This window comes from Ctenopharyngodon idella, chromosome 3, assembly GCF_019924925.1.
Source record: "Ctenopharyngodon idella isolate HZGC_01 chromosome 3, HZGC01, whole genome shotgun sequence".
Classification (NCBI taxonomy): domain Eukaryota; kingdom Metazoa; phylum Chordata; class Actinopteri; order Cypriniformes; family Xenocyprididae; genus Ctenopharyngodon; species Ctenopharyngodon idella.
The window spans coordinates 48,992,602-49,053,549 of record NC_067222.1 but is presented as its reverse complement, the minus strand read 5'-3'; the positions used below and the strand labels follow the sequence as shown (position 1 = coordinate 49,053,549).

The 60,948-nt window shown below is 38.1% G+C and overlaps 1 long non-coding RNA gene and 1 pseudogene across 1 annotated transcript; one reads left to right on the top strand and one right to left on the bottom strand.

Annotated features, from left to right (window-relative positions):
* Positions 1-5,096: 5,096 nt before the first annotated feature.
* On the top strand, positions 5,097-27,833 carry LOC127508844 (gastrula zinc finger protein XlCGF8.2DB-like; annotated as a pseudogene).
* Positions 27,834-52,251: 24,418 nt separating this feature from the next.
* LOC127508963 (uncharacterized) lies at positions 52,252-59,148 on the bottom strand. The gene is made up of 3 exons (XR_007929042.1): positions 59,031-59,148; positions 56,407-56,525; positions 52,252-54,595 (listed from the first exon to the last, which is right to left on the bottom strand). It is a non-coding gene; the product is annotated as an uncharacterized LOC127508963 (long non-coding RNA).
* Positions 59,149-60,948: the final 1,800 nt, after the last annotated feature.

The following is a 60,948-nucleotide window of genomic DNA, read 5'->3' as shown; positions in this document are numbered from 1 at the left end:
GACAAGTTGGAAAATCTGTGAAAATGAGTTTTTTTTCAAAGCTCAGAATGGAACTTGTACTGAACAGTAGTTTGCTCAAACTGGCTCATGGAGAGAGGTACAGACACATGGAGCCCTGCGTCCCGCTTCATGCTTGAAGTAAAACGGCACAAACAACATTTCAATTATGACAGTAGTCTTGTAGTCAAGTCTAGAATAAGTCTATAGCAATTGTTATTGATGATATAAGCTGCAGCCCTGTTTTGTATTCCAGGTTTGGGTTGGTGCTTGTAATTGTTTTTTTTGTATTTATGTATTTCAAAATGGTTGTGAATCTCTAAAGATTCACTTGTTCAGAAGTCCACTTTTTGGTGCAACATCATTATTGTACAGGTACATTGTTTTGTTTTAATTCTGTCAGTTGCTGTTAAAAGCAACCAGGCCTGGACTTTACTTTATGTTTGTGTGGCCGGCAGACGTCCGTGAGGGTCTGCCGGCATTACTTTCGTTTTGTATTTGTTTATTTTATATATTAAAGTTGTGTTTACCGTTCACCGGTTCCGGCCTCATTCTTCCCATATCTATGAACAACATTACAATTGTGTATAGACATTTCTGCATACGGATTAACAGAAGTGTCTGAAAATGTTATAGAACAGGAGTTTTCAAAGTCAGTGTGCCTCACTTTTGACAGTTCAATCTAAAAATATTGTGAGTATTTAATGCATTATTTACTTATTAGCATACATAATTTGTTATTATAGCCATTTTATAATAAATCCAAAAGCAAAACGTGAAAAGAACTACATTAGGAAATGGAAATGAGCTAACGAGTGTCATCTGCTGACATCTACTGGTTATAGTGGTCATTTCTTTATGTCATATGTCAAAAGGAGGAGGCATAGTGATTATGTGAGTAATAATACAGCTTTGATCTGTATGTCGAGATCACGAGAAAACAAGAAAGAAAAAAAAATAATCCATGGCCTTTTAGGGCTTCCGTACTAAAATACTTCCAGTATAAATAATTTATTAATTTTCCTGGTTGTTACCCCTTTATTCCGCAAACTTTACATGTTGTTCCCTTATTCCTATATGTAAGTTCTTTATAGGTACATTATAATTACTGAAATGTACACTGTAAATTTGTTTTACTTATGCAGTACTTAACAGGCTATAATCTAAAGCGTTGCCATTTTTGTTTTATAAATGCTTAAAGTAATTTACCCGAGCTTCACCAAAATCATTTTCAACTCTTTAACATCTCCCTATAATGATTAAGTTATTTTAAAAACAGAGGCTAATTTTCTAAATGTTATGATGTTCAAAAGGATACCAGGAATGACCTGTATCACAGTTTGGGAAACGCTGCTCTACATCAGTTAGTGTGGACTGAAACACTAATCATAAATTTGTACAATCAGTCAACAGTCTGTCTCTGTTGTATATTAACATCATTGCATGTATTTAAACGTGTATTTCACTTATATTTCACGTCTTTACTTGAATGTATTTTTGTATGAAGTCTACATTTCTATGCACTATGACCAGGACTTTTATTTTGGTATGGCGTTGTGACGTCATAAAGCTGCGCCGAGCAACGCTTTGTTGTGAATCGACTGAAGAAAGGTTTGTGGTTTTAAGCTTAAGTTTTCAAATAGATATAGGCTGTTTGTGAAATGAAATGTGCACTTCACAGTAACCTATATGCTTTATCTGAAACTTCAATTTATAATTTTGATGCTGGCCGGGTTGAGTCAGTCATATGAAATATTCTCCTGACAAATAAAACCATATATTATTAGAAAATATAGATTGTTTACCTAATGGCATAATCTACCATAAATCTTAAGAGAATTATTTGTGGTGTTTTGGAAAACCCAACTATAATGAGTTATTTTTACCTGTGTATATAATTGAAGTATTCTACACAGTATTTTACACACAATTTGTGACCTGAACCCTTTAAAATTAGCTAACCTAGTGATTTAAACATGGTAAGCTAATTATATTTTTAACTTGAGTCAAACCAGTTAATTTATGTCACCACAGCACATTTTTGTCAACATTTTTTCAGTGTACAATTTTTTTTTTTTTTCACCCAGGTTTCCACATTAAAAAGAATGGTTAGACCATTTATTTGTAAGGTAACAACCTGTACAGCTGTGCTGAATTAATGTTTAATGTTTGTCATGTGACAATACTGCAGCATACTACTAAAACATTATTTGTTACATAATAATAAGAACTCATCAATTAAATATTTACCATCTTATATTTTGCATAATTGGGGTTATTTAAACAAACACTGACAAAAACTATAGGCTACAAGTTTTAGTACTGGATTTTAAGTGATCACCCGGATTTATGAAGCCTTCACATACTCTCCTAATTATCGTAAATTCGAGTTTCCTCGGTAAAAAGTTGCACATGAACGTCCTCCCATTTCAATACTTGAATGCGATGAGCTCATAATTATGACTTAAGAAGTGAATTAATTTCCAATAGCATGTGAAACATTAGCATTTAAACTGCCTATATTGTATTTATATGAAGCCTTCACAGGCAAATTTGCTTTATGTATTTCCCCAGTGTCAAAATCAGGCACATATAAATGTCTGGAAACATGATTCCTGGCTGCATGTCAATATCCATGGATTACTGGAACAGGAACACTATCGAGTCCAACCTTTAGTGTAATCGTTTGTTTTACTTTTACGTTTGTTTGTTTTACGTTTGTTTTTTCACAGTTTCTCCTATTGAATCCAGTCATACAGCAGCTCTTTTGCCACTCAGTCCAGCTGAGGGAGCGTGTTCCGGCGGGAAAGTGACATCAATGCATACCCTCTATTGGTTTCACAAGCAGTGTGAATTGATTATACAATGTGATATTATAGTGCTTTATCTAACATTTATGAATGTGTGTGTCCACACAAAGGTGCATCTCATTTCGCACCCTATACCGTGAATCAGTTCGGTCTCTGGTAAGTTGTGATGGAGAAACTGAGATTTTTTGAAACTCTAAGCGAACTGAACCAGGTGTTTGTCAAAATGATTCACTCAGTGTTTCAAATCTATTAAAAAGAGTATCATGATCCTGCAATACCAGAGGCTGCAGTTTCAGGAGTTTTTAGTTTGTATACTAGCAGTTTTATAGCACTTATTATTAAATTCTGTATTTGTGTTTATTTTCCATAACGATTTACCTAAACAACCATTGGTAACCCTTTTGAAACATTTAACCTAATTTGTTTCTGTATATAAGCCCATATATTCTGGTTTTAAATTGAGTTTTGATGGAAAGAAAGGCCTTATTTTTTAAAGTGCAAGTAAGCCATTTTCTGTCTGTGCGAGATTTGTTTTTCATTAGCCGCAGCTCTTCTCATTTTGTGTGCGACCGACTTAAATTGCAGTAAAGGGTAAAACTGTAATCGGCCAACTAATCGATTATCAAAATAATCGTTAGTTGCCTCCCTAGTGGCAACACTGGTCCGGGCAATTGTTTCACAGTAGAAAACAACATTTAAGAGACGGAACAACAAAATTCACTTGTGTACGCGTAAAAACTAAGCATACTTTGGGCTTAAGGTGGGAAGATAAAACTGAAACTGCAGCCTCTGATATTGCAGGATTATACTATTGTGACTTACATCTGCTAGATGTAGCGGGAACACAAGCAAACTTTTACAAACCAAATGCAATGTTTTCATGAAAGTTTAATCCATTTAATGTAGTTTATAAATCATATGAAGTGTCAGTATGATTGTATTCTTTTATCAATTTGTAGTTCTGTTTTTTTTTTTTTTTTTGTCTAATCCGGTAATTTAAGGCCATTCACTATAGGGGCTTTTGCAACAGAGGAACCTTTTCATAGTTCCTAGAACTAGTAGCTGAATTACCCAGTTTTTGCAGTGTTTGCAACGCAGGAACTAGGAAGGATTTTGGCTCTATGAACTCCTTTTGGGGGAACTAAATTAGCTCCTACTTCAGAGTAGGGTCTAAACCAGCACTATAGGAACTATCAGTGACATAAGTGTATGTTGATTGGTCAAACGCATGTCAAACACCAGTACCCAGCATTTTTAAAAAGCTGTATAAACATATTTACTTCACAAACATGGAAAACAGTGTTAACGGCATGTACCGGTTGTCTGCAGCGCTGTGTACTTTTCTCAGCCTTGATGATATGCAATACTGAAAGTTGTCATAGAAGATTTCGTCTCTTAGCACCACTTTTTGCTCTTTCAGTCATGTAAATTATGCATTTACATTCCATTTCCGTTATCACGAAACCCTCGACACACAACAAACACAGCTCCAATCACGCCATCCTCCATCCACCGGTTTTTAGCGTTTGTAAATGCCGCGCTTAAAGGGATAGTTCACCCAAAAATGAAAATTTGATGTTTATTTGCTTACCCCCAGGGCATCCAAGATGTAGGTGACTTTGTTTCTTCAGTAGAACACAGATGAAGATTTTAACTCCAACCGTTGCAGTCTGTCACTCGTATAATGCATGTCAATTGGAACACAATCTATGAGAGTAAAAAAAAACATGCACAGACAAATCCAAATTAAACCCTGCGGCTCGTGACGACACATTGATGTCTTAAGACACGAAACAATCGGTTTGTGCGTGAAACCGAACAATATTTATATTGTTTTTTACCTCTAATACACCACTATGTCCAACTGCCTTGAGCGTGCGCACGGCATCCGGTGCGTGAGGTGTGTATGCGCTCTGGCGTAGTTTAAAGGATTAGTCCACTTTCAAATAAAATTTTCCTGATAATTTACACACCCCCATGTCATCCAAGATGTTCATGTCCTTCTTTCTTTGGTCAAAAAGAAATTAAGGTTTTTGATGAAAATATTCCAGGATTATTCTTATAGTGGACTTCAATGGTCTCTCCAAACGGTTGAAGGTCAAAATTACAGTTTAAGTGGAGCTTCAAAGAGGTTTAATCAATACCAGACAGAAAAAACGGAACTGGCGCCAACATGAACATCTTGGATGACATGAGGATGAGTAAATTATCAGAAAAATTTTATTTGAAAGTGGACTAATCCTTTAAACTACACCAGAGCGCGTACAGACCTCATGCACTGGATGCCGTGCACGTGCTCAAGGCAGTTGGACATAGCGGTGTATTAGAGGTAAAACATTATATAAATACGGTTTGGTTTCACCCACAAACCGATCGTTTCGTGTTTTAGGATATCAATGTGTCGTCATGAGCGCAGGGTTTAATTTGGATTTGTCTGTGCATTTTTTTTTTTTTTTTTTTTTTTTTTACTCTCATAGATTGTGTTCCCCTTGACATGCATTATACGACTGACAGACTGCAACGGTTGGAGTTAAAAATCATAATTTCTGTTCTACTGAAGGAACAAAGTCACCTACATCTTGGATGCCCTATGCGTAAGCAGATAAACATCAAATTTTCATTTTTGGGTGAACTATCCCTTTGAAGACGCTGTTGTCGGCTGCTTCACAGTTCCTATTCCCGGTGCGAATGCAACCAAGAACATGGCCTGGGGGAGAAATTATTTTTTTGGGAACTATCCTAGTGTCTAGTTCCTATAACTGAGTTCCTAGAACTATTCGGTGCGAAAGCCCCTTATCACTCTGACTGACTCCTTACCAGTGCGCTGACTACTGAACTAATGAGCTGATTGAGACACACCCGGATACTTACTTTGGATTTATTTTCGTTTCAGTTAAAGGTGCAATATGTAGTAATTTTGCAGTAAAATATCCAAAAACCACTAGGCCAGTGTTATATATTTTGTTCACTTGAGTACTCACAATATCCCAAATGTTTGCAACTATTTGTAAGTTGTGAGAAAATTGCAATTTTAACCAAGGCTCCGGGACGTGTGAGGAGTCGCCTGTCAATTGCGTCATACCCGCATTACCCTCGGTTTCCGGTTTTATTTTGTAGAAACCATGGAAACACCAAAGACGCTTTAATATTTACATGTTTTAATAGGCAAGGGAACAACTATTTTGTGAAGTAGCTAACATAGCATAATCAGATGCAGCTTTATTTTTAGTAACAGTAATACAGAATTTTCTCCATCATACAATACGTTTTAAAATTAATTGCATGCCATTTATCAACACAAGCCATCCAGCATTCATTAATATGATAATCTAAAATCGATCTAGCTTACTGCAGTGTGCAACAGTGTCTCACAGCAGCCGCCGAACGAACGCACAGAGTAACGTTATAACAGAGATGTTCACAAGTCTTTCAGCTAGAGTCTGAGTCAAGTCTAAAGTCATTTCATGCCTTATTGAAAAAAAGTCTCGTACTCAAAAATGCTATTTACAAAGTTGTTTTATATAGAGTGTTACGTGGCTGTGTATAGTTGTTTATTTTAAAGACCCATAGGTGGCGTTGAGGTTCTTGATTGGCGGAAGCAGTATGATGTCACAGAGTTTCTGGGATAAATGGCGACAATGGAGTCTCTCTCTGTGGTTCCCCTCGCTGCGGTTCCCCTCTCTGCGGTTCCTTTGATATCTCATCATCCGCTCTCATCGCTGTCTTGAGGCGTTTAGTCTTTCTTTTGCTATAGTTTAGTTTGCATCTTTGACCTTTTCATTGTTTTGTTCGATATGTTTTCTTTATATGGTTAATGTTTAATTTTAACAGTAACAGGTAGTGGAGTTACTTAAACAGGTCACTGTTTATTAATGTAGTAAGTATAGTGAAGGAAGCAGAGGCCCGGAAGATTCACTTCTTTTTGCTTTATCGGAAGCCAGGTAAGAACTATTGGCGAGAATAGCCAGGCAGACGTTCTTTGTTTCTTTTGCTGTTTTTCCCTACCTGCTTACTGTTAATTCTTTTGTTAATATTTGTTTGATCTTGTTTGCAACATTATTTGCAAACAAGATTATCGTCCTGAAAATTCACTATCAGTGTCTGTGGCTCTTGCATGTGTGCGGTCCATGCCCTTTATTGGAGTTACTTTATTTAACGAGCTGTTAACTCGGACATGGGCCGTAACATAGAGAAAACATATGATCTTTAGAAAATCAGGGATACTACTAAGATTCTAGGTGAACGTGTCTGCCTTTACCGGTCAAAATATGAAGTAAGTACATGTAAAACATGCAAACTTTTTGAAGATGAAAACTTAACTTGACCATAATGTAAACTTTTAACAAACAAACAAAACTCAGGGTTTAGACAATGAGTAAAGTCCTCCTGAATAGTGACTACTCGAAAACAGAATTGCACTTCAAAAATATCAGATTTGACTGGGTGTTTGCTGTGAGTCTACTGCGATTGGGCCGGATGATAAGGCCTCCATGACTGAACACCCTCTCAACTGGTGCACTGGTTGCAGGTGCTGCCAAGACCCTCATGCCCAAATTGTATAGCTTTGGGAAGTCCTTCATATGCCTACTCCAGAATTTCAAGCAGTCAGTCTCATCCTCTTCAGATGCTGCCTTGATGTATGCATTGAGTTCTGTCATACCGTTGTTGGTCACATACTTCTTTTGCTTTTTCTTGTGATAGCCCATGAAAAGTGCAGTCTTTGCTGGAGGTTCCTCTTGATCATCATTTCCACTGCTACTACCCTCAGGGACAGAGACCTTTTCCATCTCAGATATCACCAAGTCTGGGGAAAAAACAAAACAAAACAGGTTTTGTGCAAATTGCTCCAAGAATGATTATGCATTGTAGGATAGTTATTAAAATGTATAGTATACTGACATATTGTTAAAAGGCGTATTTTAAGTAGTAAGTGCTTACCCAGTAGTTTTTCCTTCACTTTCTTCTTTACATCTTCAGCTGCTAGCACATCATGGTCAAGCCAGAAGAGGCACAAGTTAGGGTCCAGTAGTGCAGAAACCATGTAGAGTGTTTCTGCGAAAGGATATCCTCCTGGATGTTCAGCTGACTCCTCCATTCCGACATTCACAAACATCCCCTTGAAATGATGCTTAAGTGACCTCTGTAGAACTTTCACTAAGCCAGTGAGGTGTCTGACTGAAGTTAACATCCTGGTGAGGTAACTCTTCAAGGATAGGACACATGGAAGAGCTGTACTTATTGTTACCAATTTTTCCCCCTGGGTCAGGTCAGTGGCTTGAAGAAACGGTCCCAATACTTCAATGAGCTCTTTCAGCTGACTAATTTCTCTGGGTGTCAGGCACAGTTTTTTATGTCCTTGGTTTTCCAGGAGAGTGCAGAGCTCTTGGCCATCCAGTTGAGTGACTGCCTACACAAGACGTAATGTGGAATTCCATCTGACTCACGTGGCAGAAGGGATACTACGATTTCCTCCATATTCTACATCAAATGCTTCCTTCAACCCACAGGAGGAGTGAAGAAGGCTGCAGAATTGAGTCAACTTTGCCAGTGAATGGTTCAAAACATTTGTCTCTTTTAATCCATCTCGAACAACCAACTGCAGCGTATGTGCAAAACACTGAAGGTGTTGTTTCCGGCAGTTGTTCTGAATGGATTCCACATCACTTTGGTCATTCTCTCTTACCTCTTCCCATAGACTTGGGTTATCCAGCTCATCTTCTGGACTCTCAGTTAAGTGTACCACAGGAAAACACACTGTGAATGCTTTTTTCATATTTGCAGCATTATCGCAGATTATATAATCAATCTTGTGTTTCAATTCAAATGTTTTGCAAATCTGTTCAAATTTATCACTGATTCTTTCTCCAGTGTGAGACCAGACTGTAGGAGAACAGACTGTAGTCTTGAACTGAACTCTGACTCCAATTCCATGAAATGGGCTGTCACCCCCATAAATCCACGCATGGGTTTGTCAGTCCAGATGTCAACTGTCAGTGAAGCAAAGTCAGTTTTCTGCAGTCTGGACTTTATATTGGCTTCCTTCTCTGCTGCTAGTTCACTTATCTATCTTGTCACTGTGCTACGGCTTATTGGACAGTATTTATCCACAACTGACAAAAATATCCTAAAATTTGGATTCTCTACCAAAGTTAGGGAGGTCCTTGATGATTGACTCTGTAATGGATTTTTGCCTTGGATATGTGTGGCTGTACAACTGCACTCCTCTTGTCTGTCTTAGATAACTGTCAATGCTGCTCTGTCTTGAGCTTACACTGGCTGCTCTGTCTTTCGTTTCACTGTACTCTCTGAACCTGCAAAAACACATGAAATTCTACATTGGATATATTTAATAAACGAAGTCGTTTTAATTTTTTATTATTAATAATTAGTTTACATTAATAATTATTATGATTTAGTTTGATTATTAGGATTTTTGCTCTGGTTTTAATAAAGTTCACCAAAAAATTATTACACGATTAAAAGTAACCATTGTAAAAGCAGTTCAAAACAATATGCCTGTTATAACAGAAGTATGACTTTACATTACATTACAAAAATAAAACATAAGAACATAAGATAAACAGAGGGGCATTATTTTACGTTTATACGCAATACGCGGTCCAACGTACGTCATGGAATTCTATGATAAAGGTCATATTTACCACTATACACGTGACAGAAAAATAACATCCACATTCTTTCTTTATTATATCACTAGTTAAGAATGAAAGACTCGAGTTGGTTTTAAATATTCACGAGTCCTTTTTGTCGAGTCAAGTCTGAAGTCGAATCTGAAGTCTATTAAAATGCGACTCGAGTCCGAGTCACTAACTCAAGTGCCCATCTCTGCGTTATAACATTTTCAACACACTCAAATGTATCTAATATGATAAACAGAGCTGTGTTACCTCATATTCATGACCAGAAAAGCGGAAGCGGTGCCGGCTCATGAGGCATGTGTTGCGCAATCGCTCCAGCAGCCTCGTTCAGCTCACACAACACTCGGTCCTGCTCTGCTTCATACTACAGTAACGTTAATAATCACATCCATGAACGTGATTTCTTCCCGAGTCCTATCCCAGTTCATTTCCACCGGCCGTTGAGGTGAAGACCACATGTCCCAAGATTCCGCGCTCAAACTTGGCGTCATCAAGCTACGCCTTTGTTTTGAATAGGCCTCTAGCAGACAGAAAATATTACATATTGCACCTTTAATTATTCTCATCTTAAACATGACAAATTGTTCAAACACACAGGAAAACTCCTGGAGAAGCTGAGATCCACGTGACACACTATTATAAAGATGGCGTTTATTAAAGAGGAGAGTGAAGACATAAAGATTGAAGAAGTATTCAGCGTGAAACATGAAGATACTGAGGAACAAACAGGTTAGTTTCATTTGATCCTCATTAAAATGTCGGCCTCTGCAGGAATAAATGATATTTTTGAAGAACGTCACACGAGTGTCCTAATTAAAGCAGTTTTATTTAACATGGAGCAGGTCGCCTTATGTGGACAGTTTATGTGCACTTTGATCTCTGAAACTTTGCAGATTTTTAGTTCTATCATATCCAGATAGCCCCTCATCACAGACCGTTGTTGAGATTTGCCTTTGAAAGGGTGCTTTACCAATATATAGTCCTTCCATTCGGACTGTTCCTAGGTCTGCGTACTTTTACAAAATGCGTGGATGTGTCCATCTCCACACTGAGACAGATGGGATTACGCATCCTGAACTACCTCGACGATTGGTTGCTTTTAGCCCAATCAAAGGAGGAAAAACACATGCACAGATCTCTGCTCCTCAGCCACTTTGGAAGTCTAGGGTTCAGGATTAACCTAAGCAAAAGCTCACTATCCCACAGAAAACAAATCTCATTCCTGGGTGCAGTGCTCAACTTGGCCCAAATGCATGCCTGGATTTCACCGGAGCGTTCTCTGAGAATGCAGATGTTGGCTGTGTCATTCAGAGTCAGGGACAGCCTTCCCCTAAAAACTTTTCAGAAGCTACTGGGCCTCATGGCAGCAGCCTCCTCAGTAGTCCCCTTCAGTCAAGTCAAGTCCAGTCATCTTCATTTATATAGCGCTTTTCACAATACAGATTATTTCAAAGCAGCTTCACAGTGATAATAGGAAAACTAATGGACAGAGTTTGTTTTGGCTTTACAGCAGCTCTGGGAAAAAGTTATTATTGAGCTAAAGTAGGATAGTTTAGTTGACACTTCAGGGCTGCGTTGTCGTCGTGTCTAGGTGCAGGTCCTTCATCTCTGGATACGACCTGGATCTGGCAGACTACGGTAAACCTCTGGATTAACAAAGAGAGAATTTACGGAGTAAGAATGGGATGTCATTAAAGTTTGTGTGCATGTAAAGGCAGACGTCCCAAAACTTTTGGTATGTGTGCACCGTACGGACACTCTAGACCAGATGCTCAGCCCAAATGAAACAAATCGTGGCTTTACTGTGGTAACACTAACTGTAACCATGGTATTTTGTCAGAAATGTAGGTTAATCTCATTTTATTTAATTATACAGACACATATTAAATGAGAAATAAAGGCCAAATTACACACTGTTTTTGTCATAAACTTAGTTTTGTGCATTTGTATTTATATTAAATGTGTTTATAGACTAAATACCATAAAGCCATTCTAGATACAGAAAAAATATTTTTAATTTTTACCATGTAGTGAGGTGCCATGTGTGATTTTACCTGTGGTGAAGTACTCGTTAATTCAAATGAAAATTCTAAATTTGTAATAATCTTTTAATTTCACCCTTTAAAAACAAGGTTGTTAATTAAGTTTTACATATATTTGTGTATTACATTTAAATCTGTGTCCCATCTCAAGCTACTCTACTGTCAGCTCAATCTTTTGTCAAATCTGTCATGTTTCCAAACAAAACATGAAGGGAAAAAAATAAATAAATAAATATATAGATAGATACATACATACATATACACACCCTGACAAAAGTCTTGTCGCCTATCCAAGTTGTAGGAACAACAAATAATAACTTGACTTCTAGTTGATCATTTGGAATCAGAAGTAGCTTATATGAAAGGCAAAGGCCTCTAGATTATGCTTATTTTACCAAAATAAAATCTCATCATGCCTTGATTTTTAATTATTTAATTAGGACAGAAAGGTCAGACTTTGCTTAGACAAAAGTCTTTTCACATCTTTAAAGGATTCAACCAATCACAGATTAGAGCATCACCTGTGACAAATACTGTAATTAACACATTCCCAGGTGTGTAGAAGAAGAACCCCAGCACACCCAACCTTCATTTGAAATGCATCCTGACCTCTGACAGCATGCCAAACATTCAACCACAGACCAAAGTGCTGATCATCAAGAGCCTGAAGACCAAGTCTCCTGCTGAGGTGGCCGACATCTTTAATGTATCTAAACGTCAAGTGGAGAGGATAAGAAAAAGATTTGAAGAAACTGGTGAAGTTCATGACAGGCCCAGGTCAGGCAGACCCCGTAAGACAACTGTTCAAGAGGACCATTTGTTGGTTCGACAGTCCAGGGCCAGCCCTTTTTCAACTGCACCATAACAACTGGTCACCAGAAACCCCTGTATCTACAAGAACAGTTTGTCGAATTCTGTCACGCAGTGGTCTCAATGGCCAAATTAGTAGGGATGCACCGATCCGGCTTTTTTTGCTTCCGATACCGATCCGATACCTGGAATTCAGTATCGGCCGATACCGATCCTATATTCAAGTAATAATAAAAAAAGTGCTAAATTGCCTAATAAATTGTATGCCTCACTTAGGGCTGTGACGGTCGGCATGACAACCGCACCACCGCGGTCGTGGAGTGTCACCGGCGGTAGTGTGACGTGTGTGTGTGTGTGTATATATATATATATATATATATATATATATATATATATATATATATATATATATAATCTCAAAGGTCGCGTTAACCGAAAATTTTCCGTCATTGATGGAATTTTGTTTAGCAGTGACGGAAAAAATCTGCAGTCTGTCCGTCATTTTGACAGATTACTGAGGCTAACTGTAATTCCCACCAATGTCCAGTTGGTGGTGAGTGCGCTCCAGTGTGGCAGCAGAGCGCGAGTTCAGTCTCCAGAATAAAATGAAAAGAATGCGTTTGATTACACGCACCCAGTTTGTCCATTTTATTATATATTTCAATAATTATACTTACATAATTAAGTTTCTAATCCATTTCGTTTTGTTTTAAATAGTTTGTTTTATTTTTCTTGCTGCTGACTATGAGTTTATGGTCAACGAATTTCTGAGGTATACGTGACATTGTTTGCAACACTGATTGAACTGACGTGATACAGATTTCGGTAAGCTACTGCAACTTTCAAAATATTTTTTGATTTTCATTCATGTTTATTTCCTTCTGTAAAGCAGTAAAGAGGAAGAGATGATCGCGTTCACTCATGATCCTCAAAAAGTGTTCAAGATGAAAACTGAAAAGTGACGCAGTCTTTACCTTTCTTTCCATAATACTTTCTTTTCATAATATAAATAAATGCATAGCCAATTTGTTTATCCTATAAGTTTGTGAATAAATATGAAAATGTGGACGAAATCAGAAACTATTAAATGTCTTATCATTAAAATATAAAAATGAAAATGATGCATGGTAATAATTATGACGGTATTTTTACGATATAATTACGGCGAAAGTCTAACGCAACCTCATATATCGAAAGTCTAGTGTAACAACTGTAAATAAACCAATAGCTTCACTAGATCGGTAGACATTCAAAATAAACAGGAGTCCAGCTGATTCCTTCATCCATGACTCATGGCTTGTTTTTCATGAATGTTCATATAACATAAACTAAATATATTTATATATAAATATAGGCTATACTATAAAATTAAAAGACATTTCTTTTAAATTTATAGCGGAGTTTTTTTTTTAATGAGGCAGCAACATATGATAGATAGGACAGAACAAAAAAAATGCTATTAACAATCTTTCATTGCGCAAAAGTATTATAATATGAACGGCTCCCATACAGAGCGGCACAAAGCGCTTATGCGCATCCCGTGTGCAGGATGATGCGCTTGAAGCATCATGGAGTCACAGCGCGCAGCGGCAGTGCTTCGCATTGAAAAGTTCAAAGCACAAAGTGAAGATATATTGATGCGTAGTGTATTACCGGTATCGTTATCTACAGATGAAGTATAATAATAGAAACATTGATTCATCTTGTAGAGAGTTTCATTGTGTTGACTGTCGTAACCGAACGCGACACGCAGTTTGAATGCTGAATTGAGAATGACTGACAGCCGCAGCGGAGGGAGGCATTTACTTGAACTTCAATTTAACGACTTAAATATTTATCTGTACCTCAAATTAAACTATGGAATGGCTTCAGAACACTTGGAATATAGTGCACAGAAACTTCCTGGTGCTTTTTAATGTTTTTGTGCCTTTTGTGGAGCCTAACAATAACACAGACTATGTATTACAGCCATATACTGATACGCACAGTATCGGATTTGGATCGGTGCATCCCTACAAATTAGTGCTCAGAAACCAGCATTAAACAGAAGACAACTAAAAAATCATGTTGCATTTGCCAAGGCCCACAGCTTGCAGGAAGGATGGACTGTGGAAAAGTGGCAGAAGGCTGATTTTTTTTCCGATGAATCATCTATTGAACTGTATCCTAATCGTCGCAAATACTGCAGAAGACCTATCGAACCTGCATGGACCCAAGATTCACACAGAAAACAGTCAGGTTCGGTGGAGGAAAAATCATGGTTTGGGGTTACATTCAGTATGGGGGCGTGCGAAAGATCTGCAGAGTGGATGGCAACATCAACAGCCTGAGGTATCAAGACATTCTTGCTGCCCATTACATTCCAAACCACAGGAGAGGGCAAATTCTTCAGCAGAATGGCGCTCCTTCTCATACTTCAGCCTCCACATCAAGTTCCTGAAAGCAAAGAAGGTCAAGGTGCTCCAGGATTGGCCAGCCCAGTCACCAGACATGAACATTATTGAGCATGTCTGGGATAAGATGAAGGAGGAGGCATTGAAGATGAAACCAAAGAATCTTGATGAACTCTGGGAGTCCTGCAAGAATGCTTTCTTTGCCATTCCAGATGACTTTATTAATAAGTTATTTGAGTCATTGCTGAGACGTATGGATGCAGTCCTCCAAGCTCATGGGAGTCATACACAATATTAATTCTTTTTCCACTGCACCATGACTTTATGTTCTGTACTGTACATTATTTCTGTTAAGTGACAAGACTTTTGTCTAAGCAAAGTCTGACCTTTCTGTCCTAATTAAATAATTAAAAATCAAGGCATGATAAGATTTTATTTTGGTAAAATAAGCATAATCTAGATGCCTTTGCTTTTCATATAAGCCACTTCTGATTCCAAATGATCAACTAGAAGTCAAGTTATTATTTGTTGTTCCTACAACTTGGATAGGCGACAAGACTTTGTCAGGGTGTGTATATATATGATAGAAAAGAAACCGGCCCCCAGGTGAGTCCACAACATAGAATCTGGCCCCCTTTTAAAAAAGTTTGGACATCTCTCAGGGCTCCAGACTGCGAGTAAATGGTCGCATTTTGCGATCTTTTTTTCTGCCAGTCCGACTAAATTTTGTTAGAGGTCGCACTGGTGCCACCACCACATTGCATAACAGATAAGAGCTGCCATTTTCATATGAGAAATATCAGACTGCAAACGGGAGGAGAGTGAAACGAAACAGCGGTACTCATTTGAGCTGTGCAGCACGGATCATTTATCAGCACTGAGCCATAATAGACTGAGCACTGTGAGCTCTGCGACACTGCTTACTACACACTGCTGGGAGATCCAGTGAGAAAGAGTTTGAATTCGCCGCAAAAAAATAATAACATCGCTGCAAAATCTTGTGGGAAGCATTGAAATTCAGCGCAGAATTGACCGTTTGCAAATACCCGTCCTCTTTAGTTACAGTTGCCACATCCAACAAGCCATGCCATTCTCACGCCACACATCATGTTCTCACGCAGTGAAAAATACATCACGGAGCAAAGAGGACACTGACAACGTGTCGACAGACAAGACAGAGCAGGTTAGATTTGATATGAATCAAAGTCTCAAATTTCAAATATTGTAATTTTTAAAGAAATGTAAACAATAAATACCATTTTGTGGCTCTTTAATGTCGTGACAGATCGCTGTAGCACCTCAGTTCAAGCGGCTCATGAACCGATCATCTCTTCCTACTAGTTCATTTATAGCATCAAATAAACATGACTGAATATCAGAAGGAATGTTGTTTCAATCTTGGAAAGACGTCATTACACACCATTTTTCAAGTTCAAGTCCACCGACGTTAATCTACTAAATCCCCTGACTGGTTTGTCGGACATAACGGTGGATTCAGCGTTATGATTGGTTAGATCGCCTGTCAATCAAACTCCCGGCAAATTTTTTTCAATTCTCTGCTGTAAACCACAGATATCAGATCAAATTGCACTGACATGGAAACTAGGAGAAACACTGTGCCACGAACAAGTTAAGGCTCTCCAGTCCACAAATCACCATGGATTTAATTTAGTAACGCTTACTAAATCCATTGTATTGTGGCAGAAATACTGCTTTTACATTATTAATTTCAGGATTCATGCAAAATTTTGAGATTGAAATATTCACACCCTTTAAGGACCAGTGCTTCACACTTTTTCCAGCACTTAAAAGCTCTAAATATGATCCAATTTTAATGTTATTTTTAATGTAATGATATGTAAAAGTAAAAGTTTAAAGATGAAGGAAAACTAACACTTCTAGGCAAACAAAAGCCGCTTTTCCACCATCAGGCCGAATGGTTCTCATTGTGTAACTGTTCTATTCAGTGCCGATCCGGGCCAGCTGGTACGGTTACGGTATCATTTTCCACTGTGGGGCTGATAACAGCTGCTCTTTGGAATGTAATACAAAAGCGTCAGTCAACGGTTTACTGATTATATGAGATGTAAATAACACCACTTTATGGAGAATGATTAAATATTTCTTTTAATTTTATTATTAATTTGTGTTTACTTCGCTCAAATAGAGCGCTTAGCCAGCAACAGAGAAACTGACATGGCACCAGACATGAGCGGCTACTTCACTTCACGGATTCTACCAGCTTGATTCAGCACGGTTCGACAACAGCACGTTTTGGGGTTCTCCTACAACAGCTTTACATGCATGCAAGGTTAAAAAACAATTAAATTTTCTCATAATATACATTTAATTTCACCTGAGTTTTCAATATTTTGTAAACGGTTCGTTTGAAGCAGTTCAGAGAATCAGTCTCTCTCTTTCCCTCCTTTCCATGAGCCTACACTGTTCTGATTGGTCAGATGGCCCAATCCTTTGTGATTGGTCCACTGCACACAACGCGTGCCCATTGCCATAACTGAATGACAGCTATCAATTCGCAAGACATTATATACAATGTATGGACAGAAAAGATCGATTTTACCGTATCAATTCGAGCCCGAGTCCGACGATGAAATGTCTTAAGTACTCGATCAACCTGAAACTGATTCGCAATCATGACTGGAGTACGACGTTTCTGTATGGTAAGTGTCACCTTAGTTATTTATAAGACATGATGGCAGCGTTACTGTTATACTTTATGTAGGTGCACCTGTGGGAACTGTATCAGAATGCCAAGCGAAGCTGAAAACCTCTAACAGAAGATAAACATTTAGGCCAGATGTGTACAGACTTTTTCGTCATAATTATTAACAAAGAAAAATGGCCATATCATTGTTTGACATTACAATGAGTGCTTACTGTTTACAGAGAGAATACTGAAACTAGTTAGCGTGGACTAGCATCTTAACATCCTATTTCAATACAGATAGAGCTCCACTCTACTGTAATAATAAAAACGTAGAGGAAAAAAAAAAGTTTGTTTTGTATGTTGTAAACTCCCACATTAGCCGAGCACAAAGGTGAATTAGCTGATAATGCATTAGACTTTGTAAACAAAAATTGTGCTCCATCCTTAATCATTACTCCAAGTAATAAGACAGACGAGCTGCATTAATCGACACATTTTTATTTTCAATATCAGACCCACATCTGAATAGCAGAACTACAAAAACGTGAGTTAGCCGGTTAGCAGGAGACAGTCTAGTGTGTACGTTACACAACATAACATACAAAACTACAAATTTTGAATGATCGCTAGAAAATATAAACATCAAATATTAATCATACTTACAGGTTGAGATTCAGAGGAACAAGCTGGTCTAAATAAACTGGCCATTGGTCCGTATTTTAAGACCAAGCGTTTTGTGAATCCTGCGTTAATCTCCCCGAGGTTTGAGGAGCAGTTGTCAGTAAAATGACGGGAACACAACAAAAGATTGTACTGCTGTGGTATTGTTGAAAAAATGAATTTTCCCTGGCGTCTACACGTGCAATAAGTGGGCGGGCAATATGCAAATGTTTCGTTGTGCCGTCACAACGAAACAGCTTGGGATTCGTTTCACAAACGACTCGTTTAATTGACTCAGAGTCGACTCTTACATTTGAGAGACAATAACTTTATATACAGTGCACTTTCAGATTTAAAATATTTTCATTCACTTAGAGCTACACTACATGAAAGGTAATTTTCAAAAATCCATAATAGGGGCACTTTAAAAAAAACAAACATGAAATTACCACTAGATGGCGGCAGAGGAGCACTTATTGACTCCCTAATATATGGAAGTCTCATGAAAAACAAAAACTTCTTCAAATTGTGACTGAATTACACAGAAAGCAAGTAAAGAGTGCTCCTTTTATAATCACTGAAGCTGTTGGTCAGTTCAGTACGGTACATTTAATAAGAGTAGAATTTTTACATTTTTCCCTATAAAAACATTACTGTTAATAAGTTAATTTTATCTGCATCTCAATTCACGCTCAGTGCTTTACTGTGAAATTTCCAATGAATAAACATGTAATATTATTTGTAACTGCACATATTAATGCAAAACAATAGTAATATGATTAAATTACCTTTATGATTAAAAAAAAAAAAAAACAGCGGCACCAAATCAGGTGCTGGCACCACCTTCTGTAGAACTTGGTGGCACCAGCGCCACTGCTCTCAACTGTTAGTCTGGAGTCCTACCTCTGCTCTAGACTGTGCATACACACTCTCTGGACTGAGCGAAGTAATGAAGTAAACAATGATTTAAACTCTGTTTTATATACACATTTAGATTAAATGTGCTACTCTCATTATTGGAGTTAAGCACTGAAATTTCATAAAATCATTATTCAAAACATTTTTTATATGAATTTAAATAGAAATATTTTAATTGGATGCGCTGCTTTTGAACACTTGCTGTGGCATGCTGTTTTAATGTTTTAACTACATCAAACATTGCTTGGTGCATGATAATCCTGCTTTAAATAGCAGAACTCATGTTCTGAGATAATATTTCTGTGCGAATAATGATCAATGATGCACACTTGAGCAGATCGCTTAACAACAGACAGTATAATGACGGACACCAAAGGACTCACTCGGTGATCGAACGGTCCATTGGATAGAAAGAAAGATTTTGAAGGGAAAGTTAAGATAGGGACTTTTTATTTTTAGATAAAATATAGGTTTTATTTTTTAAATGTCAGTGATGAGTCAGAAATTTATTTAAATAAGCCGGATGACACAGTAGGCTACTGTACAAACTCTGCTGCACGCAGCCTAATGGTAACCCCTTTCGTGGTCTTCCCAATATTAGGAAAAATACCATTGTATTTAAAAGATAGAATTTGAAGGAAACGGTAAGATATGCACATTTTATTTTTAAAATGTTCTGGTCAGTGACAGGACCAGTCAGACAATTATTTACATTGCAAAAAGTAAGGCCTATCTGTTTCCATTAAAAATCTATAAACGTCCTAAAATATATGTTTACCATATTGCACAAATTGCATAAATTTGATTTGTGTAAAGCTATTAAAATACTATTTGGCCAGAGGAAATGATAAACTCTTCTCTGAAAACTTTCTTTGAAATGTTTTTTATACAATTTTGATTGATTTATTCTAAAACAAGGCAAGGATACTGAATGATTTTTAGCAATGTAATGTGGCAGCACATGGTCCATATCTCATATTTTCTTAATGTCTTTACCGTTAAACATTGTTACATGGATTGTTACATTGTCACATGCATGGGAATATGCATGGAAATGATATGCAGATGACGTTATGCATAGTAAAAATAGGCATTGTAAACTCCATATTATTTCGGGAAGGACACTGGGTAGAGATGCATGTACGAACAATCTTCTGCTGACTGGCTTTTATAAAGGCAATTTAGTGCAGGTTCTGGCTTTTGTGCATATGCACACTTTTAGGATGAAATCTGGAAAGTTTTATACACGAGGCCCTGGTCCCCTCAAAATCGCCCCATCTGTATCAGTTGGGGTTAGAACTGTGCTCAGTATCCAGAAGGAAAGTACATTTACATTTAGTAGACTTTTTTTTTTTTTTTTTAATCCAAAATGACTTACAAAAGAGGAGAATAGTAGATTAGTAAGTGTAAGTATTAATGGGTCAAGTGTTGCCAAAAAAGTCTTAAGCAGTTTCTTGAAAATGGCTGAAGACTTAGCAGCTCGGGTTTAGTTAGGCACTTCAAGGTGGTGTTCACTTGCAGAACGCAAGCTTCAGAATGACACATAGGTCTGAAGTAATGAGTTTAGGTATAAGGATGCCGAGCCAGTGGTTGTTTTGTAGGCAAACATCAGTGTCTTAAATTTGATGCGAGCGGCAATTGGCAACCAGTGCAAGGGTGTGACGTGCACTCTCTTCTGCTCGTTCAAGACAAATCTTGCTGCAGCATTCTGGATCAGTTGCAGAGGTTTGACAGTGCATGCTGGAAGGCCTGCCAAGAGAGCATTACAATAGTCCAGTCTGGATAAGAGCTTGGACAAGGAGTTTGTGTAGCATGCACCGATAGGAAGGGCCTGATATTCCTAATCAGTTTTTGTAAGTTACTTAAAAAAAAGTAATTAATTACTAATTACATCATCAATGTTGTATTTAAAATACTTTTCTAATTACTCTGTCTGAAAAGTAATTTAATTACTCAATAAGTAACTTACTAATTACTTCATAAAATCCCTATAAACCTTGACCGGATAGACAATAGAAAGGAAACTCTTTTAGTAATTTAGTCAAACATGGAATAGTTTAGCCTTTTATAGCTTTTTAAAACATTTTAACTTTATTAAAACATATACTATAATACTTTTATTTACTTTATAATACTTACATTTTTTTTAGTAACAAATAGGGATGTCACTATGCGCCCTATGCGAAAGCAAGCCAGCCATTCGCTTCTGGACGGAACTGATGACAAAATGTTCCAAATGCCAGGAAGTGATGGCAGCACTTCTGGCCTTAATGGTGCGATCAGACAGCATGACAGTGGTAGCCTAAATCACCAGGAGGTACTTAGGTCTCTTCTGTTAAACAAGCTGGGATGCTGCATCCTTCTGTGGGCACAGCACAATCTTCACTCAGTGAGAGCGGTGCACATGCCAGGCTCCATGATCGCCAGAGCAGATATGCTGTTCCCGTAGACTTCACCCCCCAGATGGTTCGCATAATCTGGAGCTTCTTCAGGCACACAGAGGTGGAGCCTTCATGTCTTTCTTGGTAGGTCATGAACACAATCTCTGAGGCAAGAGTGCCCTCTACTAGGCGCCTATATGTTTAAAAATTGTCTATTTCTTCAGCTGGTGTTCAGCCTGGGATATAGACCCTCTGTCTTAAGAGATCATCTTGATACTCTCTTTCCTACAGGAGATGATGGATGGCGGACGTATCCCGTTCATGCTCAAAGTATACCTGTCAGCTATTGCATCGTGCCACACTCCTATAGCTGGCTAAATCAATTAGGAAAAACGACTTGGTCGTCAAGTTTCTCAGAGGGGCCAGAAGGCTGAATCTGCCTCGCCCCCACATGGTTCCATCCTGGGATCTGCCCAGGGTTCTGAGGGCACACAGAGGCCCTCCATTCAGGCTGCTCACGACGACCGACCTATGGCCTCTTTCGCTAAATTCTGCCCTTATGTCAGCTTTGGCATTGGACAAGCATGTTGGTGATTTGTAGGCTCTTTCAGTGGACGCATCTTGCCTCGAGTTTGTGCCGTATGACAGTAAAGTCTTCCTTAGACCATGAATGGGGTTTTTGTGCCTAAGGTGCTTTCCACGGTCTCCTGAGCACAAGTCATAAGGCTCACTATTCTCCCTTCCATTGTGGTCTGGGCCCTTAGGGTGTACATTGAGTGCTCTAGCCAGTTCTGGCAGTCAGAGCAGCTATTTGTGTGCTTCGGAGGCCATTCAAAGGGGCTGCCTGTTACAAAGCAGGGACTCTCTCATTTGAATATTGGACGCAATAGAGCTGGCTTTGGTTTTAGTTTTCACTGTTATGCTGATGATACTCAGCTCTATATTTCTTTGCACCCTGACGAAGCTTACCAATTCACAAAATTAACGGAATGCATAGCTGATATAAAAATTTGGATGACCTTCCTACTACTAAATTCAGAAAAAAAACAGAGATTATAATTATTGGACCAAAAACTTTTGCACATAATAACCTAGAATACTGTCTAACACTTGATGGCTGCTCTGTTAAGTCTTCATCGTCAGTCAGGAACCTGGGTGTGCTCTTTGATACCAATCTTTCATTTGAAAGCCACATTTCTAGCATTTGTAAAACCGCATTCTTCCATCTTAAAAATATATCTAAACTACAACATATGCTCTCAATGACGAATGCAGAACAGTTAGTTCTTGCGTTCATGGCCTCAAGGCTAGATTACTGTAACGCTCTACTGGGTGGTTGCCCTGATCACAAACTACAGCTCGTACAAAATGCAGCAGCTAGAGTTCTTACTAGAACCAGGAAGTATGACCATATTAGCCCGGTTCTGTCAACACTGTATTGGCTACCTGTTAAACATCGTATAGATTTTAAAATCTTGCTAATTACTTACAAAGCACTAAATGGTTTAGCTCCCCAGTACCTAAGCAAGCTCTTAACGCATTATAGACCTTCACATCTATTGCGATTTTAGAATTCATGTCAGTTGGTAATACCTAGAATATCAAAATTAACCACGGACGGTGGATCCTTCTCCTATTTGGCACCTAAACTCTGGAACAGTCTTCCTAGCATTGTTCGGGAAACAGACACAGTCTGTCAGTTTAAATCTAGACTAAAAACGCATCTATTTAACCTGGCATACACATAACACATTATCAATTTATGTTTTCAAATCCGTTAAAGGATTGTTAGGCTGCATAAATTAGGTCAGCCGGAACCGGTAACACTTCCTATAACACCAGATGTACTCGTTACATCAAAAGAATAATGGTATCTACGTTAATATTAGTCTCTCTGTTTATCCCGAGGTTTACGGTAGTCAGTCGGATCTGGGCCGTATCTAGGTGAGATCGAGGACCTGCGCCTAGACACGAACACAATGCAGCCCTGAAGTGTCAACTAGATCAGTGTTTCTCAACCACATTCCTGGAGGCCCACCAACACTGCACATTTTGCATGTCTCCTTAATTAAACACTACTAATGAGCTGATAACCCTAATCAGGTGTGACTCAAAGATCTAAAATGGGTGTGTCAGACAAAGGAGACATGCAAAATGTGCAGTGTTGGTGGGCCTCCAGGAATGTGGTTGAGAACCACTGAACTAGATCATCCCCTGTGAAGGTCTCATCAACACGACAGATCCTCAACAAACCGTCCCATACCGGCGTGATGAATACGATCCTCAACTAGATGGAACTGGAATAAATACTTTGACTGTTGCGATCCCAATAGGACTTATGAAAGCTGTCTGAATCATAATCATGCACTATTTGCTGTTGGCCAGAGGAGAACTGGCCCCCCTTGAACTGGAGCCTGGTTTCTCCCAAGGTTTTTTTTCTCCATTTTAACACCTGTTTGCCATCTGATGTCAGCTGTTGGAGTTTGGCTTCCTTGCTGCCGTCACCTTTGGCTTGCTTAGTTGAGGACACTTGACATTTGATATTCAGCAATGTTTTGATTTGCCTGCATTGACACCCTTGTATGCAAACTGAACTGAGCTGGATGATGACATCACTCTTTACTCTATAGATAAATTAACTAAATTAATAACTATCGATTCTTACAATGGAATGAATCAGTACTGAATGTACTTAAGCTGTACAATGACACCATTTTCTTTAAAAGCTTCTTTAATTATATACCAGTTATCACTGTAAAGCTGCTTTAACACAATCTGCATTGTAAAAAGTGCTATATAAATAAAGTTGACTTGACTTGACTTGCAGTGCCCTGTAAGGGACTGTGTCAGTAACTGACAAAATGCGAGTGAACCATATTGAAAGAGAACGTTTCGGTTACTAATGTAACCTTGGTTCACTGAGATAACAGGAACGAGCATTGGTTAGCTTGCTGTGCTACTATGCTTGCACACAAGTCAACACTCCTGCTCCTCAGTCAAAAAATTCTGCAGAAAATGGAAATCAGCGTGGCTTGAATAGGCAGTCGGCCCTGCCTGTTTTGGCAGGCTGAAATGCCATTTGTTATCTTAGGGAACCAACGTTTCGTTAGTAACCGGAAGGTTTTAATTGTTTTAAACCATTTACATTTACATTTACATTTATTCATTCGGTAGATGCTTTTATCCAAAGCGACTTACAATCACATTTATGATTGGTTTAAAACAATCTTTTTTAATCTTAATCTTTTTCTTTTTTAATATAATAGAAACAGATAGATCTACTTATTTATTGACTCAGCACGTCACTGACAAAACATTTTAAAAAATAAAACCCATATCTTATCTAAAAAATAAAGTCCATATCTTACCATTTCCTTCAAAATCTATCTGTAAATTACAATGTTTTTTTGTTTTTCAAAATATTGGAAAGAGGCTACTGTCTCTGTATAACCTGAATGTCTCCCTCATTTTCTTTTGATCCAATCGACTAAAAACGCATCTTAATACCAGGTGTAAACAGGGCCTTTGTTGGTTTAGATGTGTTGCTTTGTGCCATTAAACTAGGGTTAACTTGTATTTGTTTTTGTTTTGCTTTAGATCTGATGCAGCTGAAAGAGGAGAGTCAAGAACTGAAGGAATTTGAAGTGAAACATCATTATAAGAAAGATCATGATTTCAGAACTGGAAAAAAATCTTTTAATTGCTCAAAGAAAAAAAAGGTTTCCTCACGAAAAAGAGCTCTGAATACAGAAACTATAAGTGACTTTACCTGCCAACAGTGTGGAAAATGTTTCACCCAAAAAGCAAGCCTTAATGTCCACATGAGAGTTCACACTGGAGAAAACCCATTCACCTGCCAACAGTGTGGAAAGATTTTCAGTCGAAAACAAAACCTTGATCTCCACATGAGAGTTCACACTGGAGAGAAGCCTTACACCTGCCAACAGTGTGGAAACAGTTTCACTCAAAAATCAAGCCTTAACTTCCACATGAGAATTCACACTGGAGAAAACATATTTACCTGTCAACAGTGTGGAAAGATTTTCAGTCGAAAACGAAACCTTGAAGTCCACATGATAGTTCACACTGGAGAGAAGCCTTTCAACTGCCAACAGTGTGGAAGCAGTTTCACTCATAAATCAAACCTTAATATCCACATGAGAATTCACACTGGAGAAAACATATTCACATGTCAACAGTGTGGAAAGATTTTCAGTCAAAAACTTAACCTTGAAGTCCACATGAGAGTTCACACTGGAGAGAAGCCTTTCACCTGCCAACAGTGTGGAAACAGTTTCACTCAAAAATCAAATCTTAATGTCCACATGAGAGTTCACACTGGAGAAAAGCCTTTCACCTGCCAACAGTGTGGAAACAGTTTCACTCATAAATCAAAACTTAATGTCCACATGAGAATTCACACTGGAGAAAACTTTTCACCTGCAATCTGTGTGGGAAGAGCTTCGCACACAAACGAAATCTACAGATTCACATGAGAATTCACACAATAGAGAAGCTGTTCGCATGTGATCAGTGTGGAAAGAGTTTTTCACACAAAGGACAGATTAAAGTCCACATGAGAACTCACACTGGAGAGAAAACCATTCACTTGATTGGTGTGGAAAGAGCTTCACAGACAGTAAACGCCTTAGGAAACATGTAATAACTCACACCAGAGAGAAGCCTCACATATGCCTTCACTGTGGAATGACATGCTTAAGCAATACAAGCCTTGAGATTCACATAAAAAGTAACACTGGAGAGAAGCCTTTCACGTGTGATGTGTTTCACATATTAAAAAGTCTTTAAACATCATTTGCAAACTCATTCTGGAAAGAAACTTAAAGGGGTTATGAAATGGATTGTTTTGTATTATAATGTTTCCTGGGGTGCACTTATAATGCTAATGCTGATTTTTTTACATTATTTTTTTGTCTACTGTGAGACTTAAGTGTAAACACCGACTGCTGTGATTGGCTGACATTTTTGCAATTGAAATAAATTCTACATGTGGATTCCTTTCAAATACTTTTACCACATTTTTATTATTACAGCTGTCGAAATTAACGCATCATGAAATGTTTTGATTATTGCATTATATTTAAAACTGTTCCTATCACTTGGAAGGTTGCAGAGATGAACATTGAGCAGATAACAAACGGTCTGTTGATCGCGTAAATGCAGTAATCTTGTCATTGCAATGCAATTTCTGCACTCTCACAAAATGCTTTCACCATATATAACAATGCAAATGATTTAAATACAGTAAGATATTCATTATGTAGTCTAAGAGCATCACTATAACAGAAGTTTTGCCAAGTCGTGCTGCGTGATTGTCAGCTTCACCCGTTATATGCCAAAAGACCAAGGAAAATTAGATTTCTCATGTCATGACCCTTTTAAATGTTCTAAGTCTGCCAAGAGATTTAGAAAAAAGCAATTTCAAAAATCACCTGTACCTGTATTTTGTGGGAAAGTTTTGCCATCATGCTTGCAGATAAACTTGGCTTGGCTTTTTCTTTAAATGCCACCAGCAAATATTTGTAAAATTAATTTTAATTTCATTTTACACAATGTAAATGGATAAATTACCAATAAAAGGACATTAATGGAATAAAATAATGAAAAGTATTAGATTCCTCTTTGAATTATTTGATTTCTCTTTAGAGAATTCACAGGTAAAGTTATGGTTTCAGTTGTGACTTGAATATGCCTACGGTTGGGCGTAAAGAAGCATATGGGTAGCAATATTCAATTTGAAATGTAATATGCAAAATGGCAATGCAGTATGTAAAATAAGCAAAATAATTCAAAGTGAATAATATTTTCATGATCACCAGCTAGAGTGCCCTTGATGGCCACCAGAGGGCACTCACCTCAGACTATTGCCTTACTATCATGGACTCCATTTCCCTTAACCCACTGCCTAGACAAATCATCCATTAAAACATTCAGCTGTTGCTCATTAGCTTGTTAGTTTCTACCTATATAAACCTGGTTCTTTCAGTCACTCATTGTTAGGTAAGTCTGTTGTACTGCATTTCTGAGCCTTGTTTCCTGTGTCTTTGTTATTTTCCGTGTTCCCTGGATTGCCTTGTTTTTGTCTTAGCCCTGGACATTATCTTTGTTTGGACTGCTCACCTGTGTATGACAATGATGTGCAAATGAAGCCCCATGAGCAACTGAGGCTATCCCCTCATTGTTCCGGGAAAAGATTCAAAGCTTCGAGAGTGTCGAAAACAGCGCCATCTGGTGTTTAGTAAAAAATAAAACAGCCAAAACCCTCTGAAAGAAGCTTCGTCGGACGAAGCGAGACGTCCAGCAGCCACCACACATTCCACAGTTTCATGTTATGTGCTCAAATAAAAGCCTAACAGTGCGTGTGTGTCGTGTGTTGAATTTCTGTCTGTGATAAATTCATTTACCCATTAAACTGTGGCATTTAATGCCAGTATGAATATCAATATGATGTAACAGAAGAACAATGTAGCCTACATATCTTATATGAATTGCATATGGCAAATATTTTATTTTCCTGAAATAATTTGTATTCTTCATATTACTTGTATGACTGCATATTTAAAAAATATTATTGAATAAGTCTGAATAAAAACCTACTCGTAAAGTAAGATCTGGGGGTTTGAACATTCCAACACTCAAAGTGAACATGATTGGACAGAAAGTGAGGCTTCGTTTGTCATTGGTTACGTGATTTCAACGCTACCAACACAAGCCTCGAATCAAGGCTTCATCTGGCACACCCATTTATGCTCAGCACAAGCTCCGAAGCCTCGGTTCAAATGTCACATCACTAGTGTATGACCTTTGCCTGTTTTTTGACTCTGTCTTTGGATTAACCCATTAAACTGCATTTGGATCCTCAACCATTCAAACCTTGGAGTCTCCAGCATTCACGGGTGCCTCGCCAGAGTCTTCAGCCATCATGGATGCCACATCTGTGTTCCCGGTCGTCATGAACACTGCACATGAAGACGTTAAGGCCTTCCCTAGTATGCTCTTGAGATTGGCTTCAAGTCTGGAGGACACACTGTTGACATCGGTGCGAGCAGCTGTCATCTCAGTAGTAATACTATAATTAATCTGGTGCAACTTCACATGCTTAACAAGGTGCATGGAATAAAAACAAAGCTATTTATGGACAATACCAGCAACACTTGTGGAGATGGAAAAATGGAGCTAAAAGCTAAAAGATCAATATTTTATTTTGCCAATGCATTTCGGCACACAGGCCTTCACCAGGGCTGAAAGGTTACAGGTGTGTTTCCTAAGTAATGCCAAGCCTGGGGGTCCCTGATGAGATTCCACTGTCTACGGTACTCCCTGTTACGGCAATGGCCATTTTGTGTGTTTGGGCCACACACTGCTCTCCAGCCCATGAGTCCACACCAGAGCCCGTGGGGTCTTCAAGCCCATCTGCTTGGCTACCTGCACAGTCTGCATGGCCCTGGCCATCTGCCCGGCCTGTGCCACCCTGGCTGTCTGCTCAGCCTGCTTCTCTCTGGTCATCTGCCCGGCCTGTGCCATCCTGGTCATCTGCTCGGTCTGCTCCACCCTGGCTGCCTGCATGGTCTGCTCCACCCTGGCTGTCTGCACAGCCTGCTCCACCCTGGCCACCTGCTCTGCCTCTGTCTGCAGGCCCTCTTCCACTTCATGGACCTTGTCCTCCATCCCACCCCCTGTTTCGTCTCTGCTCTGCCTCCCTCCTGGACTGTTATAATTATGTTAGAAGCATCTGGAAGCCGCTACTTAGGAGGGGGGCAATGTCATGATCACCAGCTGGAGTGCCCTTGATGGTTTAACAGTTGAGCCCAAGCCTCCATTACTAATTCAAAACCAAGCATCACACTTTCTTGAAGCAACAAGGTGTCCAGTCAAGCGGCTGGTGCAAGAGGTTGAAATCAGAACAGACAGGTTTTTTGTTTGTTTGTTTGTTTGTTTTTTTTCCACAAACCTCTTTATAGAGACAAATAAAACATATGTAAAGCCATGGTGCCACCACTACATGCCTGTATAAGCACTCTATGTAGTGGTGGCACCATGGCTTTACATATGTTTTATATTTTTACTAACTTTGTAGGCTTAAATGTGGTAGTTGTGTAGCTGTCAGTGGAGGAACAGAAAGCTCTCAGATTTCATCAAAAAAATCTTCATTTGTGTTTCGAAGATGAACGAATGTCTTATGGGTTTATTATAACACGAGGGTGAGTATTTAATGACAGAATGTTAATTTTGGGGGGTGAACTAACCCTTTAATATTTTTTACTTGAAAGAATTTCACTTTTCATTCTATTTGTTATAAATGAAATAAAAATAAACTAAAATAAGGGAAAATAGAGTGCTGCTATTAAAAGGTATTCTCTTACCTGCTGTTGGCTCCTCTTTACTAGTGTATTCACACTGTCAAGCAGAAGGTTTAGTGTTGGGGTTGGAGCTGATTTGGGGAAGAACTCTTACACAGTACTCATCACCAGGCTGAAGATTCTGTAGGACATACTGTTTACTCGATATAGAGATATGGTTGGACTAGGTTTACCAGCAGGCCAGTGTTCGGCACCTGGTCAGGTCCGGAGCTCCACTGGTATATCAACTGCCTGGAGATGATGGCAGTATACCTGGCACTCAAAGTTTTCTGCCAGACCTGAAAGGCCAGCATATCCTGGTCCAGTTGGACAACATGACTGTAGTCACCTACATAAACCACCAAGGAGGACTGAGGCCATGCTCTCTGTACAGACTAGTTTGAGTCCTCCTCTCGTGGGCACAACACAACCTTGCTCAGTGAGGGCAGTGCATGTGTTGGGCAGGCTGAAGTATGAATTGAAAACACAGTATCCAGCGCTCATAGTGATGACAATAAATATTGAATAAATATTACTCCTCTGTATAGAAAATTGACAAACGTATGAGAATCCATCAATATTTCTCCAAATGTGCATGTTTTTTGTCAAGAGTGGACATTATATTTACATTAATACAGCTGATATGATCCTGTTATCAGAGGATTTTTTCACATAGCCTACCTGACTGAAAGGGCTCATTATGCTAGTCATTATGCAGGTCATTATGTGGGTCTTTGTCTTCTCAGGTGTGAATCACAGCATTATTCATGAAGATTCACGCCTCCATGCATACTATGTTTCTTGACAAAAAGTGTCTTACAAATTTTAAATCAATATATTGTTTTAAATGAACGAGTAGGCAGGATAATTTTTACATCATTTTGAAACAAAAATTCTAGTCTACAACCTCCAATACCCAGAAGTCTTGTGAACACATATATAATATTAATTTTGTGGCCTTATTTCAGTGACTTAAGTTTTGTTTTTTCAATAACCACGCATAAATGTTATTCCTTCAAAAATACAAACATGTACATACATGTTGCTCACATATTATGGTAGCCAAGTTCATGCTGAATACAATGTAATGACAATTTTTCCATTAATATGTTTATGAACAACTGAAAAAAGCACAAATGTCAGGGCATGTCAAAACTTCTCCAGGGCCCCAAAAATCCTCAGACCCCAGAGGATTAAGTGTTTTTGGTAGTTTTAGTGCATTTTGACTGTGAAATTAACTGCTGTGAAGCTAAAGTTGGTTAGGTAATTTTTCAAAGCTCTTCACTCAGTTCTCCTAAATATTGAGAAATGCATCCTAGCGGTGGTAAAAAAAAAAAAAAAAATTAATTTGGGTAAATCCCAGCATCTTCTCTGGTTTATTTGAGAAGGCCCACAGATTCTTAGACATTGGTAACAGTATTGGTAGTTAGTAAGCTCTATTGGCCTGTACCTCACCTGTGATAAATTGACCTCTGAAGCCTCCCTGTATTGAAATGTAAATTGCCAGCGGGGGTAAAAAATTACCTATGTTAGAATATCAAGGATAATAATGAGTTTTGGCCAAATCATTCAGTCTTTAGATCACAGTTTTAAATTATAAAAAACAGTTTTTAGTATATGTGACTTTCTCACTGCATATTATCATTCTGTGTCTTTAGTCACTCAGGATGATGGTGTGAACGATCCTATAAAGGCAGTGATACTTTGACCATCTACATGTGTTTGTGTAAATGTGTTTAACACTAATTTTGAATGATAAATAAGCCCCCATTTACAGCTGCTATTACAGGTTTTTTTTTTTTTTTTTTAACAATCACTAGGACACATTTCAAAATTCACTTTTTCAAAATTATTCACACGGTTATTATTCAGGCTGAAATTTGTAACATTTCTACAGTAGTACCATATTGAAATATATTCCAAATCTAAAAAATGAAATACTATCAAAACAATTAGATGTAGCTGAACACCTACATAAGTGTTAGTCTTTAATTTTCATCATCTATACAAAAGGGGAAACTTAGAAATAATTTTGTACACTAATGTAAACATGAACAATGTAACAAACTGCAGTGAATTCTGAGCAGCAAAAAACAGCAGAAAATATTGTATAATGCTGCCTGTTGTTAGTGTTTTTTGTTTTGTTTTGTTTCATGGGTGACAAAGTTTGTTTGTTGGGTGAAACCTTTGCTAGTGTTCAGGAAGAATGACATGATTTGAGACATGATTGAAGTGTTTTGGTGGTTTTAGTGCATTCTGAATGTGAAATTAACTGCTGTGAAGCTGAAAGTTGGTTTGGAGAACTGAGTGAAGAGTTTTGAAAAAGTGACAAATACTGAAAAATATGTCCTAGAAATTGTTAAAAAAAAAAACTATAATTAGTCACAGACACTTATCTATTCTAATTTAATTCTAATGTAACCTTCTAATCTTGTCAGTTAACGGATAATGATTGGGTAACAAGCATCACCTGTCAGTCAGGGGGAAAAAATGCAAAATGAACATCCATACTTCATATATTTCAATTGAGTCAAAATAAAATTTTGAGATCTGACCTACAAAATCTTTACAGTGTGTTTGTGATGGTAAGAAATGGCAAAGCAACCAAACAGGTGTCTCACTTTACCATCTAACAGGGGACACTGACAGTCATTTTGTTTAACAGAATCACTTTTCACTATATAAAGTGGTGACCTGCAATTGTTACCTTAAAGAGCTATTTCTGCTTGATTTAAAACATATAACTTAGTTTTGTTGATATAAATTTATGTAGGTTGGTTCAATGATGTTAAATAATATTTTTGAATTGAACAAAATAAGTTAATTTAGATGTTACCATTTCTATTCATCATTCCATGCCCATTTCCACACAAGTTAAAGTGTAAATGATAGAGTTAAGCAGAAGCAGCATGTGCATGTTGTAGTGATTTAACTACACAAAAGGACACTGGTCCCCTGTTAGATGGTAAAGTGCTACACCTGTTTGGTTGCCTTTATATTTAGCAATATTTCGTATCTCTGAATATAATAGCAGTGTTCATAACAACACTAATACACCAGAAAAAGCTCATCAAAAGTTGTGAAAATTGCCAGGTCCTGAAATACGACAACAAAAAACCTGCAGGAAAAATGCAACAAAACATGGTTAACAGTCCTAATGAGATGTTAGGAGTTGATATTATGGGTCCTTTTCCTCGCAGCTCTCAACAGAATGAGTATGTGTTAGTGACTGTGGACTATCATACCCGATGGGTAGAGATCTTTCCCATGCGTGCTGCAACGTCTCCAACCATTGCACGTATCCTCAGAGCAGAAATATTGACACGATGGGGAGTCCCAACCTACATCCTCTCAGATCGTGGTTCCCAATTTGTTTCAGCTGTGTTTCAAGAACTCTGTGATCAGTGGACAGTCACTCCAAAGCTCACTACCGCGTATCATCCCCAGACTAATATGACCGAACGGGTAAATTGAACTTTGAAATACATGATGGCAGTTTATGTTGAAGACAATCACAAAAAATGGGACATCTATCTTCCAGAATTCAGATTTGCATTGAACTCTGCTGTACAAGAAACCATCGGCCTGACACCTGCAGAATTGCACATTGGAAGGAAACTTCAGAGTCCTATAGATAGAATACTTCAGGCAGATATTTCCGTTCTTCCAGACACTCCTTCCTATGAGATTGTCCACCGACTGAAACAATTTCAGAAGAATGCTGAAATCAGTTCTAAGAGAGCACGCCTCCGTCAGCTTAGAAACTATGATAAAAAACGAAGGGAAGTGTCCTACAAATTCCAAGATCGAGTCTGGGTGAGAAACTTTCCACAATCAAGTGCACTACATTATTTTACCGCTAAACTGGCTAAGAAGTGGAAAGGACCTTACCGGATTGTACGTAAACTGGGACCTGTGAACTATCAGGTGGTCTTAGAAAGCACTGGTGAAGATGTCAGGAATGTTCATGTGTGTAATCTAAAACCTTGCTACCCTACCGCTGAAGATCTGGAAAGAAAAGAAAAACAGAAAATTCTAAAACTATTTCTGGAATCCTCAGACAAGGAGGATTTCTTTGGATTTGGTGCCAACCATGGGTTGACTTCCCAAGGGGGGAAGAGAGTGTAACGGATCATTACACTTTGACGTTGTCAGAACGTATGAATAAGCAAAATAAATAACAAATTTTCAAACCAATTGATTATGATAATTGTCTTTATTTATTTATCTGAACGAAAATCATAAAAGACAGTGAAAAATTAGCTCTGAAAAGGCGTGGACACAGACATTTTTGCAGCTGACCTTATTTAATTTGTAGGAGTTTACCTTTTAGATGCAAAAGTCTTAAACCAGACGCTAATTTGCGCTTCTCTTGGTAGATTGTGTTGGTCATTATGGAAGTGATCCGGCTGCGTCAGTGTGTTCTTTAATTTGTGCTTTGTCAGTAGAACACGTGCTGAACTTTCCACTACCATCAGCGCCTTTATGGTTTTGCGCTCTCACACTAATTTGCCCTGTTTAGTAAATCTGGCCCTAGATCTCCAAAGTATTTACAGTGTGTTTGTGATGGTAAGAAATGGCAAAGCAGCTAAACAGGTGTCAATACTTTACCATCTTACAGGGGACCAAAGGCATTTTGTTTAACAAAATCAATTGTTACCTTAAAGAGCTATTTCTGTTTGATTTAACCCATAAAACTTTTTTTTTTTTTTTTTTTTTTTTTGGTAAAAATTAATGTATTTAGGTTGGTTCAGTAAGGTTTAATTATTGACTTGAACAAAATTAGTTAATTTGTCAGTACAATAACAGGTTACCACAATAAGTTACCATTTTTTATTCATCATTCCATGCCCATTTCCACACAAGTTAAAGTGTACATGGTAAAGTTAAACAGCAGCAAAATGTGCATGTTATAGTGATTTCATTACACAAAAGAATGGTGGTCCCCTGTTAGATGGTTAAGTGTGACACCTGTTTGGTTGCCTTTACATTTAGCAATGTTTCATATTCTAACTATCTCTGAATGTAATAGCAATGTTCATAATAAAACTAAAACACCAGATATTGCCATAAAAATACACTGTAGAAAGATTTTTAAGGTCAAAACTCAGTTTTATGTTGATTGTTGCATTGAAAATCTTTAATTGGATCAGCTAAAGTGCCAGTGTTAAAAGACATTCAGTTCACACGATTTAATTTAGATAACTGACAATTTTGCAGCAAGTCAACATAAAATTTTGAGATCTGACCTCCAACATCTTTACAGTGTGTTTGTGATGGTAAGAAATGGCAAAGCAACCAAACAGATTTCATTATTTGCCATCTAACAGGGGACCAAAAGCATTTTGTTTAATTGAATCAATATTCACTGTATAAAGTGGTGTTACCTCAAAGAGCAATTTATGCTTGATTTAACCCATAAAACTTGGTTTTGTTGTTATAAATTAATGTATTTAGGTTGGTTCAATAAGGTTTAATAATTGACTTGAACAAAATTAGCTAATTCGCCATTACAATAACAGGTTACCATAATAGGTTACCATTTTTTATTCACCATTCCATGCCCATTTTCACACAAGTTAAAGTGTACATGGTAAAGTTAAGCAGCAGCAAAATGTGCATGTTATAGTGATTTCATTACACATAAGGACACTGGTCCCCTGTTAGATGGTAAAGTGTGACACCTGTTTGGTTGCCTTTATATTTAGCAATATTTCGTATTCTGATTATCTCTGAATGTAATAGCAATGTTCATAATAAAACTAAAACACCAGTTCTTGCCATAAAAAATACATTGTAGAAAGATTTTAAAGGACAAAACTCGGTTTTATGTTGATTCTTGCATTGAAAATCTTCAGCTAAAGTGTCAGTGTTAAAAGACATTTAGTTCACATAATTTAATTGAGATAACTGACAATTTTGCAGCAATGCAGCAAGTCAACATAAAATTTTGAGATCTGACCTCCAAAATATTTACAGTGTGTTTGTGATGATAAGAAATGGCAAAGCAACCAAACAGATGTCGCAATTTACCATCAAACAGGGGACCAAAAGCATTTTGTTTAATCAAATCAATATTAACTGTATAAAGTGTGACTTGCAATTGCTACCTTGATTTAACCCATAAAACTTAGTTTTGTTGATATAAATTGATGTATGTAGGCTGGTTCAGTGATGTTAAATATTTTTAACTTGAACAAAATTAGTTAATTTAGATGTTACCATTTTTGTGGTGTTAGATGTCATGCCCAATTCCACAGTTAAAGTGTACATACAGCATGTGCATGTTATAGTTATTTCACTACACAAAAGGACACTCGTAGGTTGCCTTTACATTTAGCACTATTTTGTATTCTGTATATCTCTGAATGTACCGGCAATGTTCATAATAACACTAAAACACCTGTTCTTGTTATTAAAATACACTGTAAAAAGATTTTGGAGGTAAAAATGAATGAAAATGAAGAACTGGCAAAGCAACCAAACAGGTTTCACACTTTACCATCTAACAGGGGACCAGTTTCCATTTGTTTAATATAATCACTATTCACCTGATAAAATGGTGACCTGCAATTGTTACCTTATACCTGTTTCTGCTAGATTTAACCCATTACACTTAGTTCTTGCCATAAAAAAATACACTGTAATAAGATTTTTTTTTTTTTTTTTTAGGTCAAAATTATTTTTTATGTTGATTGTTTCATTGAAAATCTTTGGTTGGTTTAACAAATTAAGTGCCAGTGATCAGTTCACATAATTTAATTGAGCCAGCTGAGCATTTTTTTAATGCAGCAAGTTTTGAAGTTTTTTGGCTCAACAGTGGAAACACGGCTAGTGAGTCTCTTATATGATTGGCAGGAGGAACACAGTCCAGTCCTTGAAATCTTTTTAAATTGGTGTAAGAAAACAAATCTCACTCTAAACATCTCTAAAACAAAGGAAATGTCTATTGATTTTATAGAGCAGAAATTTTTTAATTAATAGGCAGCCAGTACAGTCAGTCCAAAATTATAAATATCCTGCTGTACTTGACAGGATACTTAAGCTTAAATAGGATATGTGGACTGATCATATACTGTAAGTATGAAGCCACAACAGAGAATAAATGTCTTAAAGAAATTACTCTCCTGTAATTTCCACAACATCAGCTTTTGAACTGTTGCCGTCTGGCCGACTGTATTAGGCAAATTTGGAGCCTTCTTTAACTTAACCTGTGAGTGGCCAGCCCTCCATGCCAAGATGTTTGTACTCTTCATCTCCACCACATTGACTTTACCAGAGTTGAAGGAGGCAATGACATTCTTAAAATCTTCAAAATCCAGGACAGCACCTCCAGGCCGCTTCCTCATTTCTTTCTCCACCCCATGGTGGAAACTGTCTGCGCTCACGAAGGTTTGCCCCGGTTCAAAGTATTTTAAAGTTATATCCTCAAGTGGGGACATCGGGTCATTCACCACACAGACTAAGGATGTAAGGAGGCACCAGTTTTTGTTCTAAGCAGCGCAATTATCAACCCAGTAAATTACATGTTTTACATCCCGCTCCTCATTAAGTGCTGTGACAAAAGCAGATGCCACCTCCTCTGCCTTCCTTCCAGCAATGCCTTCGTGCCATAATCACTGAAAGGCTATGCTTCTTGGAAGATGAGTTTTTCCCCACACTGGCGAAGGTTTCATGAAAGGCCGAGATGCGTTTGGTAGGCTTTCGGGGCAGCATGATGACTTTCTGGAGGTCAACACTGCGAAATGAGAGGTCAATAAGCTCTTCCCTTTCTGCATCCAACCTGTAGTGATGCCTTCCTCTCTCTGCTCTCCTCTTGTGCTCCCCCCACTTTTGACAGGAGTGACATTCCTGAATGCTGGTTTCATTCTGGTGCTCTGCTCTGACGTGGACATCTTGCCTCAAGCAATTTTCACACTCCTCTTCACCCAGCTTAATGAAGCTAATGTTCCTCTCCTTCACGGCCTTCCTATATTTTTCATAGGAACATTTGAGAGCCTCTTTTTCCTTGTAATCTTTGAACATCAACTGAATGCTCACATCACTTGGCAGGTACCTCCTATGTGGGGCATGCTCATGTCTCTAATGGCTGGAAGTGGGATTAAATGATTCAATGTGTTCAAATATTGGAGCCATGTCAATTTTATTGATGGGAGTGTGCCTTCCTCTGCGTTCTTGTGGTGGTGTTAGACTTGAGGAGATTGTATTTCCAATGACAGTGACTATCAGCCTATCGTTTTTTGGATGATACCCCAAAGTTGTTAAAAATGTTGTTTTACAGACTTCCTGTTGCTGGCCAAGGTCATCATTCAGATGGTACTTGAGGGACCTGAGGTGTGGCGCATGGTCTGGCACTGTGAAACCATGTGGAAAATAAAGCTCTTTTTCTCACTGTAGGACATGTTCGAATATGCTGTAAATTTCTGTCTCCTTTGATCCTCTGTTATTTTTTGAATGCATTTCTTCCTACACATTGGACCCCAAGGCTTCCCCATCTGTGGAATCTTACTTTGTCTTTGTTCACTAGCTTCAGTCTGCTCTTGAAAAACAATGTGGCTGCTATTGACATCCTTACTATCTTCATCATTATAACCCTCATCCTCCGGTACATAGGTAGCATCCCTCACATCACCATCCTCCACATCATCTTCCTCATCACTGTCATCAGCCCTCATCACCCTGCCATCATACTGCTCGTTCCATTGTGTTACAGATTCTTGAAGACAGAAGCTATTATCTAATAATATAATATTATTATTATTATTATTATTATTATTATCTAACTCTGTGTAACTGCCTGTCTGAAAATCTGCATCCAGTGAGGCCAACAACTCCTCCAGATGTAGTTTTCTCATCCTCTCCTCTTCACTATCTGCTTCTGCTTTAGGATTTTTTGAAGTAGTTTCCTCACAATGTCCTGCAATAAATCATGAATGTAATTTTATTACAATTAGTAGCCTTATCAAGTAACCTATTTAGTTTATTTATTTGAATATGTTAAATGGATAGTTCACAAAAAAATAAGTAAATAAATAAATAAATTCTGTCATCATTTACTCCCCCTCATGATGTTCCAAACCTGTATGAATTTCTTTGTTCTGCTGAACACAAAGAAAGTTATTTGGAAGAATGTCAGTACCCCCCCTGCCAAAAAAAAAAAAAAAAAAAAAACATGAGGGGGGAGTAAATGATGACAGAATTTTTGGTTGAACTATCCCTTTAATATGGCCATACATAATTTCCTAGAATTAGAGGTTAGAGAGAACTTAAGTTAACTTACGTATGCTTCTTCTCCCTTTAGCCTAACTTCTAAGCTATTCTCAAACATGTAAATTTCCTATTTATGCTATCTACACCCTTAAAGCTATAATTAATAATTAAAATAGATAATTCTTATGTATTCTTAACTAGCCTATCTGTGAAATCCAAAAAAAACTGATTGGCAAGACTGACTCTGACAACTGAAAAGCAGATCATTATTCTTGACCTAATATGACAGGACATAAATTAAACAGCTGACAGCTATTTGAAAACTGCCCAGATGAAAAAAAGTACACTTCCATAATGTACTTACAGTGCTCTATTTTCACACACTAATTTTTGTACTTTGAAGTAGTAGCCTACTTCTTAAGCTAATCTGAAGAATATCTATTTTGAGACACCATGAATATGAAATAAGATGTGCTTTTAACATAATATCTATATTAAAAAAATATTTAGTTACCACTTGTAGTACACTATGGGTTCAAATGTACTACAAACCCGATTCCAAAAAAGTTGGGACACTGTACAAATTGTGAATAAAAAAGGAATGCAATAATTTACAAACTTATATTTTATTCACAATAGAATATGGATAACATATCAAATGTTGAAAGTGAGACATTTTGAAATGTCATGCCAAATATTGGCTCATTTTGGATTTCATGAGAGCTACACATTCCAAAAAAGTTGGGACAGGTAGCAGTAAGAGGCCGGAAAAGTTAAATGTACATATAAGGAACAGCTGGAGGACCAATTTGCAACTTATTAGGTCAACTGGCAACATGATTGGGTATAAAAAGAGCCTCTCAGAGTGGCAGTGTCTCTCAGAAGTCAAGATGGGCAGAGGATCACCAATTCCCCCAATGCTGCAGCGAAAAATAGTGGAGCAATTTCAGAAAAAAGTTTCTCAGAGAAAAATTGCAAAGAGTTTGAAGTTATCATCATCTACAGTGCATAATATCATCCAAAGATTCAGAGAATCTGGAACAATCTCTGTGCGTAAGGGTCAAGGCCGGAAAACCATACTGGATGCCCGTGATCTTCGGGCCCTTAGACGGCACTGCATCACATACAGGAATGCTACTGTAATGGAAATCACAACATGGGCTCAGGAATACTTCCAGAAGATATTGTCGGTGAACACAATCCACCGTGCCATTCACCGTTGCCAGCTAAAACTCTATAGGTCAAAAAAGAAGCCATATCTAAACATGATCCAGAAGCGCAGGCGTTTTCTCTGGGACAAGGCTCATTTAAAATGGACTGTGGCAAAGTGGAAAACTGTTCTGTGGTCAGACGAATCAAAATTTGAAGTTCTTTTTGGAAAATTCGGACACCATGTCATCCGGACTAAAGAGGACAAGGACAACCCAAGTTGTTATCAGCGCTCAGTTCAGAAGCCTGCATCTCTGATGGTATGGGGTATGTCACTTGCTGACTGGCACCGCTAACTTTTAGCTAACTTTGCCTAACAAGATAACTTTACCAGACCCAGCTAACTTTTGAAGGAGTAACCCTTGTCAATACAATTGGATTAGCTGCCTGAAACGTGGAGAGATGTCCGAATCAACAAACACCAACGTGATTAAATCAGATTATCATTACGTTGTCAGACGATATTGCCTTCAATGGAGCAGCATAGGTAAGTCAAAATTTGCTAGCGGCTGGCTAGTTAATGTTAACTGATTATAAAGCTGTCAATTGCCTTACTATGAGTTATTATTTTGCTATCTTCCTTACCAGTCTTTGGATATTTGCGTTTTAACGCAAGTTCAACCATCATTTGGCCGCGGGATTGTGCCATGGTTGGCTTGTTGTTTCTGTGTGTTACGATCGGGGCAAACCGCATACAATCCCCTTCGTGACAAGGCTACCAAGGCAGACCGCAGTATCTGCGGTGTCAAAGATGGGGAAACAAAGCTAGAACGCAGTAACATCACTTACTGTGGTTTGCCTTGGTATTGGCTTGGATTTTGTAGTTACTGCAATTTTGACACTCTCGTTTCTCTAAAACTGGACAAAACTGAACCAGCAAACTTTGTCACAAGACAGAACAGATGTCACAAAGCCCATTTCAAGCCTTAACTCAATTTTGACCAAATGTGTAATTACTGTGCTTTGCCTTTGGATGGCAGTACTCTTCCATGCCAATCCAAGATATTCTTTCATGTAGCTTTGAAACTGGCCACTTTGCTTCTCTTCTTCTCTTGAGATGCTTTGGCTCTTATAAGTCAATGAAGAGAGAGTTCTGCCTCATTCATTTTCACTTTCACTTAATGTTTGGTATTTGTTTCAAACAGGGCTGTACGCAGGATTTTATAAATACTGAGATCCCAAAAGTGCTTGTATAGATGTTACATTTCAATCAAACAATAATACAATTCAATTTATACAATAATGCTATTATGGCAGTGTATTTAATAGGTGCTTGTATTGTTAAATAGAGCTTATAGTTTCCACTGTAATTAGCAAAGAACATATCTCTATTAACTCCCTCGAGTCAGAGGTATTGCCGGCGATACCACCTCGGTTTTTTTCTTACCAGTGTGAAAGAGACTCAAAATACTCCGTCAATGTTGCACATACAACTAAGAGTTATACACCATTTTAATCTGTGAAATATCTTCTTTTATTTGTGTACACTCAGAGTAAAAACAAAATGTTGTGCTTTTTGTAAAATAAAGAAAGCTAACATGATGCGTGATCTGTCGTCTCCCTCTGAACGTAGTCCAATCTGATAGTTCTCAGAAAATGAAGTGTAACTTAGTAAATACTAATCACAAAAAAATTAGACTTATGTCTAAAAAAACGTTGAAATGTCAGGTTTTAAATCGTGTAAGTCAAATCGAAAACAAAAATTCTCTGTTTATGTAATCTGTATGAAAAGAGACACATGTCAGATGCCCATGATTCAGCTCATTATCCACTAATGCGGCCACGCCCACGGAGCGAGCGCTATTCAGACGCAAATTCTGAGGCAATACATGTATACATCGTCTCAATCATGTATTTATTGTCTTGAAAAGTGTTTATATGTATGTTAAAGCCATGGTTAGCGATCTCTGGAAGCCTCTGTTAGTTCCTGGAATCTCACATGATATGCCTGTTCTTCTTTAGGAGGCATTTATAATAATAATAAGAATAATAATAATAATATGTTTTATTTATTTAGCGCCTTTCAAGAACCCAAGGACGCTTTACAGTAAATTGTTATATAATATGAATACATATAAGTATACAGTCAGTATACAACATGTAATCAACCAGATGGAACAGACAAAGAAGGTTGATCTACATTAGACTTACAAAAACGAGCATAGTGCTGGAAAATTGAGACAGACAATCAATTAACAAAACATAAAGTGAATAAGTGAGTTTTGAGGGCAGTTTTAAAGGTCTGAAGAGAAGAGATATCACGAAGGTCTTGTGGTAGCTTGTTCCAGAGCTTAGAAGCTGATATGCTGAAAGCCCTACCACCCACACTAGATAGACAGAACTTGGGTACTGCAAGCAAGTTTTCAGAGCTCGATCTCAGAGTACGGGCAGGGACATAGGGGATAATCAATTCGCAGAGATAGGAAGGTGCTAAACCATGACGAGCCTTGAAAACTAGAGTAAGAATCTTAAACTGGATTCGGTAACTAACAGGGAGCCAATGTAGTTGCTGTAAGACAGGGGTGATGTGAGCTGATTTTTTGGTAAAAGTGAGAACCCGAGCAGCTGAATTCTGAATGAACTGCAAGCGATTTATGACTTTTTTGGGTAGACCATTAGGCAAGGAGTTACAATAATCAAGACGTGAAGTTATAAAAGTGTGAACAACAGTTTCTGCATCTTTGAGATTTAGTGAGGGTCTTAAACGGACAATGTTGCGAAGATGGAAAAAACTGGACTTGACAAGCTGATTGATGTGGGGTTCAAAACTTAGCCTAGAATCGAACAACACACCAAGGTTTCGTATAGTGGAAGAGGGTTGAACCAGAACACCGTCAATGTTAATAGAAAAATCGTGTTGGGTGAGATCAAGGGATTTAGGGGCTACTAGCAGAATTTCATTTTTTTCCATATTCAACATTAAGTAGTTTTGAGCCATCCATATTTTGAGATTGTGTAAGCAAGATGTTAAGGAAGGGGGAGGAAAAACAGAGTTAGGTTGTACAGTAAAATAAATTTGTGTGTCGTCAGCATAACTGTGGAAATTAAAGCCATGGCACCGGATGATCTGACCTAGGGGAAGTGTGTAGATTAAGAATAAAAGTGGACCAAGGACAGATCCTTGAGGCATTCCATGAGAGAAGGTGACAGAATGAGAATTGAATTTGTCGATGCAAATAAACTGTTGCCTGTCTGTGAGATATGAATTTAGCCATTGTAAAGCCGTTTCTGAAATGCCGATTGCAGACAATCGGGACAAAAGTACAGAGTGGCAGACGGTATCAAAAGCTGAACTCAGGTCCAAAAGGACCAGAAGGCTGAGGACACCAGAGTCAGAGGCGAGGAGGAGGTCATTCACCACTTTGAGAAGAGCAGTCTCTGTACTGTGGAGGGGACGAAAACCAGACTGAAATGGTTCCTGCAGATTATTTTTGTCCAAGTGAGTCTGCAGTTGTGTGGCAACCACTTTTTCTAGGACTTTAGACAAAAAAGGAAGATTGGAAATTGGTCTAAAGTTACTCAGTACTGTGTCATCAAGGCCGGGTTTTTAAGTATAGGGGTGATCATGGCTATTTTCAGTCCAGGTGGTACATAACCAGTCATAAGGGAACTATTTGTCATTTGGGTGATAGGTATAATGAGGGAAGGGAGAAGGTTTTTGAGTAGATGTGTTGGTAATGGATCTAACTGGCAGGTGGAGTTAGAGCTCATAATCAGCTGTACAACCACAGATGTATTGGTGAGAGTAAAGTTAGAGATTGGATAGGGTATCTGGAAAGTAGAAGTTCTGAAGGAGTAGAAGAAGAAAAAGATTGATAGATATTGTCAATTTTGTGTGTAAAAAATTTCAGAAAATTTACACAAAGGTCAGAAGAACCATTAAGAAGTGGCGACGGTGGTCTAACAAGTTTGTTGATTTCAGAAAAAAGGGTCCTGGTTTTACACTTTGCTCTGTTTATAATATTAGTAAGTAGCACCATTCTTTTACACCATTCATATGTAGAAAAGTCCAGCCAAGAAAAACAGTTCATTTGGTGCAGTTGTGACGAGGTGTAAAAAAGCTCCATGTTAAACAAAAAGAGAAAAAGACAAGAGATGAAAAGGGGTATAGTGACCGCGAGTTTATTTATGAAGTACATTGCCTTACACAGCTCGAGGCGAACAGCAATCACAAAACGCAGCCACACCAAACACTGTTACACGAACTACGTTAGCCAAGCCCAGGGGGGTACGATCGCCAGATCTGTCATGACCCGCGAATTCAAATGTACAGAGAAACCCAGCTATGGGCACGGGCAGAGGGCTCGTGGGGAACAGAGGAGTGAGGCCGCACCACACACGTTAGCCAAGCCCGGTGAGGAAAACATGCAAAACACAATCAATGAGGAAGGGGAGACTTACTCACCGAAGGTATCAAGCGTTAAACCAGACACAGGCAGAGGGCTCGCGGTGAAGATTGAGGCGCGTCACGAACACCAACCATACAGGTAAAGGCAGAAGTTTGTAAAAACCAGGAAACAGTCCAGTAATGTTTATGTTTGATGATTTTATATCCAAAATGGGGGAAAAAACACAAGAGAAAGCGATGATTGATGTTGATAGTGATGGAGGAGACTGAAATACTGGTGATCGATTTGATCAAAACAAATAATCCAAACATATGGGTCGAGACAGCAACATGTTGTAGTTAGTAGAAAACACGAGTCCAAACATCCAGACAATCAGCGATGAGGACAGGATAGTGATACACAGCTTGCAAACAGTTAGCAAACGGCAAGAAACAGTGAAAATTGACGAAAATTGATGATGAGAAGCGGCAGCCACAATGCGCACGGCGTTCTCTCACCGGAACCGCAAGTGTGTGTGTGACATTAGTGGACTAAAGGTGTACAGAGCGCCCTCCGGCTGCAAGTATGAATTGAAAACACAGTATCCAGCGCTCATAGTGATGACAATAAATATTGAATAAATATTACTCCTCTGTATAGAAAATTGACATAAACATATGAGAATCCATCAATATTTCTCCAAATGTGCATGCTTTTAAGCATATTAAGAAATTACGGTCAATATTTAACCCTTTCAAGCGTGAGTTTAAAATATTCTAACTGACCCCCCAGAGTGAGTTTTTTTAAGGCGACCGTTATTTTAGAACGTTTGCCCTTATTGTTTCCATGGCGATGCATCTTGCGTGTCATGAGCGCTGAACGCAGCCACAATAACACTGTATGACAGATGAATTGCTATTATTTTGTTTTTCCTTTTTTATTTAAAATATTCGCAAACTTGCTTACCATGTCATCAACCATATGATATTCCGATTCTCAAATATGTGTAAGTGAGTGTGTTCTGTCGTTTAAAAACCTTTATAAACGATCTTTATCTTGATCTATAATGCAAGATGGGTGCCGCCATCTTAGTTTGCGCTGCAGTTCACAGAGTCCTGTCAGTCCGATTTACAGCATGTGAATTCATCAGTTTCTCCCGAAATATATGCAAGTAAGTGGCTGGTGAACTGGAAGAATAATAGAGTAAACTTTATAGTTACTTAGGCCCATTATGTGTGTCTGATATGAATAAATGTTGGCAAATTATATTTGAATGGATTGTTATTGCTGCTTCCACTGATGTCTGACATCAGTGCGTATTTTATAAACTCTAAATGTATTGTTTTAATGGTGCTTATGTGTATTTAAATGTCTGAAACCTTAAAATAAGCATTATGTGGCTGAAAACACTGCATAGCTTTGGTATATGACAAGAGCTGTGCGCGTCCGTCTCACAGCCAAAGCGCAAAAGCACAGTTTGAATCTGGCAGTTATGTGACTTTGCTGAACGTTCGAAATCCCATATGTGGGACCATACGCCCAGGGGCACAGAAATAAAAATCCCATATGTGGGACCGTACCGCTCAAAGGTTTAAGAGTAAAACAGAGGTCAAAATGTGAAGCTTGAATCTTAGATCTTTTTAATGATGTATAGTTTGTCAACTGCACATTAACATTTAGGCTATATATTATAACAAATATAGTAGCCTATATGAAATGCCATAGAGGTAGGAATGTTCAGACGCTTTACATCACAGAAATACATTATATTTTAAAGTATATTAAAATAGAAAACCGTTATTTGGTTTGAGACTTGAGACTTCTTTTAAAAACATTAGTAATGCGTCCAATCTTTTGACTGGTAATGTAATTTAACATAGGCCCATACAAAATTTTCTTCACATGATGTGCAATAATACGTGCATGCATGAGCTCAGAAAAATCATGTTTTTTTTGTCAAGAGTGGACATTAATCCTGTTATCAGCATGATCACAGAGGGTTTTTTCACAGCCTACCTGACTGAAAGGGCTCATTAATATGCAGGTCATTGGAGGTCATTATGCAAATCTTTTGTCTTCTCAGGTGTGAATCACAGCATTATTCATGAAGATTCACGCCTCCATGCATACTGTGTTTCTTGACAAAAAGTGTCTTACAAAATGTAAATCAATATATTGTTTTATATGAATGAGTAGGCAGGATAATTTTTACATCATTTTGAAGCAAAAACTCTAGTCTACCACCTCCAATACCCAGAAATCTTGTAAACACAGGTTTAATTTTTTTTTTGGCCTTATTTCAGTGTCTTAAGTTTTTTGTTTTTTTAATAACCACGCATAAACGTTATTCCTTCAAAAAAACAAACATGTACATACATGTTCCTCACATAATATTGTAGCCTAGTTTGTGCTGAATAAAGTGTAATGACACTTTTGTCATTAATATGTTTATGAACAACTGAAAAAAGCACAAATGTCAGGGCATGTCAAAACTTCTCAGGGCCCCAAAAATCCTCAGACCCCAGAGGGTTAAATAGGAATACAATGTAATAATATTAATCTCATCCTGGGCACTGTCACAGACACGCCAGGCTCTACACTCACCCAATCACGACGCACTCCTTCACCAGAGTTCTGATCACGCACACCTGACATTCATCACCACCCCTATCAGCAGCACTACAAGAGACACTCACAGCCACACAGTCATTGTCCGGTCTCGTTAACGCATACTTACCCTTATGCTTACCTTACGGACTCCTCGATCAACCACTTACCTGTTTCCAGTGTGCTTCCTAGATCCTCCGTGTTCTCCTGTCTTCCGTGAGTGTCTCTGTGTGTCTTCAGCTCCAAGGACCATTCGCCACCCACGACTCCTAGAAGAAACCAAGTATCAGTATCTCTGTCATTGATCATCACAAACTCTATCTGGCTTCACTCACCTGCTCACTGCTCTGGTTGTCTCAATAAAACATCGTAAACCTTACCTGTGTCTCCGACCTCCTCTGTATGTAACAGGCACAGTATGCAATACCTGTTCTTCCTATGTAATCTTCATCATCTTCTCTCTTTTTTCTTCTCTCAGTCTCCGTATCTTGACTTGTATCTCTTCTCTTCACAAAGCTGAGCTTTGATTATTTCAGTCTTTGCGAACTGATTATTTCTGTTTTCAGAAATAAAACAGCTGTTTAGTTACTTTCATCTTATCCCGCACTTTATGTTATGCAGGCAGCTTCTGTGAACATAAAGCCCTCCTACTTTGATTTGATTGGTCATCGTCCACTGAAGCAGCTCAGATGAAAATGTCGGTTATCGTCAGTGTTGCCAAGTCTGCAGTTTTCCCGCAGCATTGGACTACTTTTAGGTTGTTAATGCGGGTAAAAAAAATTTACACAGATTTCCACCCCTGTACGTACAATTTTGGCACTCTTAAAACACCCAAAACAGCCCCCAGGCGCTACAAATAGCACAGACCACAATGAAAATGTTTTAACCTGTTAGCCTGAACCCCTGCTTTTGAAAAAATCCCAAGAATTGGTATACCCAATTAACAGGTACAGTTGCACTACACAACATCAGGAAGTTCAGGCCTTTTCTAACACAACATGCAACACAACTTCTCGTCCAGGCCCTGGTCATTTCTAGGCTTGATTCCTGCAATACTCTTCTGGCTGAACTTCCATCATGAGCACAATCAACTTCTACAAATGATTCAGAATGCTGCAGCACGTCTTCTCTATTTAATGAGCCCAAAAGAGCCCACATCATGGCTCTCTTCATCTCTCTGCACTGGCTACCACTTGTTGCTCGCATCAAGTTAAAGGCATTGATGCTTGCTTCCAGATCTAACACAGGTTTAGCACCCTCATACTTCCACTCACTCTTACGAGTCTACATCCCTACCAGAAGCCTGCGATCACTAAATGAGCAAAGGCTCGTGGTACTATCACAGAGAGGCACTAAATCGCTCTCCAGAACATTTTCATTCACTGTTCCTTGTTGGTGGAACGATGTCCCCTCCTCCATCCGGAATGCAGAATCCCTGGCAACATTCAAAAGACAGCTGAAAACTCATCTCTTTCGAGAGCACTTAATCTCATTTAAAAAAATAAATAAATAAATAGGCTTTCAATTTCCTTTAATCCCTTCCTATTCTAGCTTATGCTACTCTGAGCAATGTCTGAAACTTGTATTGTGAGCACTTCTTCACTGTATTCCTCACTTGTAAGTCACTTTGGATAAAAACTTCTGCAAAATATATAAATGTAAATGTATCTGAATCATACCTAAGGAGGGGAAAGATAGAATGGATGGTCGATTATTACCACACATCAGTGTTCTAACTTTTCAAAAAACTTTGGAGCGAGATTTTGTCAGGGGTTGATCAAAAATATGCCGCGCACGCAGCCACAAAAGTTGGTGGCTCAGATATCAGAGAATTGGAATTAATTTGATGTTGTACCCTGCATTCTGGTGGTTTGTGGGGAGGCCCAAAGCCGTTGATAGGGGCAGATTACTGGAGAATTGGTTACATTCTGTGAAGCAGACATAGCTGAAGGTCCACCCCCAGGAAATTTTGGATTAAGTAGATGTGATTTCCTGCATTCTAGTGGATTTTGGGGTGGTCTGCTAAAGATGTGCAATACCTGAACTTATTCTGATACATGTTCGGCATCATGACTTGTAGGGCCTTCTAGACTCAAGCTGAACATTCAACCAGAAAACAATTGTTGTGCCTAAATGACCGCCTATGTACCACAATAAAGCCTTATTCATAGACCAGTGTTTAAGATTTGACCTAGGTAGGTTGATTAATATCATTCTAATCAAAATATCAAACTAATTCTTAACTGTAGCCTAGCCTATGTTGTGAATAATTGTATTCTTAAGAGCACTCGATGATTTATGTTCAGCAAAAACCAACACAAGATTAGTTAGGGAGGGACGTTATTCTTCATTCAGAGCCTCCCACCACATGGTCCATCAGAAACAAATAAAGTGCAACAAATAAAGTGCTTAAAAATTACAACTTTTTCAAGCAATAAAACAGATGAATGCATTACAAAAATAATTAAAAATGAGGCATAATCGGTATCAGATGCAGATCAGAAGCTGGGTAAAGTCCTTGTCTATGATCTGTGGGCATGGTTATACTGGCCTGTGGCCTTCTTGGAGGCCTTCATGATATCTGAGGGGGGCTCCCATTTGAAGCAGGGCTCCAGATTGGCCATCTTTATGGTCATTATTGATGACAGGGTGCCATCCAATGCTAGGCTGTTTCTTCTCTTGGTTTTGTTCAGTCCCACAACTAAAAACACCCTCTCAGCTTCTGCATTTGCATTTGCATTTGCATGGGGCAACACTAGGACAAGTTTGGTGACGGCAGCAAGCCTCTCGAATTCTTTGGCTCCTGTCACCTATGGAAAATGCACCAAGAACACAATGGAAAAACATACCTTGATTTTTGATTGATTAATACTGTAAGTATACTGTAGGTTGATCCATTAACAAAGTAAAGATAAAAACATGCATAATTTGCAACATGCATGACACATACAGTGGGTACGGAAAGTTCATTTTTTTCCTCATTAATGTACACACAGCACCCCATATTGACAGAAAAACACAGAATTGTTGACATTTTTGCAGATTTATTAAAAAAGAAAAACTGAAACCATCGGGGAACCTAAAACCTGCTATGTCGTTATTGGAAGGGTAAGTCAACTGTGTTGTTAGGTAATCAACTCTAGCTGTCCCTAGCCTCATTTATTGAGCCTTTGAGTCAGTGGATCAGGAAAAAAACAATCAATTTAAGGGAATAGATATGAGGCTTGGAGAACAAAAACTAGCTCTTTTTCAGATGATGTATTGATATATATTTCAGTCAACCCACAAAGTCACTTCCAATATTATTTAATTTTCTGGAGGGATATGAGGCAATATCTGGTTATAAACTTAAGCAAATTAAATTAAAAAGAAATATAATTTGAAAAGGCATACAAAATCAATTAAATATTTAGGATTAAATTTACCCAGAGACTACTCAAAGATATTTGAACTACAGACACCTGAACAAAAAAATAAAAGCTAATTTGTTAAGATGGAACCTTATCCCTTTGTATAGTTTAAGTTCTAAAGTTGATTCAGAGAGAATGATTATTTTACCAAAATTACTGTTCCTTTTTCAGACTCTTCCAATAGAGAGATCAAATCAGCAATTCAGGGAATGTGATAAATTAATATCAAGATTTGGTAGGGTAAAAGGCAGGGTAAAAAAACAAAAACAACAACAACAACAACAACAAAAAAACAGAATAAGATTAAAAAATTACAACTAAGTAAAGAAAAGAGTGAGTTAGGTCTCCCCTGCTTACAACAATACTATAGAGTACCTCAGGGATGACGTGTTTTTGAAGGACATTTTAGGACTTCCGGTTCCATCACCCCGAAGTCAATGGGTTTTTTGAATGGGTTTTTGCTAAATCGCCTGAAATAAGGTCTGTGGTTAACAAAGCCTCTAAATATTTTCATGTTTTGATCTATGACATAAAACACACCAGTCATAACCCGCTTGTGATTTTTTTAAACCTTTATTGTGTCTTAAAAATGGCGGTTGCTAACAAATTGCCAAAAGGGACTACTTCCTTTGGCGGGGACTTTAGTTGCATCATGACAAACAGGACATTTGGACAGCATTTCTCATGAAAAAGCGGATAAGTATTTATACACAGCACAGATCATAATCAGCGAGCATGTTTTTAATTAAAGTTGTTTTTTTAAATAAAGTTTGAGGAAGCTTGGTGGTGGTGACGTTGATCCGTGACCATGGTGTGCTGTAGTACGTTTATAGCCTACTGTTAGCTTTTTATATCTGACAACTTTATTTAGGCTTCAAAATGTATAAATGTTGTGTTAACTTGTAAAGATTATCTTGATAGACAAAATGCGTAAGTGTCATAACCCTTTGTTAAACACAGAGCTCATTTTTTGTGATTTTCCAAAAGTCTATGGGAAAAATGCATTGGTTTTCGATCGAGGGAACTCGTGCACCGCTAACTTCCAGGTTGGCCTACAAAAACACGTCATCCCTGAGGTACTCTATTATGCAGCTCAATTAAGGCCTCATGGGCAACGACATGTAGCACATGTACTTCAGGTGACTTGAGTTCGAGTCCCGGCTCGTAGTCCTTTCCCGATCCCGTCCCCCTTTCTCTCTCCCACTTCACTTCCTGTCTAATCACTGTCCTATCATAATAAAGGGAAAAAAGCCAAAAATAAATCTTTAAAAAAAATTAAGGCCATTAGTTTGCTGGAATTGTCTAGCATACTTCGCAAGATGGATGGAAATAGAAAAAGCGATGATGGGATAATTTCTATTATCTGCTCTGATTGCTGATGACAAAAGGACTAGAATGACTGATGAAAAAAAAAAAAAAACATGGATCAAACTATCTTTCAAAATTTGGCATAAGACAGAAAAAATGAATAAAGATAAGCAGTGCATACTTGTTGTTATTTTTGTGTGATTATGTTAATGTTTATAGATGTTTAGTCGTTGTGAACAGTATTTGGTGTGTCTTATTTACTGTTGGCGTCCGATGACGTCACCGCTCGCGACTTCTTCCCTCATTCAGTCAGCGTCGAGTCTTCTGAATCAAGGCAACCAGTTCACGTTATTTCACATATTTACTCAACCATCAAACACACTTTATGCAGTTTGTTTAAGCGACATTTTACATGCTCGTTTCTGTAATTGTTTTCTTCGAGCACAACGCTACTTGTGTGTCTTTTCTGGCGTCTAACTGCAGAGCGAGGGTGTGAGGAAAATATGTTGAATTAATTCAGACCTGAGCGATTTTGTGTGCATTTGTGTGTTTCGATGTTTTATAGTGAGAACTGTTATTTAATGTCAAGTCAAAAGTCAAAGTTTGAGATCTCTGAGGGGAATTGATGGGAATCGATCGAGTGTTGCTGTTGCCAACTTGCCATTTTCATTTTTGGGTGGTTGACACCTGAATTTTTTTTTTTTTTTTTTTTTTTGAACTTCAAATATTAGGCATAAAAAATATTGAGTTCTGTTGTACTGACTTTTGAATTTCCAAAAATATTTGTGGTCTTTTAGATTTTATATTGGAAATTGGATTTATTTACCAATTTGTTGCATTCGTGCCTAAAATTGTCATATTGTGTGACATAAAGGTTATTCTATATAAAATGAAAATGGGATATACTCTCCCTAAGTAACTAACTTCACCATAAATATTTATCATTACTATCTCAAGATTATTTTTTTTCTTTTTTTCTTTTTTTTGCAGATCCATTAGATTTTATATTATTTTTTCTAAATCATCATGCAAAATAAGACATCTCTAATCAGCCTTTAGATTAATTCTGACAAACCCTGTTATAAATCTAACAAAATGTTTGTGACTCTTGCTGATACTATTTCTCTTTTGTTCCATTGACTTTTTTATGATTTATAACTAAAAAGGTCTTTTTATTGTCACAATTCTGAATGTCACACCAAATGATATAGTGTCACACTATATGACGAACTGCACCACACCACAATTTGTCAATGCAAAAAAGTGTATTTTATATGCATTCAACAGTAAATAAATTGTATTTATGAAACTCAGAAATATGAGTAAATCAAACTCCATCTCATGTCAAGAAACTAACAAACATTTTAAAATTAGAGAGTGTGTTGTGACAATTATAAATGTTAAACAGTAAAAATATCAATTTACAATTAGTCGAATATTTTAGATTGAAAATTCATAGACATTTGTAGTATTAATAATAACAGATACCCATGGGATAATAATGGATAATAACAGATTCACATGGGATCTTTAAACATCAGTGGAAGCTGAAAGACAAAAACATTTCAGACCATATTAAACTTCAGCCAGTCAATCTGAGAGAGCTTGGTTGACCTGTGAAGAGGTTCTGGCTCAGATATTGTGCAAACTATTTGATCACACCTGTAAAATATTACAATTAATCTCTGCCTCGTTGTGACATATCTTCATGATCTCTCTGAACTCTGAACTCTCTAACTTGGTGAATCCAATTGTAATGATGACTACCCAGTTCCTCAAGGTCTTTCTGGAACACTTCTAGCAGTTCTCCAATTGACCCCGCTTTGGTTCTTTTAACCCAGTTCTTGTAGTTTTTTTTCTCCGACTGTAATAGGTTCTCTCTGCCACTGTTCCCATGTGACCCTCACAGCAGGATTATGCCCTCTGAACTTAACCCTCTTCAAAACAGCATTCTGTGCATTGCCGCCTCATGTACAAGTCATTATCCGTTCTGCAGCATATGGAAGACAGCAGTGTTTAAAGACTTTTTGTTGTGATTAGTTGTCTTTTTGAAAGCCTCATGTTTTCATGTTGATGGCATGCACAGGTGTTGCGATCGCATGATTTTGGTGGAGTGATGTAGAATGGTTTGTATCTGGTGAACTGCCTGTAAGACATTCTGTGCAATTTATCATTCTTATCACTGAAGACTTTGTGAAGGTCTTGACGTGTGCTTGTGAGGATCCTTCTTTGTTTCTTCTCTTTTCTTCCAATTGTGTCCTTTTTTCCAGGAAACAAAATGCTGTTCTCATCCAATTGCAGAAAAGCCTCAACCCTTTTTTTCTTCTCACTGGACATTTTTTTTAGCTGCTCAGGGGTGAAACTTTTCACTAATAGTGCAAGCAGGCTTTTGCTCTATTTTCCGTTCACATTTTTTCCTGTATCTTTCTGCTTTGGAGTGTTCTTCTTTCAGTTTTTTCTTAAGTACCTGATTCTGCCTTTTAACTTTCTCAGATTATCATTCTGAACTATCAACTTGCTTAGGATGGACAATTTAGACACCTCTAGATTCTCAGGGGGGCATTCAGGAGGAGAATTGGTAATGGAATGTGACTGGACAGGAGGCTCTGGTGTGCTGTTGTTTGTTGGTGCCATAGGATTATCTTCATTTAGTGATGCTTCAAGAGATGGAGGGGTCAGGTTCATAATGGCATTCCCTTCTTTTTTTCTTTTTCTGTATTTCTTTTGTGCATCTCTCCACATCTCTCTCAATTTCTCGTCTTGAAGGAGGAATGGAGTGCACACTGAATGCCTTGAGTTTTCCCCTTTGTTTCTTCTCTTTATACCTGTTAATGAAAAAATATGATTACGATTTTTTTCAGCTTCACCGTCTTGATAGTAGTATCCTGTGTTGAAGTTACACTATGCAGGTTGTGGCCTAGACTTTTATCTTTCCCTATAGTAGGTGTCTGCTCTGTGTGAACTGGCATGATCTCTTTACTTTTTCCTCCTTTCCCTCAGGACCTCCTCTCGCATGGTCAGCACTGAGTCTTTCCCTGTATTTTTGTATCCTCTCTTTACTTGACATCTCTGCCTGACACAGATAAAAAAAATTGCATCTTTTAATATGTAAAGTATGGCAAACTAGGCCTGCACGATATTGGAAAAAACTGACATTGTGATATTTTGTTTTTCTGCGATATGAATTGTGTTTACGAGGACAGTTGATCTTTTAGGTGCATTTAGACTTTTTTTGCATGTATGTGTCCATTCAGGCACGAATAGACGTGGAAGAGAATGGCATGCAGTGTTCACGTGCATCTGCATGTCTCTCTCTCTCTCTCTCTCTCTCTCTCTCTCTCTCTCTCTCTCTGTGTGTGTGTACCTGTGCGCACATAAAACATTCGCCTGTTCAGAATTGAGTTCACTTTCGTGTCTTCGTGTGCTCAAATGGTTTGAAATCTCTTTAATTTAAACGGAATATGTTATCTGTTTCTGATGCAGAAAAGTTAGTTATGCTTTCATGACGTCTAGACTAGATTACTGTAATGCATTACTAGCTGGTTGCCCTGCTTCCTCAATAAACAAGCTACAATTAGTACAAAATGCAGCTGCTAGAGTTCTTACCAGGTCAAGAAAATATGATCATATAACACCAATTTTATCATCTCTACACTGGTTACCTATTAAGTTCCGTATCGATTATAAAGTACTGCTAATGACCTACAAGGCTCTAAATGGTTTAGCTCCTGTGTACTTAACCGATCTTCTATCGCCCTACAATCCTTCACACTCTTTAAGATCACAAAACTCTGGACTTCTGGTTGTACCTAGGATATCTAAGTCCTCTAAAGGAGGGAGAGCGTTTTCACATTTGGCTCCTAAACTCTGGAATAGCCTTCCTGATAATGTTCGGGGCTCAGACTCGCTCACCCAGTTTAAATCTAGATTAAAGACACATCTCTTTAGCCAAGCATTAACATAATGCATCTCATATCAGATCAATTGCACATGACTATCTTTGCTTAATGTTATGAACAGCAGCTGTAGGAAACTTTTTCCTCGTCGAAGCAGAGACCAGGAGACGTTGGGATATCTTTCAAGCAGAAGTTACTCTTTATTGAGAAACGCGCTGTGCGTCGCTGTAGTCATCCAAGTCCAACTAAGGCAGTGTACTTGGTAGTTCATATACATTCAAGGGGGAGGGATACATAGAGTAGAGGTGGAGACAATCTAAACAAAGCATGCAAATGCAGTGCAGGAATCAGCCCATTCCCTACATTTCCCAGCCATGATCTAATCAGCATAACGGTGTCATTCAAATGCATAGGTGCTAATCCACTCAGTCTGACAGTATCGCCCATACCTTTACATTATCATAGAGACAAAGGCACAGCTGTATCTTGAGCTTGTCTTGCCAAATGGTTAGGAAGTGCATGAAGACAAGAGGTTAATGTTACAGACACCTGGGCTGCCTGCCTTGATCTCCTTAAATTGTCATTACCTTTACCTCAAAATGTTAAATACAATATACTTCACCTAAATATTTCATGTGAGGTTATGTCAGGATGTAGGATCAGCAGATCTTAAACAGATTCTTAAATTTGTAATCCCACACAGCTATGCTAATTATTCTCAATTTGCTTTTTCGTTTTACCTTGAGATGCCCGTCCCGAGGTGACTAGAGAGTACATCAGTTTCAGTTTGGATCCAGCCTCTTAAGAAGACCTCAGATGACCAACACTTTTGAAGAGACAGCACCAACTCCTGCGAGGACTTCAGAAGATGCAACATCTGGATCAACACGCACATTCGCAAATTTCTATATATCCTAATTATTGTTAATATGTAATTCATTTTTCCAGGAGCTCTTTGCTTCTACCTTCAATTAAATTGCTAACAGTGATTGTAAATTAATTGCCTAAATTATTACATTATTAGCTAACTGCATTCTCCAAATTGTAATGCTGACATGCATTCTCTGTAAAGCTGCTTTGAAACGATATGTATTGTGAAAAGCGCTATACAAATAAATGTGAATTGAATTGAAAATGTGAATTAATGTTTAAACTGACAGGACCTAAAAGACGGTCAAATGATAAACTTTCATTGTATTATGGTCAAACTTTGCAATTAATCCGAGAATCGCGTGCGTTTCAGAACCGTGGTGTCTGGTCATACAGATTAATAATCCCTATACTAGACATTGCACATCGGATGCACACATCACAATTTCAATGCTAAAACGATATACAGTGGGTACGGAAAGTATTCAGACCCCCTTAAATTTTTCACTCTTTGTTATATTGCAGCCATTTGCTAAAATCATTTAAGTTCATTTTTTTTTCCTCATTAATGTACACACAGCACCCCATATTGACAGAAAAACACAGAATTGTTGACATTTTTGCAGATTTATTAAAAAAGAAAAACTGAAATATCACATGGTCCTAAGTATTCAGACCCTTTGCTGTGACACTCATATATTTAACTCAGGTGCTGTCCATTTCTTCTGATCATCCTTGAGATGGTTCTACACCTTCATTTGAGTCCAGCTGTGTTTGATTATACTGATTGGACTTGATTAGGAAAGCCACACACCTGTCTATATAAGACCTTACAGCTCACAGTGCATGTCAGAGCAAATGAGAATCATGAGGTCAAAGGAACTGCCTGAAGAGCTCAGAGACAGAATTGTGGCAAGGCACAGATCTGGCCAAGGTTACAAAAAAATTCTGCTGCACTTAAGGTTCCTAAGAGCACAGTGGCCTCCATAATCCTTAAATGGAAGACGTTTGGGACGACCAGAACCCTTCCTAGAGCTGGCCGTCCGGCCAAACTGAGCTATCGGGGGAGAAGAGCCTTGGTGAGAGAGGTAAAGAAGAACCCAAAGATCACTGTGGCTGAGCTCCAGAGATGCAGTCGGCAGATGGGAGAAAGTTGTAGAAAGTCAACCATCACTGCAGCCCTCCACCAGTCGGGGCTTTATGGCAGAGTGGCCCGACGGAAGCCTCCTCTCAGTGCAAGACACATGAAAGCCCGCATGGAGGACTCCAAGATGGTGAGAAATAAGATTCTCTGGTCTGATGAGACCAAGATAGAACTTTTTGGCCTTAATTCTAAGCAGTATATGTGGAGAAAACCAGGCACTGCTCATCACCTGTCCAATACAGTCCCAACAGTGAAGCATGGTGGTGGCAGCATCATGCTGTGGGGGTGTTTTTCAGCTGCAGGGACAGGACGACTGGTTGCAATCGAGGGAAAGATGAATGCGGCCAAGTACAGGGATATCCTGGACCAAAACCTTCCCCAGAGTGCTCAGGACCTCAGACTGGGCCGAAGGTTTACCTTCCAACAAGACAATGACCCTAAGCACACAGCTAAAATAACAAAGGAGTGGCTTCACAACAACTCCGTGACTGTTCTTGAATGGCCCAGCCAGAGCCCTGACTTAAACCCAATTGAGCATCTCTGGAGAGACCTAAAAATGACTGTCCACCAACGTTTACCATCCAACCTGACAGAACTGGAGAGGATCTGCAAGGAGGAATGGCAGAGGATCCCCAAATCCAGGTGTGAAAAACTTGTTGCATCTTTCCCAAAAAGACTCATGGCTGTATTAGATCAAAAGGGTGCTTCAACTAAATACTGAGCAAAGGGTCTGAATACTTAGGACCATGTGATATTTCAGTTTTTCTTTTTTAATAAATCTGCAAAAATGTCAACAATTCTGTGTTTTTCTGTCAATATGGGGTGCTGTGTGTACATTAATGAGGAAAAAAATGAACTTAAATGATTTTAGCAAATGGCTGCAATATAACAAAGAGTGAAAAATTTAAGGGGGTCTGAATACTTTCCGTACCCACTGTATTGTGCAGGCCTAGGCAAACATGGTGAAACATGGTTAAATTAAGTATAAAATTTAAAAGCAATACATTAATTGCATGGGTAATTTATTGTTCACCATTAAATTCTTTCAACACGTTTTGAATATTTATTTATTATTAAAAAAAAGTGTATGTAATATTGTGTGACAAATGTATCATATGGTGTAACTTGGAAAAACAGTCACACCATATGATACAGTGTCACACCATATGACGTTTTGTTCAGTTAAGCTAATCTCTTGGTTAACTAAAAACAGCTAGCTAAGTAAAATTTGTAAAAAAGTGTTTCATTTTTATATAAATAATGTCACACCATAAAACACAAAACATTGACCACTAGTGAGCATATCAGATACAGAGCTTTTTAATTAAAAATTAAAAAGTCAGAACTCACCTCACGACCTTCCAAACCACTCCAGAGATGACACTGCAACTTCCTGGTTGAATGCGGACCTCTTCATCATAATGATGTCCAAATTATTGCCCGTTCAAAATATAGATTGTAATGTCACACCATATGATGCCCATTTTACGGAAAAAATTTATTTGGTCAGAACTTGTCATATTAGTAAAGTCACACATAGCCTGGACAGTCACACCATATTACAATTTTGATGTTTAGATAAAAATTTGAAGTATAGGTCTTTATAAAACAACTAAAGCTATGGTATGCTGTAATAATATCTTGTTCAGAGTAACAACATAAAGATATACATTTTTAACAAATACCCATTTTTATTTGTATATGACATCATGGACAGGTAGAACTGTACGTCATGTCATCCACCCATATATATATATATATATATATATATATATATATATATATATATGAAGTTGTAATGTTTAAATGTTTATTCCGTTCTAATATGTATTTATTTTATCATCTCACACATGGATCTGCTTTTTTCCTTTTTACAACAGTATGTTTTCTATATTATATGAGGTTTTATTTAACAAAATTCGGGAGGCGCATGTTCAGGTAATCAACCAATCAGTGCAAAAGGAAGCTGGTATATAAAGCCGTCTCTCACCTCTATCCCGCGACAAGTTTCACAGCATCCCTCCACCACCCCATCACCTCACTCTTGGCTGGTTTCTATCCCAGTTAAGAAGGGGGAGTACTCTGGGTTCGGGCCAAATTCCGAGATCGGAGCCCTCCCCCGGACAGCACGCCAAATACGCATAAATTACTATACGAATTACTTTATTTTGATTTCATGTATGTGTAAACTCGTGAAATTTTTTATAATAAAATACAGATGTGACATCTTATTAAATAATAGCTTCAAACAAAAAAAACAATTCTTACTTGCGGTGAATAAAAAAAACGTATTAAATAAAAAGATTGAAAAAATTATTGCACAACCACCCAATAGGTGACGATGTACACTATAGGTATAAATCGCCATTAAACAAAAGAAGAAGAGAGAAGTAGAATGGCGTGCTTTTTCAAAGCGTCTGTTTCCATGGTGAACCTTCGATTCGTCGCTCTGTTGGCAATGTCTTGTGTGTTAACCGGGAACATACTCTGGGTTGGCTGAACTTACTCCTGGACGCATTTTTGGAACCGGTGTCCTGACATTTCATCTTACCCATCAGATTGTCCTACCCGGGCTTACTGCACGTGAGCACATCAATATTACATCATTTTTTGTCATGACAAAATTACTGTATTTGCATTATTGTAAGGGTAGGTTTAATGTTGGGGTAGGTGTAGACTTTAATAAAGCACAATCTGATAAGTAGCATTTTTCGCTATCGATTTATACTTGTTCTAACGATTAATGCTACATCATATTGTGCTACCACTACTGTACTTGCATTATTGTAAGGGTAGGTTTAGGGTTGGGGTAGGTGTAGATGTTAATAAAGCCATAAACCATGTTAATATCACGCTGGAAGAACAGTCTGATAGGTAGCATTTTTCGCTGTCAAATTTTACTACCCATTGTTTCAATGGCAGGAAGTACATATAATGGGTTTGAGGGAAAAAAAAACCATGTTAATAATGGGACAATGGGTGGATAATGACTCGGAGGGATCATAGTGCTAATTTGGCGCCCAAACCTCCATTATATAAAGGCCCTTCTGACCTTTTGCGATTACCTCGACTCCACTGGCCACAGCTTGATTCCCCCGGGATACCGGCTTTATGGACAACTATGGGGGCGCCACCGAGCAAAAAGGTCCCCCCCCCATCCGCGGACCCATTAAATGTCCACTTCCCATATGCTACACAGGTAAAGCGGGTAAGTCGATCCCAAATACCCACAAAACGCCCGATGCCCCATTAAATGAATGGCGGATTC